Source organism: Oryx dammah, unplaced genomic scaffold (genome assembly GCF_014754425.2).
Source record: "Oryx dammah isolate SB20612 unplaced genomic scaffold, SCBI_Odam_1.1 HiC_scaffold_13, whole genome shotgun sequence".
Lineage (NCBI taxonomy): Eukaryota > Metazoa > Chordata > Mammalia > Artiodactyla > Bovidae > Oryx > Oryx dammah.
The window spans coordinates 10,573,206-10,642,473 of record NW_024070197.1 but is presented as its reverse complement, the minus strand read 5'-3'; the positions used below and the strand labels follow the sequence as shown (position 1 = coordinate 10,642,473).

Sequence of the window (69,268 nt, the reverse complement as noted above, 5' to 3'; positions counted from 1 at the left end):
ACCCTTAAGCCAGCTATCTACATAGATTTGAAATTTTGCCATTTTAAATTTGTAATTTTGTAGTTTTGCTTTTCTGCAAAGGGTCTTCTATGTTTTCTTTCCCAGTCTTAATTATTTGTGTGTCTGTGTATATATGCACATCCAACATGTATGTATTTGTGTAAATGTATTTAAATATCTATCATGTGTCTGCCTGCAATGCAGGAGACACAGGAGATGCGAGTTTGATCCCTGGGTCAGGAAGATCCCCTGGAGGAGGGCACGGCAACTGACTCCGGTATTCTTGCCTGGGAAGTCCTATGGACACAGGAGCCTGGTGGGCTGCAGTTCATGGGGCCGCAGAGTCAGACATGACTGAGCGCGCACAGTGAACGACACAGACTGTGTGTGCGTGCACGCATACAGCTATATTGTATATGCATACAGATACAACGTACAATTTTCGTTTTTAATTAAGAAAACCATGTATATGTTAGATAAAGGTAACAATCTACATGGGAAATCTACAATCTAAGGTAACAATTTACATGGGAAAAGTCTCATGTGTGCCCTGGGTTGTTCATTTCCACTTCTCAGAGGTGACCAGTATTAACTGCTTTCTCACGTGTCCACTCAGGAGAATTTTCTGTGCAAGCGCATGCAAAACACAGTTGCAGTGCCTCGTGGAGAATCACAAGGCCCTCAGTGGCAGATGCTCTTTCCCTCCCTTAGCACTCAGCGTGGCCTGGCCGCGTGGACCTTCTTCTGCTCCCTAAGAGAGCCCTCTCTGCTGTCTTTGCTCTTACTGTCCCCTCGCCTGGAATGCTCGTCCTCACGACTACGTAGCTGACTCTAACCTCACCTTGGCTGTGCTCCGAGGGGACCTCCCTGATCGCCTAAAGCAGACACCTGTCAGGCACCATCTACCACAGCTCCCTGCTTATTGTCTTCATTGCACTTATTCTGAGATGATTTTGATGATTTTTTTAAAATTGTGGTAAACTGCACATAACCTATCAGAGAAGGCAGTGGCACCCCACTCCAGTACTCTTGCCTGGAAAATCCCATGGACAGAGGAGCCTGGTAGGCTGCAGTCCGTGGGTCACAAAGAGTCAGACACGACTGAGTGACTTCAGTTTCACTTTTCACTTCAATGCATTGGAGAAGGAAATGGCAACCCACTCCAGTATTCTTGCCTGGAGAATCCCAGGGACGGGGGAGCCTGGTGGGCTGCCATCTCTGGGGTCGCACAGAGTCGGACACGACTGAAGCAACTTAGCAGCAGCAGCAGCGGCACATAACCTATAACGAACCTTTATTTTTGGATGCACCATATGGCTTGAGAGGATCTCAGTTCCCCCACCAGGGATCAAACCTAGCCCTGTGAGTAAAAGGGTGGAGTCCTAACCACTCCGTGTGGACATCTGGAAAATTCCCTAAAATGGACCATTTTAAAATGGACCAGTCAGTGGCATTAAGTACATTCCCAATAATGTGCAACCACGACTCTCATCTTGTTCTAGGACTGGTTCATCATCCCAGACGGAACCTCTATTCCTTTTTTCTCTCTCCCCATCCCAGTAAAATACTAGCCTTTTAAAAAAAAGAATCTGTGTATTTACATTATGGGCTTTGCTGGGTCTGTACTGCTTTGCATGGACTTTCTCTAGTCTGGGTGAGAGGGGACTACTCTTTTGGGTGGTTCCTCTTGTTGCGGAGCACAGGCTCTAGGGCACAGGGGCTTCAGTACCCGTGCTTCGAGAGCACAGGCTCAGTAGCAGCGGCACTTGGGCTTAGTTGCTCTGCGGTGTGTGGGATCTTCCCGGACCAAGGATCGAACCTGTGTGCCCTGCATTGGCAGGTGGATTCTTATCCACTGTGCCACCAGGGAAGTCTAAAATATCAGCCTTATATGAGCCAGAACTTCACTTGTCCACATCACTGACCACACCGTATAGAGGATGCGTAACAAATGTGTAACAAATGAGTAAATGAACATCTGAATGGGTCAAAAAGTGGATATAGATGTTTTCACATATACTTGGAATCACACTGTCCATTCTTGTCTAGAACTTGGACTTTTCACTTAAGTGTTTTTATAGCAGAACATACACATCCAACTCATTCTATTTAAAAGTATCACGGGGTTAGTCCATGTGGGCAAATCAGAATTCACTGTACCAATTCTCCTGGGTTCACTATTCACCTTGTTTCCAGTCGCTGCTATTAGACAAAGTCCAGATGTTTTTGAACATTATGGTCTCCTATAATTGATGCTTCTCCAGTAAGCTTAATGAAATGTGACCCTTATTTGAGGAACGAGAGCCAGATTTTCACAAGAGAATTTGGAGGGATGGTAGGGCTGGGGAAGCTGACAATATTTGAAAGGTCTGAGATGTGTTGGTTTGGCAGCTGATAAGGTCAAAAATAAGAGGGTGTTAGAGGAAGTAAGGTGTAGATTAAGAATGAACAGTTCAATGTGTGATTGAAATAGTAGCTTGGAAGTCAGACTTTGAGCTGCAGAGACAGAGTCATGATGGTTAGGGCGAGCACCTCTTTGCATCCTCATTTCTTACCCGACCTAAGGTGGTACTCCATTCTCAGACTTGTTTCCCTTCTGCTCAAAGCTGGGCAGTCAGTCTTTCTGGGCTCCAGGCAGAGTGGTGAGTAACAGTCACAAGTATGGTACCTTAAAGTTAAGAGAATCTTAAAGTCTGAAGTTGCATTGAATTCTCTTAAGAAACTTGGCTCTAAGATAAGTAATAAAACTGGTAATAAGCTTTATCTCACAGTTGATAAGAAAGTTACCACTCACTGACATTATATATGATTTGAGCTCTGGGCAATTTGGAAGAGTTAGGTTTGTGTCTCTGTGGCAGTATTTTTATTAGAAAAGAGTCCATTGGCCTTTTACAGGGTATTAACCCCTTTGTCATCTGCCATCGATGCCTTATGGGTTTTGGGGTCTCATTTAAAAACCTTTTCCTGATGCATGACAAGTGTCATTGGTACCTGCTCATTTATTTGTTTGTATTTAGTTTTGCTGCACTATTTAATTATTTTCCCAGCATTTTTTCCCTCCTTACGATTATGATATTCTTTAGTATTAAGCCAAGGCATTGATCATGTATCTGTCTCTATAATGAATTAATAAACTATTTTCCAAAGAGAAAAAAAAAAGGAGAAACTTGGTTCTGTAGAAATTCATCCCGTTTGGTTTAACGATGAAGAGCATAGCCTCTTTGCATTGCCTGGTTTGAGTTTTGTGTCTACCTTTATAGGCCATCACTGTATATTTCCATGTCTATTTTTCTATCACACAAACTAATAATAGTTCCTGCCTCCTGGGGTTTTTAATCGAGATTTTTACAATTAATTTTTTTTTTTTTGGCTGCACTGGGTCTTTGTTGCTGCACTTGGGCTTTCTCTAATTGCAGCGAACAGGGGGCTATTCTTCGTTGTGGTTCATGAGCTTCTCATTGCAGTGGCTTCTCTTGTTGTGGAGCACGGGCCCTAGAGCTCGGGGCTCAGTAGCTGTGGTGCACCAGCTTAGTTTCCCAAGGGGTGTGGGATCTTCACTGGAGCACCAAGGAAGTCCCATCTCATAGGGTTTTGTAATAATTAAATGCTAATTAAACAAAACACCCAAAGTTATGCTTTGCACACAAGTGCTTGGCACATGTTGACCTCTGTTATTAATTGAGCTCCCATCATGTAACAAGAATTCTGCTTAGGTGGTCTCATCTCATTCTGAAAACAATCCAGTGGGGTAGATTTCAGTAGTCCCATATAAAGACCAAGACCCTGAATGTCAGTCACTACCCGTATCACGCCCAAGATCCCCTGGATAAGCTGGAATTCACATCTGGACCATCCTTTGTCAAAGCCACAATGATAAATAAATTTAGCGGTTGTTAAAACAGATATTATGAGAGGTGAAATGCTCAGAGTCACAAAGCCAGCTTACGAGAAGGACTAGGGTTGGAAATGATCTTTCCTGGACATCTTCCAGGATGACGGACTCAGATGGGAACAGTGATGATGAAAATGATAACGACTCATATTTACTAAGCACATTTTATGGGCCAGGTGGTGTTCAAAGCCTTTTGGGTCTGTATTAGTCCCCTGGGGCTGCTGTAAAAAAAAAAAATTCATCCAGGTGAAAACAACGCAGATCTGGTCTCTTACGCTCTGTAGGTCACAAGACTTGCTGGACTGTAATCAGGGTGTTGGCAGGGCTGTGTGCCTTCTGGAAGTTCTAGGGGAGAAGCCATTTCCCAGCTTTTCCAGCTTCTAAAGACTTGCCCCTCTGTGGAGCTTCCCTGGCGGTCTAGTGGTTAAGATCTTGCCTTCCAATGCACGGGGGTGCAGGTTTGATCTCTGCCTGGGAAAACAAGAGTGCACATGCCTGGGGGCTAAAAACCCAAAACCCAAAACAGAAGCAATGTTGTAACAAACTCCATAAAATGATCTGCATCCTGATGTCACTCGAACCTCTGCCTCCACTGTTCCATCTGATTTCCTGCCTCTCCTACCTCCCTTAAACTTCTTTATTTTTGGCTGCACCGGTCTTCATTGCTCTATGAGGGCTTTCTCTGGCTGCAGTGAGCAGGGGCTATTCTCTAGCTGCAGTACGCCGGCTTCTCACTGCTTCTTGTTTCTCAGGGCGGGATCTTGACATGTGGGCTTCGGCAGTTGAAGTTCTCCATGCCAGGACTCCTGACTCTAGAGGGTGGGCTCAGCAGTGTGGTGCACAGCCTCAGTTGCTCCACGTGCCGTGGAATCTTCCCGGACCAGGGATCGAGCCCATGTCGCCTGCCTTGCCAGGTAGATTCTTATCCCCTTGCGCCACCAGAGAGGTCCATGCCTCTGTCTTATAAGGACTCTTGCACTTACTCTGAGCCCACCCAGATCATCCAGGGTAATCTCCCCATCTGACGATCCTTAACGTAATCGAAATCCCCACTGCAACGTATTCACGGGTTCTGGGGATTAGGGCGTGGACATCTTCGGCGATGATGAGTATCTGGGTATTAGCATCTACTAACTACCTCACCCTGACTTTCGGAGGCAGCAGCAATTACCATCATTGTCTGCATTTTACAGACGAAGAACTGAGACCCAGAACCCTGCATAGCTTTCTTTTTTAATTGATTGGGGTATAGTTACTTCACAGTGCTGTGTTAGCTCTGCTGCACAGTGAAGTGAATCAGCCATGCATATTTACAATAACCAGGAAATAGAAGCAACCTAAATGTCCACTGACAGCTGAATGGATGAAGAAGATCTGGTGCATAAACACGATGGATAACTTCCTTAACATCATAAAGGTTCTGAGAGGCAAAGCTTTCAAACCAAGTTCAGGCCTTTAACAGCATTCCACATTCTGCCTTTGGGGATATCTTAGTATATAGGCCAAAAATGATTAATTAAATTTGAATATTGGGAAGGGGGTCTGAAAGGAAAACTTGAGGTGAATGAATTAATGAAGGTATAGATATCGGAGGGTATGGTGAAGCAGAGATACAAGCATGAAATTGGAGGTGGTATATAAGCATGAAATTGGAGGTGGTATATAAGCATGAAATTGGAGGTGGTAAAGAGTTTAGAAGAAGTGGTCCAATCTATCTCTCCCCCATATTCACAAAGGGGGCTATCTAGTTATTATCTAGTTTGTACACCCTCCATCATTTGCAAAGTGCTTTCCACCATCTATGGCTCTTATCATCAGGTCCTGTGGTGGCTTTTATTCTCCCTCACTTGATGACTGGGAAAACTGCACCCAAGTCAGACTGTGGGTTGACTCCAAGACGCCAGCAGCTCGCATCCCTACCAGCCAACAATGTGGTGACAGCGGCAGGATGCCAGCCCCAACCACCCCACGGCCCGGGACAAAGTGACCTCCAACGCGTTTGAACGTGCGGGTGCTTGAGGAATCGCTTGGTCCTAACCTGAATGTTCCAGACGTTCAGCTATTAAGACTCACTTTATAGCCCATTCCTTGCCTTGAACCACCCCCAACCTATTTTCTATTAATATCCACAACTTGATCCAAGTAGACTCATTAACCTTCCAGAACGGCAGTCCATATCAACTCCTCAAATCCACACAAAAATCCTTTATGACACACATGTCTGGTGTCCCATGCAAATGTCTGGTCTGAGTGGGGGCTGGGGGCGGAGCACCCAGGGGAAGAGAAGAGCAAGACCCTGAAGCATAAGCAAGCTCAGCTAGTTTATGCAAGAAACAGCAAAAAGACTAGTGTAGTCTGAATAGATCAAAGGAGGGGAGGCGAGATAAGGAATGAGCTTTGAGGGGAGGGCCTGGCAGGGACTGTGAATGTTATGATAAACGTGGTGAAGAATTCTGAATTAATGAATGCTGCTTCTCCCCATTTTAATCCCTCCAGTGGCTTTCAGTTGCATTTTTAAAATAATTTATTTTATTTTGGCTGGGTCTTTGTTGCTGTGTCGGCTTTCTCTGGTTGCAGCGAGCAGGGTCTACTCTAGTTGCGGTGAGCAGGCTTCTCGTTGCAGTGGCTTCTCTTCTTGCTAAGCACGGGCTCCAGGACACATGGCCTCAGCAGCTGCAACTCCCCAGCTCTCGAGCACAGGCTCAATAGCTGTGGGGCAGGGGCTTAGTTGCTCCGAGGCCTGTGAGATCTTCCCGGACCAGGAATCGAACTTGTTTCTCTTTCGTTGGCCGGCAGATTCTTTCTACCACTGAGTCAACAGGGAAGCCCTCCAGTTGCATTTTTTAAAAATATGTATTTATTTATTTATTCACTTGGCTGTATTAGGTCTATAGTTGCTCCTCGGCATCTTTAGTTGCTGCAAGTAAACACTTAATTGAGGCATATGGGATCTACTTCCTTGACCAGGGATCAAACCTGGATCCTCCTCCACATTGGGAGCGTAGGTCTTAGCCACTGTGCCACCAGAGAAGTCCCAAACTTGCATTTAGAAAACAAGGAAGGCTTTGCAGGGTCCACTCTATTCACCTCACCAAGCATTCACAGCCAAAGATATGAGTGGTATCTAGTGACACCACTATATCCCGCCGGAGTGATATAGTTTCACCTCGTCTTGTTCCATCTAGCTCTTTTCCACCTTAAGCCTTTTGTCACGTCCTGCTGTCTCTGCCTAGACGAGCCGCAGACACGCAGCCCGGCTCCGCTCATGTCTACTCATTGTTCCCTTCCTCCGGGTCTCAGTTCTCACATCATTTTATCTGAAGAGACTTCCCGACCTCAAGGTCAAAACTAACCTTGCCCTGGTTAGTGTTTATCACAGCCTCTGTTCTCCCACCCGACTGCTGTTCTTTGTCACTGCATGTTCTCATTCTTCCAATCCTGAACCATCAAGCCAGACTTTCTGAAACTCAAGAGATGTTCAGGAGACTGAGAAGTTCTCCGGGAATGTGAAGGGGGTCTGCTACAGAGAAGAGCCTGTCTGGGGATTGCTTGCTTTTAGTCCCCCCTTTTCTTTGTCACTCCTCAAATCTGAGGGGGGTACAGAGGTGGAAAATGGGGGGGAATGGAATAAAGTTTGAATAGAGGAGTTAATCGTAAAGTCAGCAGGGGAATTCGATTCAGCAGCCTTGTATACCAGACTGGGAGAGACTGGAGGCCAATGTATCATCAAGGGGAACACAAGAAGTGTTTAGGGGAGAGACAGTAAAACCCAGACTTTGATCAGTAACGGTAGGGACACAGAGAGAGGGGTGGATACAGGAGCTATTCAAAAAGTAGAATTACCTGGGTTTGATGACTGATAGGAGGTAGGGAGGAGATGGGAAGAGCAAAACTTTACTCTTGGGGGAATAACTCAAGAGACTGGGAAGAATACTGACAGCCGTTGAACCTGCTATCTGTCACTTCCCATCTGTGGTCTTCGGATAAGTTATGCAACCTCCCAAATTCCAGTTTCCTTCTGCAAAATGGGGATGATCACCATGCTGGCTCCTCCGCTTGCTAGAAGGAGTAAAGTGGATACAAAGCCTAGAACGTCTAGCATACGAGAGGCAGTAACTGGGAGCCAGTAGCAGACAACGCAATCGTAGCCTCAGAGGAAACCCAGCCCGCCAAGGCCAAGACCGGCAGTGTCGCTTCTACTGAGAATGGCATATTTATATGTCATTGAGGAAATGGCATAGAGGCAATCAGAGCCAGTACAAATTATGATTGACGAAGACAGAAATGCTTGCTTACTGTTAAGGAACTTTTAATAGCGAGCCAAGGAGATGGGTCTGAGGCATGAGAACCTCATGGCAGCAAGAATGTTGAGCATCTAGCCTGGAATACAGTAAGCGCTCAACAAATGCTTCATCTTTCCTTTCCATTACACGCTCCCCTCTATAACGACAGAATCTGTATATGTATATATCTGCCTGCAATGCGGGAGACCTGGGTTCGATCCCTGGGTCGGGAAGATCCCCTGGAGGAGGGAATGGCTACCGACTCCAGTATTCTTGCCTGAAGAATCCCATGGACGGAGGAGCCTGGTGGGCTACAGTTTATGGGATCACAAAGAGTTGGACATGACTGAATGACTAACACTTTCACTTTTCACTTTGTAAGAATAAGCCATTTTTTCTTACCCCCTGGGGATAGAAAGAACATAGCCTGTGTGACATCAAACCTGGGAGTTAGTGGAAGAGGAAGGAAACCCATGGGAGCCAAATTTTTGTCTTCCTTCAATCCAGAAAGAAGAAGCCAGCCGAGATGAATGGATGGCCCAGTTACCTGCTGGGGTGGATGGCCTTCCTCCCCTACTCCTATGAAACAACCGGAGGTGAGTATACTGGGAGGCAATGGGGAGGGTTTGGGACCTGGAAAGGATGAATGAAGTAAAGATGACTGGATCCAAGCAGGGAGAGGATAGCCTAGTAGAAATCTCAGACCGACGTGGGGTGTGGCCCCTGGCTCTGCCGCTTTTCCTCTGCGTGACCTTGGTCATGCCCTGTAACCTCTCTGAAGTCAGTCCTCAGCCTTGAAAGAGGAATAATGGCATTTACCTCAAGGGACGATGTTGAAGCATAAAGAAAATAACAGACACAAGCATCTTTCATAGATTTAGCACAGGGTAGTGAGGTCGCTCAGTCGTGTCTGACTCTTTGTGACCCCGTGGACTGTAGCCCACCAGGCTCCATGGGATTTCCCAGGCAAGAATGCTGGAGTGGGTTGCCATTTCCTTCTTTACGGGATCTTCCCGATCCAGGGATCAAACCCGGGCCTCCCGCATTGCAGGCAGACTCTTTACCATCTGAGCCACCAGGGGAATCAGCGCATGGTAAGGGGGATATAAATATTTTAATATAAAGGGGGGGCTCTACAATTCCAGTAAACTGAAAGCTCAGAATCCCTTACTTGGACATTCCCTTTATACTCATTAAAAAAAAAATTGTGGGGCTTCCTTTTTGGCTCAGTGGTAAAGAATCTGCCTGCCAATGCAGGAGACACAGGTTCAACTCCTGGTCCAGGAAGACCCCACACGCACATGTCTATAGATTAATTTATTCAATACACATTTTTATATTTATTTGGCTGTGACAGATCTTAGTCACAGCACTTGGGATCTTTTAGTTACAGCAAGTAAACACTTAATTGCAGCCTGTGGGCTCTAGTTTCCCAGCAGGGATCGAACCCTGGATCTCTTGCACTGGGAGCGTGGAATCTTAGCCACTGGACCACCAGGGAAGTCCTTTCAATACATATATGTTGAGTGACTCCGAAGTGCCTGGATTTGTGCTTTGGTCCAGAAACAAAACAGTAAACAAAACTCTCACCCTACACTCAGAGTGTTTACGATGAATGGAAGTGAGAGAGACATAAACTGACAATATTATCTTAGAAACTGGTGAGTATGGCATTGCTCTATTTAAGATGCTTCACCCACAGGGACCTACTGCAAAGCACAGGGAACTCGGCCAAATGTCATGTGGGTGGCCTGGAGGGGAGGGGAGTTTAGGGGAGAATGGATACATGTATATGTATGTCTGAGTTCCTTTGCTGTCCACCTGAATCTCCCACAGCATTGTTAGTTGGATATACGCCAATATAAAATAAAAAAGTTTTTTTTTTAATGGTAAGTACATTTACAAAGATTGCCCCAGAGTATTATAAGAGCAAGCAAGCGTATCAATCCAGGCTGAACCAGGTCTTGATGAATGAGTAGCAGAGAGCAAAGTCATTCTGGGCAGGATGAAGGACATGAGCAAAACTCCAAAGACAAAGAACATGGAGGAAGGTCAAGGGAATGTTAATCACAGAGTGAGAACAGAGAGGTCAGCAAGTCTCGGATTATGGAGGGTTTTAACCCAGTTAAGAAGATTAGACCATCTGCTGGACTACTTTACAGATGGCTAATAGTATCTATTACTGTTGATTTTTGCTAACAGCTCCCAAGGATAAACTTAATTCTGTGTACACGGGGTACCAGCCTGCCCTCCCCACCACCACCAGCATCCTGTATACTCAGGGGTGTTCCTGGGTGAGGACAATCATTGATGATGATGACAATTAACTTTCGTTGAGTAGTTTCTGCCCGCCATGCAGGAGACGCAGGTTCAATCCCTGGGTGGGGAATATCCCCTAGAGAAGGGAATGACAACCCACTCCAGTATTCTTGCCTGGAGAATCCCATGGACAGAGGAGCCTGCCGGGCTACAGTGCATGGGGTCACAAAGAGTCGGACAAGACTTAGCAACTAAATAACAATATCCTTACCATGGTCCAGTGGTTAAGAATCAGCCTACTGGTGCAGGGGACACCAGTTCGATTCCTAGTCTGGGAAGATTCCACATGCCAGAGAACAACAAAGCCCATTTACACCACAACTACTGAAGCCCTCTCACCCTAGAGCCCCTGCTCTGCAACAAGAGAAGCCACCATGATGAGAAGCCCGTCACCACAACTAGAGAGTGGCCCCCACTCGCCACAGCTAGAGAAAGTCCATGCATAGCAATAAACACACAGAATAGACAATGATACATTTTAAGAAGATGTTTAGCCGTATCCTTGGCTTCTACCCAGTAGATACCAGTAGCACAGCTACCAGTTCCTCCCTCTCCCTCTTGTAACAACCAGAAATGTCTCCAAACATTGTCTGATGTCCCCTGGAGTGGGGGAGGTCATAATTGCCCCTTCTCCATTGAGATCCACCATTCTATGCCCAGCTGGCAGACAGAGAAACAAAGAAGTGTGGAGGGTTGATTGGAAATTTTTTTTGTTGAGCCAGGAAGTGATAACATCATTTTAATCCACATTCTATGAGTCATAACTTAGTCCATGGCCCCACCTAACTGTAAGAGAAGCTGCAGACCCTTCTCCAGCAGTTCGGCGGTTAAGACTTCGCCTTCCAATGCTGGGGGTATGGGTTTGATCCCTGATCGGGGTGCTAAGATCCCACATGCTTTTCAGCTAAAAAACCAAAACATAAAACAGAAGCAATACAATAACAAATTCAATAAAGACTTTAAAAAACATGGGCCACATCAAAAAATCTTTAAAGAGAGAGAGACAGCAAGATGGACTCTAGCTATGAGCTCAGAAAGAGAAGGAAGCTGGATTTGGCGAATATATGGAAGCTTTGCCTCACCATCTTTGTAACATGTGCTAACACACATGCACACATATGCGGGAAGACATGTACATACATGTGCACACACGTGCATGCACATATGTGTGTGCACACACATAACCTATCAGAGCATCTCACTCATAGTAACCTATCAGAGCATCTCACTCATAGTAACCCATCATTATATCTTTGAGGAAGGGAAAGAGGAATGTGGAGGAGACAGCAAAGTGAAAGCAAGGGCCGTTCTGATCCTGCTGAAAAAAAATCCAAGTTCTCATTTTAATCATTGTTGTTCAGTCACTAAGTTGTGTCTGACTCTTTGTGACCTCATGGACTGTAGTGTGCCAGGGTCCTCCGTCCATGGTATTTCCCAAACAAGAATACTAGAGTGGGTTGCCGTTTCCTTCTCTAGGGAATCTTACCAGAGCAGGGATCAAACCCATGTCTCCTGCATTAGCAGGTGGATTCCTTACCACTGAGCCACCAGGGAAGCCCATTGTCACTCTACTAGTTCTGATTTTTTAAAAAAAAGGGTCCTCATTTCCTTCTCTATGAAACAAAGAATTGGGTTAGCCTAGCATTTCATTTTTCTAAGGTGTTTTTTTTTTGCGGGGGGGGATGTGGATCATTTTAAAGTCTTTATTGAATTTGTTACAGTATTATTTCTGCTTTATGTTTCTTTTTTCTTTTTTTTGGCCTCGAAGCATGTGGGCTCTTAACTTCCCAACCAGGGATCGAACCTGCACCCGCCATGTTAGAAGGTGAAGTCTTAACATTGGACCACCAGGGAAGTCCCAGAACAGCATTTCTTAAGATGTGTTTCAGGGACCACTCATCGCTAGCACTATTGAGTAATGGGGAAAAAAATTAAAAGGACAACTCAATATACTCGGTTTCATGCTTGTTAATTCAATCCTCATTTGCATATGGACTTTTGTGATGAACCCCATCATTGAAGAAACCTGTTTAACACTATTTCACATGGTGTTTCCCAAATTTATTTTATTCTGTCAGTTATTTTTTGAGCATCTGCTATGATCAAGTCCCTCTTCTAGGTTCTGAGGATACCTGGTGTAAAAGATAAAGTCCCTGTCTTGGTACAGAAGGATAGAAAGGTCAAGGTTGTGCTTCCTAAACTTTACTCATTCCAGTTCACCCCCTCCATACCTGCCACCATGCATGCCATCTAAAGTATTCTGTACTCAACATTTTTCTTTCAATGTGCTTACTCTTCCTGAATACATTTATTTTAAACGAATTGTTAGCATCAGCCCTGTAATCTATAAAAGCACTGCTACTTGCCATAAATAGGAAGTACCAATAAAAATAAATACTATGAGAGCAAAAGCCTGTTATTAAATTCTACTAGATACTATTGTCCTAATAGGGTTTTGAGCCCGAGTCCTGCTCTCTCTCTCTCTCTCTTTTTTTTTGTTAAAAAGGGAGATTATTAAGTATTAGAGATATGGTAGCGAAATACTAGCATTAAATTGAAGCTTTTTCTTTTATGTCATCAGGATTGAAAAAGCATTGGAAAACGAAATGGTTTTTTAGTCTGAGATCCAAAATTATTTCATGTGTGTCTTTTCATGACCTGATGGAATCTTGTAATTTACCAAATTTTTTTTCAAAGAGTTTTTGACTCGGACCATTTTTTTTAAAGTCTTTATTGAATATGTTACAATATTGACTCTGTGTTTTATATATATATATATATATATATATATATATATATATAGGCTGCCAGGCATGTGAGATCTTAGCTCCTCAACCAAGGATCGAACCCCCACGCCAGTGAACCCACATCCCCTGCATTGGAACATGAAGTCTTACCTACTGGACCCCCAGGGAACCCCCTCACCAAAAGTGTCTTGTATGACATGTGTGGTAGCCATGCTGGTTTGGAGACATATCTTGGTTGCCTTCATTGTTGGTGAAACTCATCCCTACTACTCTGGGTCCAAACATAAGCTGGAAATGTTCTTGTATGTCATTAGGAAATTAGATGCAAAGGCTATACCTGCAGACTTCAGGCCATCATATGAAGCAGACAGAGTCTCATCCTTGGCTCCTTCTTTGGGACTAATCCCCTACTCTGTCCTCTGTCCTTCAGATAAGAAAGATTCATGCATCTTTCCCTTCACCTACAAGGGTTCTACTTACTTCTCCTGCACCAGAGCCAACAGCTTATCCCCTTGGTGCGCGACCAGAGCCGTTTACGACGGACGGTGGAGACACTGCTTGACGGAAGGTGAGTGGCGCCATGCCGGCTTGTCGGCAGGTGCCTTCAGAGAATGGACTACAAAAGAGCACGTGTGGGCGTGGACACTGTTATCTTGCTTTTGGCAGACCAAACACTGAGTGTTAATAATGGGTAATAATGCTAAGGATCATAGAGTGAGGAGCTTCCCAGCGGTCTAGTGGTTAGGACTCGGCACTTTCACTGCCGAGGGCCCAGGTTCAATCCTTGGTCAGGAAACTAAGATTCCACAAGCCACATGACATGCCCCCCCCAAAAAAAAGAGATAATAGTGTTAAAAATAGTGCTTTCCAAGACATGGAAGCAAACTAAATGTCCATCGACAGATGAATTGATAAAGATGATGTGAGATATACACATGCGTGCACACACCCACACACCCACACACACACAATGGAATATTACTCTGTCATTAAAAGGAATGAAATAATGCCGTTTGCAGCAACGTGGATGGACCTAGAGATTATCACACTAAGTAAATCAGAGAAAGACAAGTATCTCATGGTGTCATTTATAAGTGGCATCTAGAAAATGATACAGATGGACTTATTTATCAAATAGAAACAGACCCACAGACACAGAAAACAAACATACAGTTACCAGCAAGGAAACACTGCAAATATTGCAATAAGGTGAGTCATATGAATTTTTTTTTGCTTTCCCAGGACATTTAAACGATATGTCACACCGTACTGCAGTCTAAATGTGAAATGGCATTATATGTCTTTTAAAAAATTACATACCCTTAATTTAAAAACTATCTCATTGCTCAAAAATGCTAACCATCCTCTGAATCTTCAGTGAGTTGCAATCTTTTTGCTGGTGGAGGGTTTTACCTTGATTTTGATGGTTGCTGGCTGATCAGGGTAGCAGGTGCTGAAGGTTGGGGTGACTGGCAATTTCTTAAAACAAGACGACAAAGAGGTTTGCAGTATCTATGGACGCATCCTTTCATGAACAATTTCTCTGTAGCCTGCAGTGCTGTTTGATAGCATTTTACCTACAAGAGAACATCTTTCAAAAGTGGAGTCAGTCCTCTCAAACCCTGCTGATGCTTTATCAACTAACTTCATATAGTATTCTGTATCTTTTGTTGTGTCAACACTCTTCACAGCATCTTCACCAGGAGTAGTTTTCATCTCAAGAAAACTCTTTTCTTGTCTGTTAGAAGCAACTTCTTATCCATAGGTTACGTATTTCATGGTGCCTCAAAATAATTACATTCACCACATCAAAGATCATTAATTGGGTTTCCCTGGTGGCTCAGTGGTAAAGAATCCGCCTGCTAATGCAGGAGACATGGGTTTGATCCCTGGTCCTGGAAGATCCCACATGCCTCAGAGCAACTAAGCCTATGTAATAAAAAGAAAAAAAGAAATCACTGATCCACCATAACAAATACAATAATAATTTCAAAGTGTGGAATATTGGGAGAATTACCAAAATGTAACACAGAGACACACAGTGAGCCAATGCTATTGGGAAAATGGCACCGACAGACTTGTTTAAGGCAGGGTTGCCAGACACCTTTAACCTGTGAAAAATGCAATCTCTGCACAGAGCGCAATAAAGCAAAGTGACTAAAAACAAGCTGAGCCTGCACTGCTTCTGTTGCAAAGTCCTCTGCAGTTCAAACAAGTCAGGATCAACTGGTTGAAACTGAATTAGAAAATTACAAGTAGATATATATGTATATTTTTTAATTCTGGAAAAGAGGTCCCCAGGGTCTTCCCTGGTGGTCCAACGATTAGGACTCCGCTCTTCCAATGCAGGGGGCACAGGTTCGATCTGGTTGGGGAACTAAGATCTTGTGAGTCCTGCAGCCAAAAGTGAATGACCAGAGCAAGGTCACAGCACTCATGGACTTCTTTCTGCACAGATTACCCACGCTGTGTCTTTCCCTTCATCTACCGGGGAAAGCCCCATAATGGCTGCATCACGGATGGCAGTTTATTCGGAAGGCAGTGGTGTTCAGTCACTTCCAGCTTTGATGAGAAGCAGCAGTGGAAATACTGCGAAACCAACGGTGAGGCGCTGCAGCAAGGAGGGTGTGTTTGGTGGGGGAGGGGACGGCGGCCAGCAATGATTCTCGCAAGGGCATGGGCACCGGGCAGCGAGCGCGCGTGCTCCGTCGCTCAGGCGTGTCCGAGTCCTTGTCACCACGTGAGCTATGGCCCGCCTGGCTCCTCTGTCCATGGGATCCTCCAGGCAAGAATACTGGAGTGGAGTGCCATTTCCTCCTCCAGGGAATCTTCCCGACCCAGGGATCAGTGCAGGGTCTCCTGCATTACAAGTCCCCAAGGCCAGCGTGAAAAACCACTTGTGCTGAGGACCAAATCCATGGGCTGTAGTTCTGACACTGGTTTTCAAGGATTTCTATTTCTAGAATCGACAATAATGAGATTCACCCAATGCCACACCCAAACTGCATTTCAAAGCACCTTAACGTTTACTCTTACTTCTAGGCCTACTCTTAACTGAATAACAACCTCCGTTCATTCTAGTGCCTTCTCTGTGTTAGACCCTGATCCAGAAGCTCCCTATATAATAACCCACTGAATCTTCCCATGGAAGCTGTACCAGGTGCTATTTTTTCCCACTATTCAGTAAATGGTCCCAATAAAACGATGGCCCAAGGTGATGTCAGAGTTAAAATTTGAATTCAAGTCCCTTTGACTCCAAAGCCTGGGCCTTTTTACCTTCTCACGAAGCACTGTTGCCTCTAGAGATGAAAATGCATACAAGGAAGGTACCTATCTACGAGTACACTTATTCCTACATAAGATTCTGCATGTGTGTGCTCAGTCGCTTCAGTCCTGTCCGAACCTTTGCAACCCTATGGATTGTGGCCTGCCAGGCTCCTCTGCCCATGGGATTCTTCCAGGCAAGAATACTGGAGTGGGTTGCCATGCCCTCCTCCAAGGGATCTTCCCGACCCAGGGATTGAATTTGAATCTCTTATGTCTCCTGCATTGGCAGGAGGGTTTTGTTTTTTTTTTTAACCACTAGCGCCACCTGGGAACATAAGTTTCTAATTATGTTCATTTCCATCATTATTTTCAGAGTACGGTGGAAACTCTTTGAGCAAGCCCTGCATCTTCCCTGCCACATACAGAAATAATGTGATCTCTGAATGCCTTGAGGATGAAAACAACAAGCTCTGGTGTCCAACCACGGAGAATATGGATAAGGACGGGAAGTGGAGTCTTTGTGCAGACACCAGTACTATGGGGAAGGGGGCTGGGCGGGCATGGGGGGAGGCCTTCATTCATTCGCTCACCAAACACCTATCCCAGCCCTACTGTGTGCCAGACCCTCAGAGATCTGATGAACAAATGGCATAAAGAATGCCATAATGTGACAGGCAAAAATCTGGTCTCCTTAAGATCCAAGGGAAAGGGGCCAGTATAAAATTTGCGAAATATTAAATACCCAACACTCAAATGATGAGTATGCTATATGATAAGGTTTTGAAAAATCTGTTACTAATGGAACTGGAAAGATGGTGAAGCCAATTCAAAGGACTTACAAGAAGCATCCATGGATGCTCAAGTCCTTTATATAAAATGTGTAGAAGAGTTGAAAGTGAAAGCTGCTAAGTCGTGTCCTTGTGACTCCTTGCAACCCCGTGGACTGTAGCCTGCCAGGCTCCTCTGTCCATAGAATCCTCCAGGCAAGATACTGGAGTGGGTAGCCTATCTTTTCTCCAGGTCATCTTCCCAACCTCAGTATTTGTGGGTTCTGGATCCACAGATTCACCAACTAGATATTACATTCCTCAAGTGGAATATTGAATCCTCAGAGAACCTGTGACTTCTGAGGGTCAATTGTACATAGTCAGTGAGGAAAAGAATGCCAAGCTGAAGCAAGATTGCTAAGTTAGATACAAGATCCATTAACATCTAAAAACAATCAAACCTTTGGGTTTATCTTGTCTACCAGATAGAGATGACTGGGCTCTCTCTTGAACAAATTGGGCTTCCCAGGTGGTGCAGTGGTAAAAAAAAAATCTGCCTGCCAATGCAGGGGCCCAGGCGACTCAGATTCCATCCCTGGGACAGGAAGGTCCCCTGAAAGAGGAAATGGCAACCCACTCCAGTATTCTTGCCTGGAGAATCCCATGGACAGAAGAGCCTGGCGGGCTACAGTCCACGGGATTACAAAACAGCCTGACACGATTTAGCGACTAAACAACACATCACCCCTTCGGCAGGACCCTCTGAGCAGAGGTCAAACAACACAAGCTTAAGTAAGGATGAAGCCTTCACTGTAGCGTAAAGACACAGGAGTAACCACCGTCTTATCTCCATTTCCTCCCTAGGAATTTCCTCATTGGTTCCTGGCTTCCCTTGCCACTTCCCGTTCAACTACAAAAACAAGAATTATTTTAACTGCACCAATAAAGGATCAAAGGAGAACCTTTTATGGTGTGCAACCTCTTACAACTATGACCGGGACCATACTTGGGTGTACTGCTGATGCAAAGGTGAGCTCTTTTCCTTCCAGTGTGATTTGCTGAGTTTTCCAGCAAGACGAGTTCTATTTCTCAGAGAAAAGGTGAACTTAGCAGGGGTGGAGGAGGCTGGGACAATTTCCCAAAGTAGGAGACAAGAAGAAATCGGGATGTCTCTGAAAAGCAGAGGAGCAGGGTGAGGAGGCGAGCGAATGATTTCAGAAGCACAAAGGTGTCATTCCAAATTTTAGATCTGGGAGGATTTGGGTGTGAAAAATTCAGAAAGTGGAATTTCTTGAGTTGAGACTAAATGAAAGGACAAACTTGAGAGGAAATAACCAAGATGTCTCTGGTCCCCCTGATGACTCAGCAGTAAAGAATCCCCCTGCCAATGTAGGAGACATAGGTTCCATCCCTGCGTTGGGAAGATCCCCTGGAGAAGGAAATGGCAACCCACTCCAGTATGCTTGCCTGGGAAATCCCATGGACAGAGGAGCCTGGTGGACTATGCTCCATGGGGTTGCAAAGAGTCAGACATGACTTTGTGACTGAGTATACATACACACACACACACACACACACACACGTCCCCAGAAACCTTGTTGTTGATCCCTTACTTGCTTCACTGAGTAGCTAACCAAGGAAAAGTTTGGGTTCACCTCTCACTCTCTCCCCAACCTCAGCCCATACATCATCAACTGTCTCCACAGGACCAACTCATCCTTCCTTTTTTCTATTCTTTTCCTTCCAGCCTCCATATTCTAAAGCCTATAACAATTCTCTCTGGACCTCCTGCACTGACCTTGTCACACTGTAATTCTGGAATCTGGAAGTAAACAGAAGCCCTCTCATCAGATATGTGACCATCCTGGTGATTCCAGCAGTATTTATCCTTGTGATTGCATGTGGGTTATAGAACCAAAATCAGTGACTCTTCCTGAAATTTAGTTGGATGGTGAAAATTATCTTCCGTGAACAGAGGAAAGGCGAAGAAGTCGGTTTGGGACTCTACCATCTTAACAGTTGTTGATATTGTCGTTTAGTTGTTAAGTCGTGTCTGACTCTTTGCGGCCCGATGAACTGTAGCCTCCCAGGTTCCTCTGTCCATGGGATTTCCCGGCAAGAATACTGAAGTGGGTTGCCATTTCCTTCTCCAGGGGATCTTCCCAACCCAGGGATGGAACCTATGTCTCCTGCATTGGCAGGTGGATTCTTTGCCGCTACACCACCTGAGAAGTCCCCATCATAACAGGGTGAATACTAAAACAACAACAACAACAAAAAAAACTACCCACAGTGGTCCCAAATCTGTGGCTAAGTTTAAGAACATTTTTAGTCTCCAGCCTCAAATTTGTAACCATTAGAGAAGAACTATGTTGGGACTCCCCTGGCGGTCCACTGGTTAAAACTCCATGCTTCCACAGGTTAGATCCCTGCTGGGGGAACTAAGATCCTCACATGCCGTGCCACAAACAACCAAAAACAAGCAAACAAATAAACAAAAAGAGCAGAACCATCTTCTTGCAAGTCCTGCTCCTACCGAGCGTATTATAGCATAGGTGAGGTTGAGGTGCTTATTATTCACTGACTTGATCCCATGAGCCAGGTGAGGGGCAGGGGGTATCTAACTGCTCTTGGCTCAACTGCGTCACCTTATTCCCAACTGAATCTTAAAAATCAACATGAAGTCACCTTTTAATTCATGTTACATTTGAGTCAGTGTGTACCTGTTACCTGAACACTGGCTTTTGATTTTATTTTCAAGGGAAGGAGACACATCTCCAGTGGAAGGCTGACATATTAAGTCTGGAACCTGCTTCACCTTTTTCATCGAATCTTTCAAGCTTAGATAATCGCCTTTAGAAAGAACCTGTTCAGCGTCTTGCTTCATCACTTGGTCCTTTGTGAAGAACAGAGGGAAAATGTGGTCTACCCACCAAAAGGGAGCCCCACATTAACTCTGGGGCTGCCTTTCCCACTTCCTAGAATGACAGACAGATATGGTGAGGGATCCAAAAGGGTGGGGAAGGAAACGCTGGTGAGTCATATGGTGCAAAGGTCAGATTCTCAGCCCAGGGACTCTAGGAAATGATTGCAGCCTCCTGTCTCTTTCTGGGAAGTTACAGACTTGGGTGGAGCATTTGTAGGTACTTATTAAATCATTAATAAACAAATTAGTACATCAATGGAGGGTAGAAAATTCATTGCAAGATGGCCTCAACTATTCCCTTACGGTGCCCGTAACAGACATCAATAATCGATCGCAGAATCTGTTTCCTGCGAGCCCAGATGCCACGTCATGTTGTTGGTGTTCTTGTCTTCCTCTCCATTCTCTCCTTCCTTCTCCTCTTCCCTCTCCTCCTCCTCTTCTCCCTCCCTGTCCTCCTCCTCCTTCATAAAATCCCTCTCAGTGGACTTCCCCAGTGGTGCAGTGGATAAGCATCTGCTTGCCGGTGCAGGGGACCTGGGTTGGATCCCTGGTCCGGGAAGACCCCAGATGCCGCAGAGCAACTACAGCGCTTTGCCGTAACTACCGAAGCCCGAGCTCCAGAGCCCGTGCTCTGCAACAAGAGAAGCCACCGCAGTGAGAAGCCCGTGCGCTGCAAGGAAGAGAAGCCCCCGCCGCTTACCGCAACTAGAGAAAGGCCACACACAGCAACGAAGACCTGTCGCCATCAAAAATAAATATTTAAAAACAAAACAGAAAAACCCTCTGAGCAACTATGACCATTGTCCCTTCCCACAGCCAGACGTTAGCAATAGATTTCAGCCATTCCGCCTCATTCACTGCCAGTCTGATCGTTACATTCACATGATGTCACATAGATGTGAGAGACGCCTGAAAACTGAATGGTCGGTCTTTTTCGCTTTAGTTTAATAGCCAGAGCCCAGATCCTCACTCAATCATGTAAAAACACTCTAGTAAGCGTAATCGCCCTGTTCCCAGATCCCACATCTCTGTCCCTTGTTTTGCGCTTTCCCGCATCTCATTTTCTACCTCTGCCCCACCCCCCCACCTCCTCACTCACTACACTCAAACTGCTGCTCTGTTCCTTGAACTCATCAAGCTCACTCCAGTCTCTGTCTTGCTGGTGCTGGAGTTCTCTTCCTTTCTTGAGCTTCTGTAGCTCTCCTCCTCACTTTGTTCAGTCTCAGCAAAAATGTCCTGTGATGGAGAGGGACGCGTGTCACCAGATCTACAAAAGACTTGGCGCCCACCTCTGAGGAGCGCTGTCTGAAGGCAGCCTTCAGCGGTCAAACCAGAATCAGGGATGTCCTCAGCTTCAGAGAGACCTCCCTTGCCCGAGCTCACGCCCTCCCCAGGACAGTCCATATCCAAGAATTGACCATGGGCAGATTTAAAGACCCAGCTGTTTCAACCCAAATGAGACAACTTGGAAGAGCTGGGTCAAGAGAGCCTGTGGACTCCGCTGAGATTGTTGACCTTGCACCATTATTCAGCTTCTCCCTCTGCTCAATCCTAGTTCCTTCCCAAGGATCGATCCCAAGGATACAGCTTGATAAACCTCCTTTGTGCTCTCCTCCACTCTCAGACAAGGGAGAAACCCTGGGAACCCAGCTGGAGACAGCTCGTCTCTAAGTGTCCTTTCTGACCTTTTCAGTAAATTAAGCCATCCTTGTGCCTTCCCTCCAATTCTCTTGGTATAACCACGCCTCTTCCTCAAAGTATTCATCCCAGTCTGAACTTCTCTTAAATGATCATTTTTGTCTTCTTCCCTCACATCAGACCATAAACTCCAAGAAAGTAAAGACTTTAAACTATCTCCAGGACCTAGAATAATCCCAGGCTCATAGTGCAAACATGCACTGTCCATTGGGGCTTCCCTGGAAGCTCAGCTGGTAAAGAATCCACCTTCCATGCAGGAGACCCCAGTTTGATTCCTGGATCAGCAAGATCCCCTGGAGAAGGGATAGGCTATCCACTCCAATATTCTTGCCTGGAGAATCCCATGGACGGAGGAGCCTGGCAGGCTACCATCCATAGGGTTGTGAAGAGTCAGACTTGACTGAAGTGACTTAGCACAGCCACATGGAGCTATTTAAATTTAACAAGTAATTCATAAAACCAATAATATGTTAAGAAAATGTTGTTAACTTACTGAAATTAAAATGATGCCCAGATTCTCACCTCACCATATCTAATACTCAATAGTGACACATAGCTGGTGGCTACCGTATTGGATGGTGCAGCAACTCTAGAGTATTTCCATCATCACCAGGAGATCCCATTGGCTTGTGGGGCTCTAGACTACAAGCTTCTTGAGGTCAAGTAACTTATCTTTGCTCTATTTCCATCACTTGGAACAGTGCCAGGCACATATCAGGGACTCAGAAGGTATTATGTTTGAGCAGGTGCAGGAATGATTGGATGGGTGAATTGATGAGTGTAGAGATGGGCTGTGATGGGTAAGACAGGAGGTTGAAGTCATCTGTTAAATGGGTTATGGACTATGTCACTTCTCTGCTCCGTACCCACCAAAGTCCTCAAAATAGCCTCTGAGAATGCATACTTGCATGAGTTGACTCCTGATCTACTCAGACCCCAAACCATCCACCCCTCTCCAGCCACCCTGGTCTCCTTGCAATTCCTCCAGAACTCCAGGTGCAATTCCTGCCTCAGGGCCTTTGCATTTGCACTTTGTCAAGTCTGAATTGCCCTTTCCCAGACATGCCCCCAGGGCTCCATAAACTCCCCAATGTGCGTACATAGAATGCAACCTCTCCCCACCTCCAGAATCTTCTCATCCTTCAACCCATTTCTGCTACTTTTGCTCCACATCTCATCACCTTCTAACATTCTAGATACGATTATATTTACTCATTTATTTTGTTCTATGTCTGTCTCCTCATATTATAATGGAAGCTTCTTGAGTCTAGAGTTGGGGGCTATTTTATTCACTGCTATAGCTTCATTTTTCCTCATGCTTGGAAAAATGTCTGACATATAGCAGGCACCTCAGACGTTGCTGCTGAATAAATTAAAGGTGGAGGGAGGACAGAAGGAAAGGAAGAAAAGGAAAGGAAGGAATGAAGAAATTAAAGAGAAAAACATAAAATAGTCGGGATAGTGAAGAATGGCAAAACAACATGGCCACAGAGAAGTTAGGGAACATTTTTCTGATTCCATTTTTTAAAATTTAAATTAAAATTTTCTAACAGGAGGCTATTGAACTAGGTGAACCATCCTCCAGGTCTATACTTAGGACTTTAAAGGTGAAAAAGAGGGACTTCCCGGGTGGATAAGGGGGCGTCCCAGGTGGCTCAGTGGTAAAAAGAAATCTGTCTCCCAATGCAGGAGACTCAGGAGACTCCTGTTCGAACCCTCAGTTGGGAAGATCCCCTGGAGAAGGAAATAGCAACCCACTCCAGTATTCTCACCTGTAAAATCCCATGGACAGAGAAGCCTGGCGGGCTACAGTCCATTGGGGCGCAAAGAACTGGACACGACTGAAGCGACTGAACACACACACAGAGGATAGGACTCCACGCTCCCAGTGCAGGGGACCCAGGTTCGATCCCCAGTCAGGAAACCAGATCCCACACGCTGCAACTAAAGATCTTTCGTGCCTCAACTAAGACCTGGCTCAGCCAATTAATTAAGAATAAATAATTGAAGAAGGTTTCAAATGAACTTTTTATTTGAAGGACCTTGGGGTTACCAAAGGCAGAGGTAAGGAGGAATATATCTTTCCAATCTCTAACGCAGATCAGGGTCAGGGTATGAGGGAGAGAACTGATTTCCAGTCTAACAGAGGGACAATCTCTGTACGGCCCAGGGCAGACGGATGCGGAGGCAGGGGGCTTCCAGGAATGGCTTCCTGGTGACCCGGCTGAGCCAAGGATTTGGAGGTGTCCATCCTCTCTCTCTTTGCATGATGTCGTTTCGAGGGGAGCTAATCCCCTGGGGGATCAGCTTGCTCTAAACCTTGATAATCCAGATTTGTGATTTAATTCGGTGACCGGAGTATCTGACACAAGGAGAAGGAAGTCGGGGGCTAGAGAGATGAAAAGATACTGTGCTTCCAGGAAATCAAGTTGGGGGGTGGGTAGGTTCACGCGGATGCCTCTTTAATTAACCCTTTCCAAACCCAGTCTCATCAAGAACCCTGTTTCTAGCCTCATGATAGACAAGCCTTCTTCAACCGAGAGGAAAAAACTGAGGGGATTCAAGGCAGCTGAAGCAAGGAGGGGGAAAGGTAGACGCTGTGTTGAATTTTCTGAGTCAAACAGGAGAAAACACTATTTTCACCCAGAGGAAGTTGGGGAAGAGACCCTCCCAGGTTGGAAGGATTTAGGATTACGAGTTGAAAGATGTCATTAGTCTTTCTTTGGGATTTGGGGGAGTGGCAAGGAGACACCAGTACTGTTCACACAGACCTCTTCCTCCTTAATCTAGTTCCAGGGATGTAACACCACCCCATCTGGCCACAGCTATCGTTTCTAGGCTACCCTCAATCCATAGCACTGCAATACCGGTCTCCACCCATCCGCCCACCCTCTCTCTCTGGAGGGCCCATGGGGTACGTGGTTCTCCCCTCCACCACGACTTGATCCACGTTGAACAGGTGGAGAGAGGCTGGGGATCCCAGGACCTCCTCAACGAGACATCATCTTCACAAACTCTGCAGAAACAAAATTTATGGTGAGGCAGAATAGGTATTTGTGTGGGTTTTTTTTTTTAATTGTTGAAGTATAGTTGATTTATGGAGAAGGTCATGGCAGCCCTCTCCAGTATTCGTGCCTGGAGAACCCCCATGAGCAGAGGAGCCTGGCAGGCTCCTGCCCATGGGGTCACAAAGGGTCAGACACAAGTGAAGCGACTGAGCTCGCACACACGCAGGTGATTGACAATGTTGTTAGTTTCGGGTGTACAGCAAGGTGATTCAACTATACACACAAATATATTCATTCTTTTTCAGATTCTTTACCCATACAGGTTATTACAGAATACTGAGTTCCCTGTGCTCAACAGTAGGCCCTTATTGTTGATCTCTTTCATATAGATTATATATATTAGTGTGTGTGTTAATCCCAAGCTCCTAATTTACCCCTCCCTCACTAACTGAGGCACCTGTTTGTAAGAGCAGCTGTCATTAATTTTTTCAGCCCTTACTACATGTCAGAAACCACAAGATCTTTGGGAAATTAACGACTTGATCCCTCTACACCTTGATTTCTGCTCTTTACCTTATAAGATCTTTCAGATGGTTTAACAATATAATGCTTAGAAGACACAGTCAGAATTCAATAATTAGTCATTGTGAGTCTCTGATTTCATCTTTTCAGCCAATCTGGGGGAGTTAAATACCATTTTACAGATAAGCAAGCTGAGGCTGGTGAGGGTGGCCAGTGTGCCTAAGATCGTGTAGATGGCGAATGGAAAACCCTGGAAAGGACCCAGGTTGTACTTGATTTTGCTGTGACTCAATGTCAGGTGAACTTATTGGTCCCACCCAGGTCTCAAGGCTCATCTGTCCTTCTCTTGCCTGTAGTTGACCCAAGGGTCAGGTTCCTCAAGAATTCTACCTCTTCCAGATTTTTCATTGATGTCTACTATGCGGCATCATGGATGCATTTGAATATCAAACTAAGAATTTTAGACTTTTGCCTTATAGACAGCAGTCAGATGCTGAAACTTTTGCACCAGAGAATGTTACAATGAGACCCTGGCATGCCCTATTTGCATCTCCCACAGAAACGACCCCCATCCCTTCCTCTCAAGACTCCAATCTTTCTCATTTATTCAATCACTCAACGTGTGTATGTCCTCAGTCACTCAGTTGTGACGGGCTCTTTCGCGACACCATGGACTGGAGCCCAGCAGGCTCCTCTGGCAAGAATTTTCCAGGCAAGAATACTGGAGCAGCTTGCCTTCTCCTCCTCCAGGAGTCTTCCTGACCCAGGGATAAAACCTGCATCTGCTGCATTGGCAGGCGGGTTCTTTACCACTAGGGCCACCTGGAAAGCCCAATCACTCAATACACGTGTTGAACTCTGTGCTAGGAACTGGGGGTATAACGATGAACCATTTCGTCTGTGGCCTCAGAAGGAAACAGGTAGTTTGGGAACGCATGTACACCTGTGGTGGATTCATGTCAATCTATGCCAAAACCAATACAGAATTGTAAAGTAAAAATTAAAAATAAATAAATAAATTTAAAAAAAAAAAAAAGAAGGAAACAGGTAATCAACGATTGGAAGCTATCATGATGTCATGTGTCAGCATCACCGCAGAGGCGGCTGTGGGTGTTATGGGAGCTCAGGGATGCTGAGCCTGGCAAGAAAGATGGGGAGGGGGGCACCATCTAGGGGCATAACTGAGGCTTAACCAGTGAAAAGATGAAGGCTGCTCCAGACAGCACACAAGCAGAGGAGTTTGTAGTGCACAATTTCTTTTAGCTTTTCGCTAAGACTTTGGGAGAAAGGTGTCATCCTTACCCCCATTTTGCAGATGTGAAATCTAACATTGAAAGAGAGAAAGTGCCTGGGATAAGGCCACATCATTAGTAAAAGACGACCCTGAACTTGAACCCCATGAATCTGACCCCCGCGTCCCAGCAACTAACTAGTCCACTCTCCTTTGGATGGGAGTTTCTGTTCCTAGGACAGAGGTGCCCAGGGAACAAGGAAGGGATGGGAAAGGTAGAGTCAGAATCAGCTTCTGGACAGGGTGTTCCAAGGAGTGGCCAAGTGCAGATATTAAAACAAGGAGAGGTGAGAGGCATGAGCTTTTAGAAATGACATGGGCAGAAAGTGAGGCAACAAACAGTTCCAAAATCTAACCCTGCCTCTTCCAACTTCAAACTGAGGGAGAATAAGAAGGAATGGCCAACTTGGAAAAAAAAAATCACCCTGGGGAGATAGGGGTGTCTGTCCCCACACAGCTTCACCTTCAAAGTCGACGGTGCCGTCTCCATTAATGTCGGCTTCCTGGACCACCTCGGATATCTCCTGGGATGTGAGCTTGTCTCCCAGGAGCCTCTGCATGGCCTGCTGCAGCTCCCTCAGCGTGATCTCCCCGTCCCCGTTGGCATCAAACTGAAGCGGAGCACAGGGAACAATATTAACCACAACCACAATAATACTACAGTGTTTATTCATCACTTCCTGTGAGTCAAGAACTCAGCTAAAGATAAACAGCAAGGATCTACTGTACAGCACAAGAACTATACTCAATATCTTGTAATAACCTATAATGGAAGAGAATGTTTTTAAAAAGAATATATATATACATATATTTGTATAATGTGGCTCAGATGGTAAAGAATCTACCTGAGGTTCAGGAGACCCAGGTTCGATCCCTGGGGCGAGAAGATCCCCTGGAGAAGAGCATGGCTACCCACTCCAGTATTCTTGTCTGGGAAATCCCATGGACAGAGGAGCCTGATGGGTTACAGTCCATGGGGTCGCAAAGAGTCAGACATCACTGAGCAACAAACACACTCTAACTGAATGACTTGACTGTTCACAGAAACTAACACAACATTGCAAATCAATGATACTGCAATAAAAATTTTTTAAGAGAGAGATAGGCGTTTCCTGGTGGTTCCAGGGATTAGGACTTGGTGCTTGGGGCTCAATCCCTGCTGGAGGAACTAAGATCCCTCAACTTGTGGCCAAAAAAAAAAAAAAAACCAGTTAAGAGGTTTGGTACATCATCTGCTAAATGTCAGCTCCTTAAAGGCAGGTTCAAGGACTCTTGTTCCCTGTTCCATGCTTACCCCTTGGGATGCTGCACACCTTTTTTAAAAAAAAATTTGGCTACACCGCACTGCCTGCAGGACTTGGGTTCCCCGACCAGAGATCGAACCTGCGCTGCCGGCAGTGGAAGCGCGGAGTAATAACCACCGGACCACCAGCGAAGTCCCTGCACACCTTTAACCTACTACAAAGTCTTAGAATGTCAGTTCTATGTCCAGACATGTCTGGGAGCCAACTGTCTTCCGGCTACACCGATGCTAATGGGGTTCAAACTACAACGCTCTCCTGCCTGGATCATGGCTGACAGCGTCCTGTCTGGTTCCAGCTACCGCTGTGGTCCTACATAATCTGTTCTCCACCCGTCAGAATTTGACATTCAAGTTCTTTTAAAACACCTGTCATGGACTTCCCTGGCGATCCCGTGGTTAGGACGCCACTCTTCCACTGCAGGGGGCGTGAGTTCGATCCCCAGTCAGGCACTAAGAGCCCATGTGCCACGTGGTGTGGCCAAAAAAATAATGAAAATTATTAAAAACAAGAAACACCACTGGTCTAGTCCCTCCCTAGCTTAAAGTCCTCCAGTGGCTTCCTATCCCACTCAGAGGAAAATCCTGCCCCCGCTCCACAACAGGCACGCTCCTATGGGGTGGGGACCTGCCTTCAGTACCGCTGAGACTTTATCTCAGCCTCCTCTCTCTCTGGCTCATGCCTCTCCAAATAGGACAGGCTTCTTGCTCGTCCTCAGACACGCCCTCCTGCCTTCCAGCGTCCCTACCTGCTGCTTCCTAATCCTGGGATACGATTTTCCCTAGAGCAGTGCACTGTCCGGAAGAAATACGGGAACCCCGCTGGTAATTTCAAATTCTTCTAGCAGCCGTTCCCCCACCACACACATTTTAAGGGAACAAGTGGAATTAATTTTTTATAATTGAATTTACTTTAAAATACCATTTCAGCATGTAATCAACTTTAAAAGTATTAACAGGGCCTTCCCGGGTGGTCTAGTGGTTAAGACACTGAGCTCCTACTGCAGGGGGCCTGGGTTTGAGCCCTGGCTGGAAACTAAGATCCCACTGCCCCACAGAATGGCCAAGTAAAATAAATAAAACATCTTTTAAATTTTATTAATGAGCTATTTTACATTCTTGTTTGTTTGTTTTTTTTTTCTGGGAATAAAGCATTTTATTAATGGGCTTCAGAGGAGGAGCGAAGGGCTGGGAGGACAATGAGATCAGACGTTTTTCTCCCATTTGAAATCTCTCCGGCTTCATAGTTGCTGAAAAGCTGTTATATTCTTTCAGTGCTGTATTTCATAAGACTTAGTATAATACCATACTGAATACTATGTCCTTAGCATGGCTAGTTAACACACCCAGCCCCCAAGGACACTTAAGCTAAAACGCTAAACCTTAATCCAGCATGTATCTTACAGTCAGAGCACACCTCAATTCAGACACTGAATGTTGCAAGAAATACCTGATTTGTGTTTAAGTTTGGTAAAATTCATAGTTGAGAAGGTAGGTTGGCACACCCAGTTGTTCCAAATCGAAGTTTTCCAATAATTGCTATGAGTATTCATTTTCAGATTTAAATGAACTAAAATTATATTCCATTGAATAAAAATAGAAATGAAGAAATTAACCAAAAGTAAAGACAATTATATATATATGTATGTGGACATATTGCAAGTCTCATTCATTGACAGGTGGGTTCTTTACCACTGAGCCACTAGGGTTTTGTTCCCCATTAATGACTAATCATAGACCCCTGGGGTCTCCTTCCATTACCTCCAACATTAGGAAACTCACTTCCTTGAAGGCATCTCGCATCTCCTGGACACCAATCATCCCAGCCGTTTCTGCAAGCAATTTGGGGGTCATCAGCTCCACAAAGTCGTCAAAATCTACACGGCCACCCACTGGGGACAGAAGAGGCAGGTCTGGTGAGACTTATACACCCCTAACCTTCCATTCCCTCACTTTGCCCTTCGACTCTGTTCAATAAATCTGCTCCAATCTTTCCGCCTTCTAAGAGCTCCCTCTTTCAGCCAACTCAAGCCCTCTTGTTCTTCTCATCTGAACAGGAGCGAGACTTACAGTGGAAGTAAATAACTGTTGATGTGACCTTAGGAAAAATCTCTTAATTGGTTCAGATCTACGCTCCCTCATCTGCAGATCTGGAGAAGAGACAGTATGAATTAAATGAGCACCAAATCCCTTCCAGAGGTGAATCTCCTTGAATTCAGTGTTGTTTACTCAGGAACATGCTCAGAGGCAAACCCAGGAGCAATCTTATCAATCACAAAATCAACTCTAGTCTCCATCTAAAGACCCATCTTTTTTGATACATTATTCAGCAACATTAGGCTCCAACTCCAAGTGTGTTTTCAGCATCAAATACAGGTCCAATCCTGCACTCCACTGATGAATCTAAGTGGAGATAGCAATGACCTATATTGAATAAGCATTTACTGGAGGCTAAGCCTTTACCTGTATTAACATCTTTATCCCTTCCTTTCTACAGTCTCACTAGGTAAGGAGTGATAACATCTTCACTGCGTGGATGGGGAAACTGAGATTCAAGAGTGGGGGCTAACTCCGCTTCTCATAATGACTACAACTAGTAAACGACAGAACTGGAACTTGAACCCAAATCTATCTTAAAAATCACCCTTTTAGCCACTTCAAATGCTGCCTCCCTAAGTACAGTCTGAGCTGTTTTCTTCCAGACGTCTAGCCCTGCTTCCCTCCTCCCCATCTCCAACTCTACTCTCAACCTCCATATCCTTCCTAACTTCACTCTTAACCCTCCCCCAAAGCCCGGTCATTCCTCCCACCCCCAAGCCTCACAGTTCATCCGAATCTGCTGGCCCAGTTCAATCAGTTCCATCTCCGTGGGCATGTAACCCATTGTCCTCATGAGATTCCCCAAATCCTTACAAGAGATGAACCCATCTCGGTCCTTGTCAAACTCAAGAAATGCTTCCCGGAGCTCTGAAAGTTAAAAGACAAGAACTTTGGGGCAACTTGAAACAGTCTCTGGGGGAAAGGAGCATCTCTTGAAACTGTCAATGAGGCACCAACTCAAGACTCCTCAAAAAAAAAAAAAATTATAAAAATGTCCAAAAGGAGAGATATATGAAGTGTGTTAGCAAGAGGAATAATTCTCGAGACCACCAAATGATAGCACTGAAGTCCTTCACATTGTTGGGTGAAGTAATGAGAAACTTCAAAACCACCAAGAAAAAAAAAAAAAAGAAAGAACAATTTTGGACTTATCCTTAAAACTCAGGGATCATTCATGGGTCTCTGAGACATTTGGGGGTCAGGATGGCTTCTGAACACTTTGGAAGTACTTAAACTGCCACAAAATCACAGTTGAGTGGGAAGAGAGAGTGATGTAAAATTTTTGTGTCGAGGGATTTATGCTGAAATGTACAAAGGAACAGAGGGCAGGTGAATGGGTGGATGGTGATATGGGGATGTCTGGGGGAGAAAATGTTACCTTCAATCTCATCTGGTCCCAGTGGTCTTTCCTAGAAAGGAATGCGGGGGGTGGGGGCAGGATTTGGAAAGAGAATCAAGAGATCCACGTTCACTTCTCCAAACTCGTCTCATCCTCGTCCTTTCCTGGTCCTTTCCCCTTCTCCCTCCCCTCCACCCTTCTCACCTTCCTTCTCCCACCTCCTGACTCCCCTTCCCTGGCTATTTGCTCCTCCCACCCCTCGAGCCTTCTCATTTCCTCTCTCCTATCCGTGAACCTTGGTCTCTCTTCTCCTGCCTTTCCCCAGCGGACATTGTGCCAAAACAGATCCTGGAGGGCATGGAATCCAGTCTCCTCCTCCAGGTGAGGAAAAGTCAGACTTAGAATCAGTTAACATATTCAGAGTGCTAACTGTGCCGGCTTCCACAATCATTTCATTTAAACTTCAGAACCACCCTGTGAGGTCGAGCCAAATACCATTCCCATCTTACTTAAGAGAAAGCTGAGGAACAGAGAGGTTAAGGAGCCTGTCTGAGGTCACACAGCTCATAAGTGGCCGGGTGAGAATCCCTTGGTGTAAGAGCTGTGTTCAGTGGCTCCCAGGCAGGATGAACACTGCCAGCATGACCAATTTCTGAAACCCTTTCATATTGCCACTAGCCACACCAGGACATACCTGAAGGGTCAGGCTTGAGCACGTAGCACCTCCCCAGGAAAATTCCATCAAGCCCTGGCCTCTTTCACCCCCCATACCTCCCTTTACCCTTGGAGACTTTTTCCCACCTTCTCTTTTTTAGTATCCCCTTCCCCCCTCTAGTTGGGGCTTTCCTGGCAGCTCAGAAGGTAATCTGCCTGCAATGCAGGAGACCCAGGTTCAATCCCTGGGTCAGGAAGATCCTCTGGAGAAGAGAACGGCAACCCACTCCAGTATTCCTGTCTGGAGAATTCCATGGACAGAGGAGCCTGGCGGGCTACAGTTCATGGGTCACAAAGAGTCAGACATGACGGAGCAATTAATACTTTCACTTTTCCCCTAGTTAGTTAGTCTTAAAGACTAACAGTGAAAAGCATGCCCATTGGAATCAAACGGTTCTGGCCCTGCCACTTACTAATTGTCAAAGCTTAAAGCAATGGGCTTCATGGCTCACAGCCTTACCTTCCACATCTATAAAATGGGAATGAAGGTGTTACGGACCTCATGAGTCATTGACTGTGAGGATTAAATAATATCAAGAATGCAAAACCCTTTGCACAAGTCTGGGCACACAGCAATGACTTAAGTGGCAACTAGACTTCCCTGGTGACCCAGCGGCTAAGACTCCGTGCTGTTGGTACATGGGGGCCAGGTTCGATCCCTGGTCAGGGAACTAGATCCCTCATGCTACAACTAAGACCCAGTACCAATTAAAAAATAATAAATGGCAGCTACTGTTATCCCCACCACCACCACCGTCACTGGCATCACTGTGGGTGTCCGTAGAAAAGAATGATGTTGGTCAACAATGACGTCACCCCAGTTCCCCTTTTCTTGGTCTCCTCTTTCATCTTCCACCTTCCAGTCCTGACTTCTGAGTTCATCCTCCCCTCCCTGACCCACGTGTCCCCACCATGCTCCCTGGGATTCTTTAACCTTCTCAGGTCATGCTCTACCCCGCTCTCCCCACTTCCACCTACCGGTCACAGCCCTTCTCTTCTCTGCATCCCAGCTCCCTTCGCCTTTCCGACCGTCCTTCCCCATTGCCCCCAGCCTCACCCGCTGTTTCTCCGCGATGCCTTTTCTTAGGAAGATGCAGGCAGGACCCATGGGAAACTGCATGGAGGGTGTCATGGTGGAACTCATCAGGCTCCAATCTCAAGATGCCGCACCCCCCCCGCCGACGTCAGGTCTCCCTTTGCTTGTTCAGCCTCCTTTGCTTCTCCGCCAGCCCTCGGCCAACTCCGCCTGCCTCTCCCCCGGTCACCCTGGCTCCCTTGGGGCTGTGACAGCTGGGTGGGAAATCTCTTCTCAAGTTGGGGAGGGATCACAGCTGTTCCTGCCTCCCCATCTGGCTTGAGGGAGACTGGAGGGTGGGGGGGAGCCAGTGTCAGGCTCTGGCCTTTTATCCCCAGAATAGAATTGGAAGGATAGTTTCAAAAACGAGGATTAGAGCGGAGGGCATCCATTCATACAACGTTCCAACAGGCACGTGGTGTGATCGGCCTAAGCCTGGTCTCTGCTGGCCTTTGTGCAAGTGAAGATGGAGAGGACACGGCCCCTGGCTTCCAGGAGCTCTGGAGTAAATGAGCAGAATGCGAACATCACGTGACAACCTGACTTTGGGAATAGGCATGTAGAGTGGCTGGTTCAGTCGCCAAGTCATGTCCGACTCTTCGAGACCCCCATGGACTGCAGCACACCAGGCTTCCCTGTCCCTCACCATCTCCCAGAGTTTGCCCAAGTTCATGTCCGTTGAATCGGTGATGCCATCCAATCATCTCATCCTCTGTTGCCCTCTTCACCTTCTGCCCTCAACCTTTCCCAGCACCAGGGTCTTTTCCAGTGAGCCAGGAGGGTGGTGTTTGCCCTTCCTCTGCTCATTTCTTCCCTTCCCTTCCTTTTTCCCTGAACATGTCAGGGCAGGAGGGGCAAGGTAGGCATCCACACTGATGTGGGTAGTCAGAGGCCACAGTGAAGCGATAAAGAGACTTCCCTGGTAGGGGAATTTAAGACTCTGTGCTTCCACTGCAGGGGGCGCAGGTTCAATCCCTGGTTGGGGAACTAAGATCCCAAGTGCCACGTGGTGTAGACAAAAAAAAAAAAAAGTGGGTGGGTTTGGAGGCAATAAGGGTTGCGTGGCCCAGAGTGTTGGGGCCTGGGAAGTTGAGGATGAACCCACGGAAGAGCAGCCTGGTACGGGATACTGGAGCATGAACTGGGTGACGAGGTTTATCTACACGCGGGTATCACATCATCTAGGTAAGGGGTTGCACTGTGAGCAGAGTGAAGATATCCACTCATGGAGGTGGCGTGGTGTAGGGTGTTGAAGCCAGATCATGGCGAGAAAGGTGTCCCCACAGGAGCAGATAGCAAAGGAGAAGAGAGATTGGTTACACATGGGATTATACTAAGGATAAAGGGAATCGGGTTTCTCGCTGCTGGAAAAGAGAGTTTTTAATACAGAAAGGGGAAAAGTTAGAACAAGCTCTGTAGTGCTGGATTGGAACTGGAGACACTGTTTATACATTCATGGACTTCAATATATAGGGAGGGATACACAAATAAACGGGCTTCCCAGGTGGCACACTAGTGGTAAAAAGTGCCTGCGTTCCAAAGCAGAAGATGTAAGAGATTCAGTTACAATCCCTGGGTCAGGAAGATCCCCCTGGAGGAGGGCACCACAACTCACTCCAGTAATCTTGCCTGGAGAATCCCCACAGAGGAGCCTGGTGGGCAAAAGTCTATGGGGTCGCAGAGAGTCGCATACGACTGAAGCAACTCAGCACGCACGCACACATACAAATAAACACAGACATCACTGTGTGTGTAGGGACTCGGGAACATATATTCTCTAGCTAAGAGGACGCACCATAGTATTAATGGACACCTCTAGCTTCCAGACTTTGACCAATCTTCACCAAACAGCAACCAAGACTCCTGGAAGCAATGGCTGATTTCAGGTCTGGAGCAAGACAAGTATAAGATGAGCCTAAAATGTATGTCTTCTCGTGCCATAAAGCAGGAATGTACTCAGAGTTATGGGGGCATGCCAACAGAACACAAGGGTTCCCTGGTGGCTCAGTGGTAAAGAAACCGCCTGCCAATGCAGGACACCCAGGTTCCATCCTGATTGGAGAAGGAAATGGCAGTCTACTCCAGTATCCTTGCCTGGAGAATCCCACGGACAGACGAGCTTGGTGGACTACAGTCCATGGGGTCTCAAAAGAGCTGGACACGACTTGGCAACTAAACAACAACAAAAGCTTGAAGAAGCTCCACTGGCCATTTGATGGGCAATTTGAAAATCAAAATAATAACAAACTATATCAGATAAATAGGGAACCGGGAGTCGGTACAAATATCAAAAGTATGATAATACATAGATAGCTTAAAGCACCTCCACTCAAAATACTGGTCTTCCCAGGTGGCACTAGGGGTAAAGAACCCTTCTGCCAGGGCAGGAGACAAAGAGACACAGGTTTGATCCCTGGGTTGGGACGATCCCCTGGAGGAGGGCATGGCAAGCCACTCCAGTATTCTTGCCTGGAGAATCCCCATGGACAGAGAAGCCTGGCGGGCCATAGTCCATTAGGGTAGCAGAGAGTCAGATGTGACTGAAGCGACTTACCACACATACACGTACAAAATACTAATTTCAAGAGAGTCACTTTATAATGGGGAAACCCCGTAGATACTTTCTTAAATAGTTAAGATGAAGGTCATCAGTAATGTAGCAAACCAAAATGATGCATTCCAACTTATATACGATTATGATGAGCTTTTGTTCCTTCAAACCTCCCTGACTGCCCTCCCGCCGACTCTCCCCAGAGCCCAGCACTAAGCATCTTCTCCTGATGGGTTCCAGCGATTTTTAGGAGGAATTGATGTCACCAGAACATGGTATCCACCACTCCCCTCAGCTCCAGGGTCATCTCTTCAGGGTCCATGTACTCCAACGTGATACTTTCACCCCTAGACCTTACCAGGTCCCTTCTCTACCTGTGAGATAATGTTCCCCACCCTGTAGCAGCACACGGGCTCGCCGCCAGGCGCTACAGTAGGGGGCTGAGAGCAGACTGCCCAGGCCAAGCCCTGGCCCTCCATTCCCTCAACGGTACACCTGGGGAATAACTCATCCTGTGCCTCAGTGTTCTCATCTGCTTAATGGGGATAATGAAAGCATCTCCCTAGTGGGGATGTCATGAGGGTCACTAATGAGAAGATCCCTGCCCAGCCCTGGCAGAGGGACATGGGCAGTCATGGGTGCCTGAGGAGTGTGTTCATGGGGGGCCCACAGGGGTGTTGGGGGGGAGTGTCCTTGGTCCCAGTTTCCTCAGGAAGACCCGGTTCCATGCCTAGGGGAACCTCAGGACTCCATGCAGAGATGGTCACTGGGATCGCCAGACATACAATATTTAACACTTAGGATTTTACTTGAACATGATAAATATAGAGGCACATTAATTTGCCAGTGCTTTAAGGTAGAACTCTTAACTATGAGAAACAAACCCCATTTGTACAGTGGTGTGATCACAATGGAATTTAGTTATTTTTTTCTTCCACCCCCACGACAAGCAGTCCAGTGAGGCAGCTGCCGCCCTTGGTTCGCTGGTTAAGGGTTGTCAGGGCAACTTTCTCTGTGACTCTCCTGGCTTGTTCCTCATGATCACAAGGTGGCAGCCCCAGCTCCAGCCATCACACCCACAGTTGCACGTGCATGTGGGTTCAGTTGCTGAGTCATGTCCGACACTTTGCAACCCTATGGATTGTAGCCCGCCAGGCTCCTCTGTCCATGGGATTCTCCAGGCAAGACTATTGGAGTGGGTTGCCATTTTCTTCTCCAGGTGACCTTCCTGATTCAGGGATCAAACCCAAGTTCTCCTGCACTGGCAGGTGGATTCTGTTAACCCACCAGGGGAGCCACACTGTTACACACTACTAGAATGTGACCTGTTAAGGCCATACCCCCAGAGCCCAGCAAGGACACACAGCAGGTATTCAATAATTATTTATTGAAAAAAAATGACCAAACCCCAGACCCTCACTGAAACCATCCCCTCACACACACCTGACTTTCAAAGCCCACGTGCACAGGGCAACACCAGCCGTGCTGAGCACTAGCAGCCACACCCCCGCCCCGGGTGCCCCCAGCCTCCATGGCGAGCAGACACTCTAGTAGAACTCTTCCTGCTCGGAGTCCGGCTCAGCACCCTGCTGGTTCTGAATCTGACTCTGCTTCTTGTACAGACCGGCCACCTGAGGTGAGAGGGTGGGTGGTGGGTGAGTCAGAAGCCCCAGGGCGGCCTCATTTTCTTCCCAGCCGAATCGGGCCAGAGCCCATGCTCTCTGAGAGGCTGGCCTGGTGAGGTGAGCCCAGCCCTGGGCCAACCACCCACCCCTCCACCACAGGCCTTACCTGGGCACTAGTAGTGGCCTGCTCCGGCTTCTTGTCCTCACGGACACGAATAAACCGGGGGAAGCGGAGGGAGATCCCTTTCTCGCTGTCCACCTGGGGAAGGCACGGGGGAAGCGGTAAGGAGAGCAGGCAGCATTCCCCACCCAAGGTCTCCTCCCTGCTCCTGTGCCTCTGGCCTCAGTCTCCTGATCCATACAATGGGACTAAGTGATGGGTCATTGTAAAAATCACATCAGGTAAATCGGCTGGGCTGTACCGAGCGTTGTAAGAACAGGGGGCTGCTGGGGCTTCTGTTGCCATTGTTAACAGGGCTGAAAGGCAGAGGGCACAAAGCCAGAGGTGGACTCTAAAACTAGACTCCGGGGTTCAAAGCCCAGCTCCCGACTCAGAAGCCAAGTGAACCTGGGCCTGTTATATGCCCTGGGCCTCCATTTTCCCATCTGTGAAATGGGAAGGTCAGTGTTTTTATGAGGATGAGTATGAACAAGTGCCATGCCTGCTTCACCTAAGTGTGTGATAAATGCTGCTCCCATTGCTTGTTACCAGGGAACCCTGAATGCCCCAGGTGGAGCAGGAGTGAGAAATTTCAAGAAGGAAACAAGATAAAAAGTATGAGCTTTGCCTTTTCGTAGAAGTCTGCTGCTAAGCAGAAATGTGCATGCCAGATTTTGAAGGATCAGAAGAAATCCCAAAGGGGGTATATTTTTAAGGTTTCCTGTTCAGTTAACTAGATTTCAATTTTAAAAAATTATATTTCCTATTCTTTGAAAGGAGGATGCCAAGAGCTGCCCTAGTGCCGGTCGGTGGCAGGGGGTGAGGGTCCCCCGGGACAAGGACCCTTTGGCAAGTGTGGAGAATGGAACCACCAGTGAGAGAAATTAGGCAAGGAGCATTAAAACTTGGAACGTGAAAATGAACTACAGTTGATAAAGAAACACAGGAATTTCTTTTTCTCGTAAATGGTCAGCAGGAAGTATCCTAAGTTTTTACTGAAAGGAACTGCTTTCAAAAATTACTTAAGAGCTGAGTGTGAGACTGATATTTAAGAAAGTGATTTTCAAAAAAAAAAAGATACAAATGTTGGGTTCCCCGATGGCTTAGCAGGTAAAGAATCCACCTGCAGTGCAGGAGACACAGGTTCCATCCCATGGACAGAGGAGCCTGGCATGCCGCAGAGTCGGGTATGATTAGCAACTAAACAAAATTAACCGAATCGCTTTGCTGCACATCTGAAACCAACGTAACTTTGTAAACCAACTATACTTCAGTAAGAACACACAATTAAAGACATAAAATTTAAAAATTTGACAGTCAAATAAATCAATTTCATTGTTTTCTACTCCTGGGGAATTTTTCCTTTTTTTTTTAAAGGAGACTTTGATCTCATTGCATGAAACCCAAATAAAACGCCAGCTCCGGTCTTCCGAAGCATCACCCCGGAAGCACAGACATGGGTCCCAGAATCCTCTCCCCGCTGCTCTCCAGCCACTCAGCTAGGATTCTTTCGGAGGGTCTCCTCGGGGTCCCCCAGTTACTCACCAGGCCCCGGGCCGCAGGGTAGATGGGGGACAGGGAGAGGTCTGCACACTTCACCTCCCACACATCGCTGGGGTCCAGCCAGTGGTCGGGGGCCACCGCGCCGTCAGCCCGGACATAGGAACGCGGGGTGGGCAGCACTAAGGCCTGCAGTCGTGCGAGAAGGGGGAGAGGGTCTTGGATCTAAGTCAAAGCCGAGGGCTGGGGGAGGGAGGGCAGCGAAGAAAGAGGGAGGAAGGTGGGGAAGGGGAGACACCCCTCAAAGTAAAATGCTGGCAGGGGCGAGGGGTGATGAAAGAAACAGGAGAAGGAAGAAATGGAGACCCTGGGAGCAGAGACAAGAAATTAAAGGCAGAGAGAGAGAGGAGCAGAGACCCAGAGACGGGAGTCAGAGACCAAGAGAGACAGAACCCAGACAGGGACACAGACTGGAGACACGAACACGCAAGAAACTGGAGCGCACCCCAGACGCCCAGCGCCGGGCCAGCAGCCACCCCAGCGACCAGAGGCTCTGCTGGCATCCTGAGGGCGAACTCGGGGAGCCAGCAACACACGCTGCCCTGAGCCTGGCCCCGAGCGCGGCAGACAGGGCTCCCTGAGGCGTCTCTGGCCCAGAGCTGGCGGGGCTGGGACTTGAACTTGGACGTGCTGGGCTCCCCCGGCCAAGCCTCCGGCACGGCGAGAGCCCCGAGCGGGTGGGGAGGGCTCACCTGGAGCCTCTGGTGGTGCTCTTCCAGCTCCTCGTCACTGAAGCCAGTTCCGAGCTGCAAGGAGGACAGGGGTCAGTAGCTCTGCTTGCCCCCAGCTCCCGCGGGCCCAGGATGAGCCGGGTCTGCCCCTCCCCAGCCCCTGCCTCGGGGTCCACCCGGCACCTTGCAGATGGCCTGGAACTCCTCGCTCTCCTCATCGTACGAGGCCAGCAGGAAGCCTCCGTACCGGCCGGCCCGCTTCCCCTTGCCCAGGTAGGCACCAATCACTACGAGGTCCAGGGTGTCGCCCACACCCTCCAGGTAGTCCTTCTTCAGCTAGGGGGAGGGAAGGCCAGAGATGAGGGTGGGGAGCTCAGGTGTGAACCCCACTGCTGGTGTGGGGGGGGCTGGGTGAGAAGACCCAGGACAGACGCTAGGAGGAGAGCGGACAACGGACAGGTTTCTCGGCTGAAAGGGCTGATGAGAAAGGGGCCCCTCTGATGGGAGGAGAAGGCAGGATGGAGGGGACGGGTCAGGTGGGGAGACTTTGGGGGGGGTCACTCCAGATCCCCCTTCTTTTAGTATGGAGGGACATTCCACTCCTTCACAGGGAGAACATCTATCCACTCATTCCAGAAACTAAATTAAGTACCAACTGTGTGCCAGGCAGGAGCCTGTTCCTACCCCAGGGCCTCTGCACTTGCTGTGGCCCTGCCCCTGGCTTTACCCTGCTCGTTACTCCCCATCTGCATCCTGGCTGACCTCTTGGTGGAGGACAAGAACAGAGAGCTCCCCAGGCTCCCTCATCTTGCCACCTGGGGTGCCCAGACAGGCGGTTCTCCACCAGTCCTCGGTGAATTTGTTCACGGGGAGCAGTGCAGGCAGCAAGGCCGAGGCAGCTGCTGTGGGAGGTGGGAGGGAAGGAGCAGAGGGCCCCAGAGCTCAAATGGGGTGAGGTGGGAATGGGGAGTGGACCACCCAGCAGGGACAGACTTCTGGTCCCTGAGCTCAGAGAGCAGGCAGGGTGAGAGGGCGGGCAGCACCTTGAGCCAGTTGTGTGACCTCTTGGCAATCTCATAGGTGGCGTCCACGTCCAGAGTCTTCACCATCAGCCCCTCGCAGGAGTCTAGGGAACACAGGAGAGCCACGTGAAGCCCCGGCTCGCAGCCTCGCAACAGCTATGGGCGGGACTCTGGTCCCGTCGTCTAGGGTGGGCCCGGGTGGGTGCAGATCACGGAGCGGGGAGGGACAGTACCAGGGGGGCACAGACCTTGTGGGACACCCTCACCTTTCACCGACTGCTCCAGGAACTCGGCGATCTGCTCTGTGTCCTTGGTGTCCAGGGAGGTGGCAAAGACGAACTCTCCCTCCGTCTCCACGAAGTTCTCCCGGAGCAGCTGCCGGCGTCGGGAGAGGGGTTCACGTACCAGGGACTGCGGGGCGGGATGAGAGACAGATGTCACCGTGGAAATAAAGAGGAAAAGCCCAACGTCGGGCAAAGCGGGAAGCGGGTGGGTCACAGGTCACCCTGTGGCTGATGGAGATGAGTATGAAGAGGGGCGTCAGTTTTCATTTTAGGCAATTCTGTAGTGTCTGGCTTAATAGAGGCTGGATTCTCACGTCTGCTCCCACCCTCAAGCCGCAGTAGGTTGTTCTGGTTGCAGGACAGGCATACAGATGGAGAGTTGGAAAGGGGAGGCCTCAGGGGCCACACTTTGAGAGCCGCTGCCTGAGCGTGGCCTCCCAGCTCAGCCCACTGGTTCCCAGGTTTACACACCCACTTCATTCCCCGACCACCCAAGACACAGTGCTGGAACTCACCTCTCCGTTGAGGTAGATGAGATCGAAGGCATACAGACACACCTGCACCTGGATCTCCGCCGCCTCCACCTCCTGGGTCAGGAGGGATGGAGACCCAGAGTGGGGGTGGGGAAAGGTGAGATGCGGCTGGGTGGGGGCCCTCGTGGGGGCCCTCCCATCACGCCCAAGGCAGACACCCAAGTCACCTGCCACTCTCCCCTTCTCCCCAGCCAAAAGGCTGCACGCCTATAGCACAGCAATGATGCCAGCCGTTGGCACTGAATTATGACAGCAACCATCTCATTCCCCTCTGCTACTTATTCGCTTGCCTGGCCTCCCTCGCAACTAGTGAGGGTGACATGACAATTCTGGCCAATGAGAGTAAAGAAGTTTTCTGGGGTACAGGATGAGGGGGCTCCTGGAACAGATCTTTCATAATAAGAAAAGACCCCTTCCCTCCTTCCTATTTGGCATGCTGGGATGAGAACGTGATGGCTGGAGCTGTGGCAGCCATGTTGTAAAAGGCTGAGAGAACTACATTCTAACTGACAACTCTGTCTCTCTGGGACAGGGCAGGATTGGGTGGAAGACGATGGCAGGTGCTGGAGTGGGGCAGAGGCTACCTTGCGTTTGCGGGTGGTGAGCACTTGGAATGGCTGGATCTGCTTCTTTTCCCGGTCCCAAGCTACAGCTTCTGTGTCTAGGATGAAGGATGTGACTGATGGGAGTTTAATCTGAAAGGTGAAAGGGGAAAACCCAGAGCATCATGAGAGGTGGTAGATGAGGCCAAAAGACAGATGGAGAGAAACCAGTTTATTTCCCTTCTACATGGAGAAGATCCAGTGACAAACGGATGCCAGCCTTAGAGACACACGTGAACACAGATGCCTTCTGGTCCCCGCTGAGAGGGGAAAAAACTAAGTTTTCTGAGGACTTACTAGGTGGTCCCACAAGCTGGAAACCCAGGAGCCTTTGTCATCTTCCTTTTCTGCTCACTTTACATTCAATTCAGCCGTGAACTTGTCCATCTTCTCTCGGAAGTCTCCAAGCCGTCCACTTGCCATCACCTCACCGAGCCCAGCCCAGCCTAAGCCACAGCATCCTACCAGTCTCCCTCCTCCTGCACTGACTCTGCCCAACACGCTCTCCTCACCGCAGCCAGGCTGCTCTCAGCAAACCCCACATCTGCTCAGTGCTCATCCCTGCTGAAAACACACGGCTCCCCAAACCCTTGGAACCTCTCCTTGGCCAGCCCCTGCACCCCTTCACCTCACCTAGCCCCTCAGACTCACTCTCTGCACCCCCCCACACAAGCCTTTCTGGTTCTTGAACGGACTGTGCCCCTCCAACCACAGGGCCTGTGCACACGCTCTGGACTTAAGAATCTGCATAGCTCCCAGGGCCATTCACACTGTATCCTGGGCTGTGCTTGGTGATGGCCCCGTCTTCCTGACACCAAGGCTAGGTCGTACTCTGCTAAAGGCTCACAGGATGCTGAACCTTTTCTTCAGAGCCCAATCTCAGTACACTCAGAGGTAACAGCAGGGCTCTGGTGAAGACCTGCCTGCTCTCCCATCTGGGTTCAAGTCGCAGCCTCCAGCACAGGGCTCAGCACAGAGCAGACGGCCAGGAAATACTTGAATGAACGGGTGAAAGAAGCCAGATCCCACCAACCCTGTACTGTGACTGCCTACATGAAGCTCTAGGACAGGCAACACGAGCTTGTGTCAGTCATTGTTGCCGCAGGAGGTGGATGGTGGGGGTGGGGAGAGGGGCCTGCCTGGCACAGGGCATGAGCACACACTCTGGAGTGATAAACACACAGAAATGTTTTATATGTTGATTACGTGGCTGGGTGACCTTGTCAAAAGTCTTCCAACTCTAAAGTCAGAACCTTTTATGGAAACTACGCCTTAAGTTGGTTTTAAAAACTAGCAGCACTTGGCAGCATCACAGGAGCTCAATGAATGCCCGCGTTGCACTGTCCCCCTGTCCTCGCTGCTCCGGGAAAGAGCCAACGTCCCCACTAATTACAGAAGACCAGCCCCCTCTGCGGGCTTCCCTGGTGGCTCAGTGGTAAAGGATCTGCCGGGACTTGGGTTTGAGCCCCGACTCAGAAGATCTCCTGGAGAAGGAAATGCCAACCCACTCCAGTCTTTTTGTCTGGGAAATCCCTCGGACGGAAGGGCCTGGCAGGCTATAGTCTATGGGGTCACAAAGAGTCAGACACGACTTAGCAACCGAACAACAACAAAGTCCTCTTGGACTGAGAACTCCTAAAGTAGGTCCACACGGCCCTTGGGAGCAGAGACAGCCTGGCTCCAGGGCCCTAGAGATCCAGCCCTATTTACAGACTGTGGGCCAGCGTGCAGGCTTCTTTCTCCTCCACCTTCATCCCGAACCCTCTCCCCGACAGTGTGATTCTGCGTCTCCCAGCCTCCGCTGCACCAGAGTGCCTGTGACCTGGACTGCACAGGGGACCCCCAAGCTGGAGTCAGCCGGGGGTGAGGGGAGGTGCCTGGAAAAGCACTAACGTTCCTCATGGGTGCGGACAGCAGCTGGAATCCCTTTCCCACCCATCTTCTGTCTGGAAGTGTGGCGGCTACCTGGAGACCAAGGGGCCAGGCACTGGGATGAAAGGCATCGAGCCGAAGACAGCAGACCCAGCTGGGTTTGGAGAGACTTCAGTCCGCAGCTGAGCCAGCCCACGGCCACCCGCCTTTAGATTTAAAAAAAAAAGTCTGCAGGCGTTCTATTATCTATAACCCAACACACTCCAATCTCCTTGCACTCACTCCCGCTGCACCGGGCCGGCCTGGCTGGCCCTCTGTTCCCCGCTCCCCTACCAGCACCCCTCCCCGACCCCTCAAGTGGAGCCGGTAGCAGGCGCTCACCTTGGGGATACGGCTGATGATGTCAGGGTACCTTCCAGTATTGTCCTCCTGATTCCTGCTGAAGATCTTCACCTCCCCGCCTTCCAGAACGTGAATCTGCCACCGTGGGGAAGGGGAGAGGGACTCAGAGCCGGGCCCACCCCCGGGAGCCCCGACTTTCTCTTCTTGACCCCATTTCCATGAGCAGAAGGTTCCAGAAGCTCTGCAGGAGGAACTGGTGCAGAGACCTGAGTGAGTCCTCTCCTGGGTTCAGAGGGCGTGTCCCAGGCCTGTCTGTGGAGCCCCTGCCGCCTCGTCTTCATCTCCAGTCCACCCCCTCCTCCCCCGGCTAGCACAGGTACTTTGCTGTGTGTGTGTGCGTGCGTCAATTTGTCTGGACGTTGTGGTGCTATAAATAACATTCTGGTTTTTACGATTTAAACGTGTTCATTTTAATACGTCTGGGTCACAGTCCTTGAGCAGAGCCATATATATGCCACCTAATATGCATATTACCCCAAGAAACAGTAGTATATGTGTGCGTAACATATGACTTTAAACATATGTGTTTTTAAGTCACTATCATGATCTTAAGTCATAGTTATTTTCTGCTCAGCACTGTATTTCGAAGGTCCATCTATGCTGAGTCTATCCAATCTACTGCGTGTAACTACCCCAAGGCACCACAGGGAGGCGCCTACCGAGCTCGCTTACCTGTCCCCAGGTGTGAGCAGGGCGCGGCCCCACTCCCCCCAGGACAGAAGAGCCACAAGTATCCTCACAGCCCAGACCAAGGCCGTCTCCAGCCCTGGGAGCCGGGACACACGTCCAGGTAACCGCACCGGCTACATCAACACGCCCACCAGCAGGGCACGCGTGCAGCCCATGCCTTCTGAGCTCCCACTGCCCTGGGTCAGGACTTGACGATGTTACCCAGCAAGATCTGTCTTCAGAGGAGCCAGTCAGGTGGCTATGGCTGCACCACTGGAGGTGGGAACTAAAGCCCCGAGGGCCGTGCGAGACTAGATGAGAAGTCATGGCGAGGTCGGCCGGCCCTGAGGGACCCCATGCCCCAGCTCGACGGCGCGTCTACCCCTTACCTGTGCCCTCTGCCCGTCGTATTTGTATTCGCAGGTGAAAGCTGCCTCCTCAAAGCGCTTCAGGACCTCGCTGACACCCCGGGTGGGGTGGGCCAACATTGGTTTCAGGGGAACCCCTGGGAGGGGAGGACAGAGTGAATTCAGATAGAATTTACTGGGGGCGGGCGGTGAATTCATGGAGGCAGGGTGGAGGCTGCTAATCGCACTCAGAAGCAATGCGTGCAACACCTGGGTCTATCATCACAGAGCCCGGCCGCCCCCTTCTCGAAAACTAAACCAGAAATGCGAGCGGTCTACAAAATCGAGCCGCAGCCTCCGAATGACAAAGCAATGAGAGAAGGACCTGGGGCGAGCCCCGGGGTGCAGCGCGACCCTTCCCCTGCCGCCCGCCTCCCTCTGGGCCCTTCCAGGGACAGAAGAACGAGATGCCGTCTGCCTGCCGCACTGCCTCTGGGGTATTTCGGGGACAGCAGCTCAAACACGGAAGCGGGAACTCCACGGAGACGAGGCACGACTCGGGACAGGGCTGGCTCAGGGGAGAGGGGGGTGCTCTCTGAGCAGGGGGCCCTGTGCTGGCCACCCCAGGGATGGAGCGAGGGGAGCCTGGTAGCAGCCAGCCCGGGGCGAGGCTGTGGATGGGTGGCGGCGGGCGGGGGCAGATCTCATGGAGGTGAGTACCTGGGCTCAGCCTGCAGTGCTCCGGGAGCCGCTCCAGGCCGTGTTCCAGCAGCACGGGGATGATCCGGTCCAGGTCAGGCACCTCACTGGGGCAGGGAGCACGAATAAGGCAGGCGGGGGTGTCCTTCTAGAACCCTGCTCGCTGGCTGTGAGATCCGCCACTGCCTGCCTGTCACGCCGTCCCAGGGTCGGCTCCTGCCTCCCTCGACTCCCCTCGTCGCCCCGACTGTTGTGGTCCTTCATGTTTCTTCCAGGCCGGCCTCCCCCTCCCGATATTCCTGTTTAACAATGGTCTGGGGCTGGCCCGAGAGCGAGAGTGTAGAGGTTTCCAGGCAGGGGCAGAGTCCTCTCCGTGACCGCACGGCCCTCACGGTGTGCCCGTCACCAGGCTCTATCTGGGTTTCTCATGGCCTTTCCACACGCAGTCCTGCCTGGAACTCAGAAGCCTCTGCCTGCCTCTCCCCTTGGCTGTCAGGGTCTCCGCCTCTCCCCGTCCCTGTGTCCCTGACCCTTCACCGTCAGCCGCCTCCCTGACCTTTGTCACCTCCCTGTGCCCAGCGCCCGTCTCGTCTGATCCCCACCCAGGACTCTGTAGCCCAGGTCTCACCAGAAGGTCTGCTTCAGGATCAGGCCTTGCTCCTCCAGCCACGTCTTTCTAGCTTCTGCCGTCTTGCCCTTCCCGGCGTCCACCACGGCGGGGGGGCATCCTAGGAGGAACCCAAGAGGAAGGGGCTTTGGGAAGGGCCCGACCCCCCTCAGCTAGCCCCGGGTCCACAGGGGGTGCTGGTGAGACGTTCCTCAGGGAGAGGGGCCTGGACGGGCAGAGGGAACCAGGTGGGGGTCAGGGGAAGGGTGGCCGGGTTAACTCGAGTGGCAGCGTGGGGCCGGCCACCGGGGCTCACCTTGACCGGGGGGCGTGAGGCTCACGGCCTGGGCGAGGGCCGCCAGCACCGACTGCTCAGCCAGCCCGAGGCGCAGTCGTCCACTCAGGGCTCTGGGGGGACAGTGGGGAACGGGGATGGGTGCGCCTCTTCAGCCCCATGCTCCTCCCTCCTCCAGTCTCCCCACCGCGACCCTCTCCTCTAAACCAGAGCAGCCTCCAGAGCTGGAAGGGACCTGCGATCACACAGCCCCACTTGACAGAGGCCGACCACAAACCATCACGACCGCAGGCAGTGCCTAGGGCAGAACTAGGGGCCTGGCAAGGCCTCCGTCTCTCTCCTCAGCTGCCCTCTGACAAAGCAGTGATGGCAGGGGTGGGGCCAGGGCACGGCCGGGCCTGGAACAGCCTGCCCAAGGGTGCCCGGGTGTGATGGCCAAGAACCTGTGCCCGCACGGGCCTGCTTGAGACAGCGACCTTGGGCAGGAGGCTGCACCTCCCTGTGTCTCCATCTCCCCTTCTCTAGACGGGGGTGAGGCTCACAGCCTCCCAGGGCTGCAGGGAGGAGCTCATGGAAGAAAGCTCGAGGCACAGGCCAGGGCAGACATCACTAATCCACCGCGGCATGCTTCACCCACAAGCCCAGGCTTCTCCAGGCAGCGCTGCTAAGAAGAGGAGCTCCGTGCCCTAGTCACAATGCTCCCATCCCAGGGCAGTCAGGGTATCAGCAGTGATGCGCCTGCTGGCCGGGCCCCCCCACCACCTCACAGGCCCACAGCCTCACCTAGCAATGAAACGTGCCTCTGAGTGACGGCAGGCCACAAAGAGGCCTTTGATGACATCCATCTTCTTGGTGGTGGACTGGAGAGAAGGGGGCAGGGCGGTTGGTGCCGGGGGTGAAGGGAGGGGGGCCACCCTCGCTGCCTGGGGAGCTGCCACCCTTGGAGACCTGCCCGCCTCCTAGCCCTGCTCCCCAGTTCCACAGCCCAGAGCACAGAGAACAGTGAGAAGCTTGTCCTCCTCCTGGCCTCCCACCCCGGCTCTGCTCAGCAGGTGTGCACGGAGCCCCACGGCCTACACTGGGGCTAGGGTCTCAGGAGGAGAGTCCCGCAGTCTTGAGAGCAGCAGGAGGAGAGAAGCTCTGATCCCAAACGCAGGACCGAGGTGACCCCACCCTGAGCAGTCGAACCAGAGCCTTCCGGGTCCCCAGGAGGAGAGGGTCTGGGGAGGGCCAGCCACCCGCCCACTCACAGCACTGCCCGCCAGCTGTGCGATGTCCCGGAACTTGGCGAAGACGCCGGAGGCGGTGAGCGCGGGTGGGGGCAGCACGAGCCTCTGGGTGCTGCGGCTGCTCTCGGCCACCAGCCCCACATCACCCTTCTCGGCCACCTCGGCCCGGACAGACTCCAGCTGCCGACCTTATAGGGTAGAGGGGGCAGCAGCTGAGTGCCAGGATGGGTGTGGCCACCGGGCTCCCCTCTCCAAAAACCGGGATGATGAGCCCGTCTACATCGTCTGGGGCGGCATCATCAGTATGGAGGTGGGATTTAAAGCCCTGGATCTCGGTCCCGACTTCCTCCCTGGCTTCCTGGTTTCCTGTCTGTCCTCCACGTGGGTCCAGAACTGACCCTGCCCCTTGCCTGCCTGGGACCTTTCCACGGCTCCCCAACGCCCTCACGGAGCACCCCAGGCCCTGGGCAGGTGGGCAGGTCCCGCCCACTCAGCCAGCCTCTCCCGGGCACAACCCCACTCTGTCCCCAGCTCCCCTCGTGGCTCTGTGGGCCAAAGCCCTTAAGGGCCTCTGCGACCTCCACGAGCCCCGACCCTCAGCCTTGCTCTGCGCCTGTGGCATCCCCCTCCCCCACTTGGTCTGGGTGCAGACCCGGTCCTGATTCCCCCTGCTCTCAACCCGTCAGTGGCCCCCCTCCCCAACTCTCCACCTTCCCGGTCCCCTCCCCATCGTCTCCTGGCCTCCCCATGTGCTCCCTGGAAGTCCCCCACCCACCCGGCCCGGGGGTGTCCACCACCACCCCCGCCTCACCTGTGGCCTGGGCCACCGCCTTGAGGAGGATGCCCTCTCCGATGCCGAGCTCCAGGCCCTGCTGGGGTGGCCCCAGGCGGTTGAGGCTCAGGTAGAGGACGGGTAGGAGGTCTGCAGGTGACAGGGCCACCACGGAGCGCAGCAGGTTGCTCAGCGTCTCCACCATCCGGAGCCTGGAGGAGGGGACGGGGGTGAGACCACCTGACGTTTCAGGGTCAAGATGGGGTAGGGGAGCGTGGTGATAAAAGAAACGCAGGAAAAGAGACGAGGAGAGGGCTCACGACCAGCGCCCGGTGTGTGACCCGAGCCACAGGCACCGCCACAGGCTGCCGGTGGGACAGGACTCCACCCGATGGAGAAGGGGACATTCATCCACAGGGAAACAGCTCATGCACAGGGACTGCTCTCCGGGTGCCAGGCGTTGGTATTAAGCCTTCAAAACGTGCTGACTCCCTGGATTTTCATAGCTGCCCTGAGCTAGATGTTATTTCATTTTACAGGTGAAGACACTGAGGCACGAAAGACTATGTCACTTGCCAAGATCACAGAGCTAGTGAATACTGGGCTGAGACAGGGCTCTCACCACAAACAAGACATGGGCTTTCTCTAACTCTGAGGATCGGGAGTATCAGCCAGGCTGCAGGTACTCTTGGTCACTTGAGCTTAGTATCCAGTTCCTGCTGCCAGGCGGTGGAGCCTCTCTCCCCACGCCAAGGATCACGGGGTCACCATCCTATCTTGCTCTGACCAACAAAGCAGGCAGAAACGATGGCGTGGGCCTTCAGAGGCCTGTGGCCGCTCTTGGGGCCAGGCCTGTGGTCTGTGATGTCGTGTGTGAGGGTGCAGCTGAGCCAGGAGGGGGTTAAGAGAATTAAACAGCTGGAGGCACAGCCACTGCCAGTGGGACAGAACCGCGAGAGCCCCCGCTGGCCCTGGCCAGGCGGCCTGGTTAATTACCGAGCAGAGACCTCCTCGATCTTCTCGAACGCCCGGGCCACAGCCAGATAAGGAACCCTGGGGGAGAAGGAAAAACAGGAGCTGTGCGTACACCCATGCTGCCTCCGCCCCAGCTCCCTGCCCCCACACGCCTCCCAGTCAAAGACCTGCTGATCCCCAGGTGCTCGCAGGCAATCCTGCCTGACCCCTGACCCCTACCCCTTCAGAGCGCCCAATGGTCTCCCCAAAACACTGAGGGTTGTGGGGGGGGGGGTGGGGAGGACTGGCAAATCTCTCATTGAAGCCTCCGGAGACAGGGCCTCCCACAGTGCCAGGGACCAAAGGAGGGGTTCGGGGAGGGCCACGCCTCACCTCTGGCCCGCCTTCCAGCAGGCATCCTCGATGGGGTGGTAGTTGTTCTTGGCAGGATTGTAGCTCGGTGGGTCCAGGTATCTGTAGAGGGAAAGGGGAGGCTGCAGGGTAGATGCCTGGGTCGAGGAGAAGCCATTCCGCTGGCTGGCATTTACTAAGCATGTCCTAAGTGCCAGGTACTATGCCAGGCACAAGGGCATGGAAATGAATGAAAGCGAGTTTGCTAACCTGGAACTCATGTTCCAGTGTGAAAGTCAGCAGAGGAGGGGGGGACAAACAAGACCAAAAAGCAGAAGAGAATAAATCATTTTTCAGTATTAAAACATTTTTAAGACAAAAACCAGGTAGAGGGAGAAATCAGAAAGGCAGATGCTGCTTCAGAGAACAGTCGGGGAAGGCCCGAGGAGACATCTGGGCAGAATGATACAAGGGGTTAGCAGAGTGGGGAGCAGGGAGAAGAGTGTTCCAGAGGGGAGCTGCCAGTGCAAAGGCCCTGAGGTAGGGACACGCCTGGCATGCTGGAGGAAAAGAAAAGGGGTCGGTGTGGCTGAAGTGGAACCATGTGATCCGAATATTATTCAGTCCAGTCGCCCAGCTGTGTCTGACTCTTTGCGATCTCATGGACTACATCTAGCCTGCCAGGCTCCTCTGTCCATGGGGTTTCCCAGGCATGAATACTGGAGTGGGTTGCCGTTTCCTCCTCCAGGGGATCTTCCCGACCCTGGGATTGAACCCACGTCTCCTGTACTGGCAGACGAATTCTTTACCCCAGAGCCACCTGGGAAGCCCATGCTGATCAGAGTCCACTCAGAGAGGCAAGGACCCCTCTGGGTCAGACCCGCCCTCACTCTGGCTGGAGCAGCAGGAAGAAGGTGCAGTCCCTGGGTGCCCCAAGGAGCCATGCTCCATCTGCTAGCAAATCAGTCCTGCAGGCACGGACTCACCTGCCCCCCGAGTCACATAAGGAAACTCGGCAGTAGTTAAGTAGCTCACCTGAGGCCACACAGCTAGTAAGCGGTACAGTTCTCAGACTGTGTTCTAGCCCTCTACATCATCGTACCTCAGGAAATGCCTCACACCCACCCCGTTAGAGCCTCCACAGCCCAGACTCTGCAGTCACACTCATCTGGGTTAAAATCGCTGCTCCATCAGTGACCAGCTGTGTCCTGGTGAGGAAGCAATTTCCCTCTGAACCAACCATATGGAGCTACCCAGAGTCCCTGCCCTGATACGCCCTGAGGTTAAGGAAGAAATTAGGGAGAGAGTTCCCACTCCTTGGCGTGCTTTGTAGGGAGCATTTTTACAACACTGACTCCTCAGCCTCAGACCTATGTCTCTGCCAAATGTGGGGTGAGGGAGAAGACTGCAGACTGTTTACAGCTCTTCAGCTGATCCTGTGCAGACAGGGCTGAGGATGGCTGAGCTGGATGGAGCACGCGCAGTGAGTTGTATGGGCTCAGTATTTGATAAGGGGTCGCCGCCTGGTTCTTCCTATTAAAAGGAGAAACGGCAGAGCCGAAGGGTAAGAAATTCTGCAGCCACACTGCCTGGCTCAAATCCCAACTCTGCCACACTCCTCATCTGTGGTCTAATCAAGGCAATCAAAATTTATAATAATTAATAGCAGCTACTACTTGCCGAGTGTGGGCATGGCCAGGCGCTAGTCTGCAACCCTCAGGGGGAAACTGGCCCAGAAAGGCTAAGTTGCTTGGCCAAGGTCATCCAGCTGACAAAGGCAGAGCTGGGACTTCCAAGCACTCCAGAGCACTGTCCTGCCTCCATGCCTCACTTTTCCCACCTGTGAAACGGGAGTCCCAACAGAGTCGACGCACAGGGTTGCTATGAGGCGTCAATGCATCAGGATATGGAGGGCACAGTGTCTGGTGCGGGCACACCGTTTACAGTGGATAAAAGGGTGTGCTTTCTACCATTAACAAGTTAAAGGCGAGGAAATTGGAGGTCCTAACAGTTTGTCTCCTGGAGGCGGCCATCAGTGATCAGGTTGAGAAGAGTCTAAGAAAAACGATCGCAGTATCCCAAGAAGTAAAAATCAGGATACAGAACTTTATGTCAGACACCAAGATCGTGAGAGAAACTTACAAGTAATATAAGCATGGGCGTGTGCCCAGGGGGCAGGGCAGGGGTACAGAGAAGAGGCCCGGTGTAGGAGCCAGGGCAACTCGGCTTCCAGGCCTGGCCTTACCCCCACCATCCCTGTGTGTCCCAGGGAAGATGGCCTAGCTGCTCTGGGCTACTGGTTTCAATGCCTGGGAAATGGCTAAAACATCAGCTTCCTGCACAGGCCTACTGCAGAGATGAAGTAAAAAGGCATAAAAGAAACCTGTAGGACGGGACTTGACACAGAGGAGGCTCAAGAAAAGGAGCTGACCTTTCCTACAGTGCAGTCACGTGCTGAAATGGGGCCATTTAATCTCACTAATACGGCTGCGACTGGGGTACAAACTTGTCATTAAGAACCCCCAATTTTTTATTAGACTAATTAAACCTGAATCACAAGATTCTAATGCTGAAAGGCTATTTGGTGATTACCGGTCTCCGTTTCGGAGGCCCACCTACAATCAGATCAGTGAAACCTGGGACTCACTGGCTTACTTTGTCTCATCTGCTGTTCTCTGAATGGATCCTGACTCACCCCTTGGTCTCATCCTTTCTCAGAGAACCAGGTCCTTCTTCTTTCGCTTCTTTTTTGACAGCTGGCTTCCGGGGGGCTGGGGAATGAAGCAGGGAAACAGTGGATCCTTTCTCCTTCCCACAGTCCCCACCCCCCAAGTTCTCTCCAGGCAACCCTGCCCCATGCTTAGGGTGGGAACACGGCAGGAGGGGTGAGTCAGGCCTTCTCACCCACGGGAAGGCCGAGCTCCTTGGAGAAAGACCCACCTGCCTCTTTCCCTGCGCAGCCCTGAGAGGTGAAGGGGAGACACTCACAGAAGAAACTGCTGAGGGTCTTTGGAGCTTTGGGGGGCGGTTGAGCCTGGCCATCCTCCTGTGGTTCCTGCTTCACCGTCACCCCGGGCTCTGAAATGCTTTCTGTCGGGGACTCTGCTGAAAGTGAGAGAGGTCAGATGGTGAAGCAAACTTTAAACAAATGTATTTCTTGGCCACGAGGCATGTGGGACCTAGTTCCCTGACCAAGGATGGAACCTGGGCCCCCTGCATTGGGAGCACAGAGTCCCAGCCACTGGACCCCCAGGGAAGTCCTCGGTGCCTATGATTTCTGAAAGATAACTTGTTGGAGGATGACTGGCTCTTTTTCCCTCACATGTGTGGAGGAAAAACAATAATAAAAATAACAATAGTAACAAAACCTAAAGTTTCCCCTAGGATTTGCTTTTAGACAAGACATTGGAGAATCTTATTGAAGTCTTATCTAAGCCTTATTTACATTAACTGTCCTCTAAAGACATGGGACCACCCCCCCAAAACCAGAGAGAGGGGCCCCAGGGAGAAAGAGGGTCAGACACTCACTGGAGGTCTGGGGCTCAGGGGGCGTCATGGGCTGGTCCCCGTCTTCCACTTCCTCCTTGTCGCCCCCTTCAGGCTCTGGGAGGCTTTCTGTTGGTGTCTCTGCTTCTGATGACAGACAAGGCAGATGGCAAGAAGTGTCACTGGGAACCCCTCCCCAAGGGCTTTTGCATTCCCAAGACACTTTGCTGCGCTGACCACACGTGTGAAGTGACGGGAGGGGTGAGGGTGGGTCAGCCCTGGGCCACGCAGGGACCTTGACGGAAGCCAACCCTCAAGCTTGCTTGTGTAGTTGAGAAACAGGGAGGGCCAGATTTTTCTTATAAACCATTATTTTTGAATTATTCACGGTAAAATAGACCTGGAAAGGTTTCAAAATGCCAATGATAACTTGTTAGAGATAAAAATAAAGTTTTTTTAAGCTGATTGAAAAATTAAAAAACCCACCTCCAGGGTAATAATAATAACTGCATCAACTGACTTGGGGATAATCTGCCTTAGTAGAGAGAAGTCATCCCCTGCCCTGACCCCCAAAACCCCTGGACACAGATAAGGGCTAATACTTCATGATTTACAGTAAAATTTGTTACTGACTAAAAATTGCCAACCAGAAATCAGACCTCCACCAAATTCAGACCTTCCCTGGAAAGGGCAAACCCAATAAAGACCCCTTATTAAAACGAACGACAGTGACAAAGCCCGATTATCATGATCGTGTAAAGGCCCCAGATGATCTGTGGATCAGATGTTTATGGCTCCATTTCCCAGGTAAGATATTTTACATTTTCAAGGGAAACGGGCTGTGTGACCTACTAGCTTGCAGCATTTCACTTGTCATTATCACATTCTTGGTAATCCATGACATAGCTTTCTGCAAAGCTGGGTACTCATGGGTGGTGTGATGAAAACCAAGTATTAAATGAAAATCAACATGAACAGGAAACAAGGGCAGCAGTTTTCAACTGGACTCCAACGTCTGAGCAATTGTGCAGTGCCCAGGAGACTAACTGAACATTTAAGAATTAATTTTTTTCTCCTTTCAATGCTACGTATATTACTTTCTCAAATGCCCAAGCTGCTAGAACATAAATAGTTGTTTGGACATATCTCGACAAACTGAACAGTAAAGGCCTTGGGGCAATGAGGCAGTTACTAAGACACTACGGGTCCTGGAAGTTTGTACACTTCTTTGCTTTTTGGCAAAACTTACAATAAAAACAAATCATTTAGAGGAAAATATTTTCCATACAAGAAATAAAAAGGGAAAAATGGGAAACTATATATGAATTAAGATGGCCAAACTAACATATTCCAGAATGCATTCATGACAAAATTCCCTGGGCAGCAATGTGGGATTCTGACGGAAACGCGTGGATTCCTGATCGAAGTGTCAAATCAAGTGGGGTCCCCACACCCTGTCCTCCCAGACAGGCCCCCACCTTTCCAGACCTCCCCCCCCAGACACACAGTGAGCCTCTCCCTGCTTCCTCCCTCCCGACCAGGGTCTCACCTCCTTCCTCCTTCTTCTTCTTAGTCTCTGGGTCCTCGTCCTCACCCTGCTCTTTCAGGACATCTTGAAATGTCCGTTTGGGAAGCTGCTTCCGGGCTGGAAAGACAAAGGGCTCAGGGTAGCCTTCTTGCTGGCCCACTGGACCTGCCACAGCGGGCTCAGACCTCCGTGGTGATGGCCCCAGAGACAGCTCTGGGGCCCTGCCCTTCTCTACCTGCCCCTTCCACTGCCAGGGGGCGGGCCCCATCCTTCAGGCTTCTGCTTCCTGGCTGTGTGGCCGCAGCAGGCAGGTCCCTTCCTCTTGGGAGCCAGCAGCCGCCCCCTCTCTGCCTCACCTCTCGCCACACACTATCTTAAAGCCCTTGCTGCCCCCCACATCACGCCTTATCCTCAGAGACTCCGAGGTGTGTGGGGCTCCCCCACCTGCTGTGCTGTTCCCACCCTGAGGCCTTCACACGTGCTCTGCGTGGTGGCAACTCTTCCCCGTCACCCTTTCTCAACAGAGCCGACCCCGACCAAGAGCCTGATCCAAGACTCAGCCCAGACTGCCGCTCCTCTGGGCCCTGCCTCAACCCGCGCCACCCCCGTGCCTGCATGTCATTCCTTATAGCGGCACTGTCAGTGGGAATAAACAGTGAGCCACGTGCGGCATCGGAAGCTTTCTAGTGGCTATACTGGGGAAAGGAAAAAGAACGAGGTGCATTTAAGTTTGGATAATCTTGTTCATTTGACCCCATAACCAAAATATGATTCCAACATGTTTTGAATATTTAAAGTCAGTATCATTCTTTTTCCTATGCTAGGCCTTCAAAATCTGATGCACTTACAAGCACATCTCAACTGCGCACTGAATTTTCACCAGAAATACTTGATGTGTTTAGATTTCATACAATCTACCGGTGAGAAAGCCCAGAGAAGGGAAGTCATTTGCCCAAGGTCACACAGCCAGGGGCTGGTGGAGCCGTGCTCTTAACCACAATGCTAAGAGCACAGCTGGCAGGAGGGTGGCTCAGTGGTGGAGAGATCCACATGTGGACAGAGACACGTGGCTGAAACAGCGTGGCCCGGGGGCCCTTACCCGTGCGACGCTTCGGGATCCCTAATGGGGATGCAGCCGCTGGGGAGGGGCTGGAGCGGGAAGGGCTGCTCTCAGGCAGTGTGACAGGACTGGGAGGTGAGGGCTGTGGAGAGTCTGAAGCAGGCTTCTGGAAAGGAAGAGAAAGAGCAGCTCCCGAGTTGGGGGAGAAGGAGGGAGCACCCAGCTATATCAGTTTCCAAACACTCGAGAAAACAGAGTGACTCAGCCCCAGCTCTGGCCTCTTACCTGGGCAGTCACTCCACTCCCCTGTGTAGTTTCATGGTCCCAGACTGTCCCTATTATGGACCATGGTTAACAATTCTTTTTTACTTCCCCCTTAAGTGACAAGATGTTTGATTTTTAGCTAAGCATAATATGGCCCAACCAAAAAGTGGTGGCTCAGATGGTAAAGAATTTGCCTGCGATGCAGGAGACCTTGCAGGTCCCTGGGTTGGGAAGATCCCCTGGAGGAGAGCATGGCAACGCACTCCAGTATCCTTGCCTGGAGGATCCCCACAGACAGAGGAGCCTGGTGGGCTACTGTCCACAGGGTCACAAAGAGCCAGACACGACTGAGGGACTAACCACAGGAGAGCAACATAATACGGCCCAACCAAAATCTTCCCAGACTTCCTTGCAGCCAGGTGTGGTCAGGAGCCTAAGGACTACCCTTCCCAGACTCCCTTGCAGCTAGGTCAGAAGCCCCAGGTCTACACGATGCAATGTAAGGCCAATTGGAGATGGAAGGGGGTGAGCAGTGGGGGAGACAGGATGTCGCTTCACCATCGACAGACTGAGAAGTGCTGCACTTCGGATGTTACCTTCAGAGCAGCCAACAGGCACAAAATGACTTAAATGAGGGGCGCAAGTGAGCCAATGACTTGGGGAAGATGGAAAGCCTTCGATTCCATGGGTTCTGAGCCCTTCCTCCACAGCAGGTATTCTCTCCTGTCACTGTGTAAATCAACTCACAGCACCTTCACGGCCACCCGTGATGAGGGAGACTACCCGGAGCTGCCCGAGCCACCTGAGGCTGCCTGCCAAGGCATCCCCAGGGAGGAGGCAGGGTTAGGTGCACAGAAACCAGGCCCAACCACTGAACTCCTCTGCCCCCTGGGGCATCAGCTCCAGAATTCTCCTGAGCAGCTGCTGCACTCAGCTCCAAGGCCAATGGGAATGACGCTTCTGGTAAATGGGGGCAGGCTGCTGGGGCCTCACCTGGCTTCTGGGGGTGGTGGGGGCTTCCTCTTCCTCCTCCTCGCCCTCGCTGCCCAGGACCCGGGTTGCCTTCCTCCCTGGCCTCTTCACTGGAGAGTCACCGTCAGACACCACTCGATTCCGCTCCTTCAGTGCCACCCTGGAAAGTGAAAAAAAATGGAGGTTTTTCCAGCAGGCAGAGTGGGGACGCTGCCCCCAGACTCTCCAGCAATTTCATTATGTTTCATTCCCTTCCTTGCCTTTCAAGCATGCAACATTTCCCAGAAGCCTCCTTGGCATGTATTTTTTTAGGCTATGTTGGGTCTTTGCTACTTTTCTCTGCTCGTGGTGCATAGGCTTCTCATTGCAGTGGCTTCTCTTGTCCCAGAGCATGGGACCTAGGGTACTCAAACTCAGTAGTTATGGCTTCCAGCCTTTACAGTGCTCAGGCTCCATGATTATGGCACATGGGCTCAGCAGCATGTGGGATCTCTCTGAGCCAGGGATCGAACCCGTGTCTCCTGCATTGGCAGGCAGATTCTTTACCACTGAGCTGCCAGGGACGCCTTCAGCATATGCTCTGAAACACCCATCCCCCCGTCCCACTTCTCTGGGGGCTCCTGTGTGCCCACCCTGTGGTGGGCGATGCTGGAGGAACACACGAAGTCCCTACTGAGGGCAGACAATGGCCTCCAACATTCCTTTGGAGACTTTCTTTCAGTCATGTAAGACCCTGATCCCCTAGGGAGGGACTACACTTCCCAGCAACATAAAAACAAAAGGGGTGGATCTCAAAGTCACAAGTGTCGATAAATCATGACCTGGTCTTTATCACTGGCTGAGCATCTTTTATGAAGCAGGCCCTGTTCTGTAAGTTGTTAGGGTGTTGACACACCAAGTCCACACTGAAATCCTGGTGCAGATCATGATACCCTGTTACCCACGCAGAAACTGGGCACTAGAAGTAACGTTACTTCCCCCGGGCCCCAAACTGGGAAGGTGAGCTGAGTCTACCTTGCATGGTCCAGGGACAAGGTCTTCCCAAGAACTTATGACAAGGATGGTGGCGGAGAGAACACTGTTCTCTTCAGATGTAGCCAGTGGCAGGGTCCCTGCCTTGTGGAGGAAGTCTGCTCCAGAATGAAGTCAAGACACTGGGCCAGAGTCCTGAAGACCACTCTGAGGTTCTGGATCCAGCTATACCTGAAGCTGACACTACCTTTAGTCTTTCAGGTTACAAGAATCAAAAATTTCCCCATGGAGGCCTGAGACATTCTGAGCCGAGTCTGTTAACACCTGTAGCTAAGAGAGTCCTGACTGATGAAAGGAACAGATTCACCACCTCCCAGCCCCAGAACGTACTTCGGAGGGGACTCCGTTTCTCTGATGCTGTTGGATGTCTCCTTCTCTGGCTTCTTCACTTTGCCCTCTTTCTTGGGCTGGAAAAATGACCTGGAGGAGCAGAAGAGGGGGAAAAGAAGTGAATGATAACAGTACCAATAACCCCTCTAACACATGCCACATCCCTCAGCTTCCAATGCCCGTCCCCATGTCTGGCACACCGCAGGAGACTTTGAACAATCCCCTTAGATGGATGAGGAAACTGTGGCTCGGACAGAGGAGGCAGCACTGTGTGCTTTTCTGCCTCAGCTCTCCTCTCACGTGAGAGCCAGGACGCATCCCAGTTTCCCTCCTCCAAGTATTAACTGTGCACTTACTATGTGGCAGGGCCTGTCCTGGGAACCCAGGGGCACAGGAGCGGCCCAGACACAAAGTCCGTGCCCTCAAGGGGCTGATGCTCCAGGAGTAGGCAGACATTAAGTGAAAGTGAAATCGCTCAGTCGTGTCCGACTCTTTGCGACCCCATGGACTGTAGCCCACCAGGCTCCTCTGCCCATAGAATTTTCCAGGCAAGAGTACTGGAGTGGATTGCCATTTCCTTCTCCAGGGGATCTTCCTGACCCAGGGATCGAACCTGGGTCTCCTGCATTGCAGGCAGACGCTTTACCGTCTGAGCCACCAGGGAACCATAAGCAATGCGTTCACTGCTTAGTTGCGTCTGGCTCTTTGCAACCCCATGGACTGCAGCCCACCAGGCTCCTTTGTCCATGGGGATTCTCCAGGCAAGAATACTGGAGTGGGTTGCCCTGCTCTCCTCCAGGGGATCTTCCCAACCCAGGGTCTTGGTCTCCTGCACTGCAGGCAGATTCTTTCTGTTTCAGCCACCAGGGAAGCCAATAGATAATATGAAATGTTTGGAAGTGTTATCTGCTCTGGAAAAGGTAAAGTAATGGGCCCTCCCTTCCACCCAGGCATTACCGGCCCTTTAGGCTGGATCATACTTTGTTGTGGGGGCCTATCTGGGGCACTGTAGGATGTTAACAGCCTGCCCCACCTTTACCCACCAGATGCTAAGGGAAGCCGCCTCTCCCTCCAAGTGGTGACAACCAAGAATGTCTGATGTTCCCTGCTGGAGGGGGTTGGGGGGAGTTGGAAACTGCCCCAGATTGAGAACCACGGGGCTAGGGTCTCTGAACCTTGCAGCCACTAAAATTCTCAGTTACTACACCACCTGGTTTTCCAGTGCCCCTCCCCACCCTCCATACTGCTCAACTCCTGGAAATTCCTACGTAAATACTAAGATAAGGGCAGAGGTAGAGAGAGGAGCAGAGAATTTGGAGAATGCAAGCTGCTGGTGGGTGGGGCAGGGGTCCTTACCTGATACTTCGCTGCATGATAGTATCAGAATTCTCTCCCCCTTCCTCCTCCTCCTCTCTGGCCACCAGTTTCTGAAAAGAACATCCAAAAATACTTGATTAGGATACTCATTTTTGTGCAGAGATCAAAACACAAAACACACTGATTGTGTGGAGATCGGAACACATACACCTCTGATAGGAGAGGAGAAACTTTCACGAATTGAGGTTTGGGGAAATCACCCTGAAATCTACATCACTGGGCTTGAACTTCACGCTGACAGACCTGACATATGGGCTGTCAAATGTAATAGGCAGCTGCTTTAACCAACGAAAGAAGAGAAATAAAAAAGTCTACTCTGAAGACAGGGCTAAAAGCCTTCCTTCCTATGAGCCCAGACCAGCAGCTCTTCAAAGACAAGATTCCTTTCCCAGGTGCCCAGGCCATAATGACTCTGTGCGTCCATGCTAATCTTTTTCTTTTGGAAACCTTGAAAGAATGTGTCCCTGGTCGCATTTGATATACGTTTTTCGCTCTGTTGTTTAGTCACCAAGATGTGTCTGACTCTTTTGCAACCCCATGGACTGCAGCCTGCCAGGCTCCTCTGTCCATGGGTTTCCCAGGCAAGAATACTGGAGTGCGTTGCCATTTCCTTCCCCAGGGGATCTTCCTAGCTCAGGGATCAACCAGCGTCTCCTGCACTGCGGGCAGATTCTTTAACACGGAGCCACCAGGGAGGCCCACTCTTTGTTCTAACAAGATATAAATCTGCTGAAAACCATGCTTCACTGGGGCAGTTCCTCAGAACTGAAAGGCTTTCTCCTGGGCTAGAATCCTCCATTTGGCTCAAATAAAACTCTTTTTCCATTCCTATATTATTTCTATTCCAGCTTCAAATGTTCCCCAGTCCTTCCCTAAGTCTCCAAACCAGTCAGTACTCCCTCTTTTCACTGTCCTTCCCCATCACGTCCTCCCTTCCTTCCTTCACTCTGGCAGACTCCAGTACACCTTTCATCGCTCTCTAGGCCCTGCTTCCTGCCCTCCATCTCACCGGGCAAAACCCCAAAGCTGTTGACTGAAGCCAACTTTCCACCCACCCTGTTCCTGCAACCGCAGAGTAGAGCAGGACTGGCCGCCAGGAGTCCTTCGGGTTGCGGTCCAAGCCTCTCCATTTCCCCAGACCGTTCAATTCTCCAGCTCTCTCAGGCTGTACTTCAAAGCGGCTTCTTTAGTCGCCAACACTGACTCCACCCGCCACCACCGAGAGAACGCAAGCAAATGCGATAAAGGCAATTTCCCACCGCCTTATCTACCTCTTGCTGCACCTGCGCACCCCTCTGAATCCCAGCTGTAGGCACTTCGACCACCCAGCTGTACTCTCATCTGAGCTCAGACCTTGACCTGCGCACAAGATCTCATGCCCTCTGACCTCCTCAAACCCTATGCTCCAGTAAGCCCCTCCTTTCTCTCCTCTAGATAACTTTTCTCTCTACTAGACCATGCCTATCGATCTACAAATCGGCTGTGATTTGTCCCATCTTAAAAACCAAACAAAATCCCTTCTCTTGAGCCTACATGTTCCAGCAGCTATCGCTCAATCTCTCCTCCCCTTTTCAGAGACGTCATAGAAAGAACTGTCCCAAGGCATCATCTCCAGTCTCTCTCCTCCCATCCCTGCTTGAACCTTCAAGTTTCTCCACATCCCTCAGCTGGCCCTTCTCATCAAGGTGATAGAGGAACTGTGGGTTTTTAATTCCGGAAGTCACCTCCTGTTCCTCATCTTGGCCCATCAGAGGATTAGAAACATCTGATTCTTGCTCCATTGAAATTCTTTCTTCATACCACACCCTCATCTTGGTGTCCGTAAATACATATTTAAAAAAAAAAATTCAAGGACTCATATTGCTAGTTTTCTATGCTGATATCTCTACCTGGATATCTAACCAACATCTCAGACCAGCTCTAGACCCTTCTCTCTTCCCTCCCCAAGCTCTTCTAGCCCTCCCTCCACCATCCTGGGCAATAAGCGCAGTGCTGTGTGCTAAGTCGTTTCAGAGTTTTTGCGACCCTATGGACCGTAGGGATTTTCCTGGCAAGAATACTGGAGTGGGTTGCTATGCCCTCCAACAGAGAGGATCGATCTTCCAGACCCAGGGATCGAAGCTGTGTCTTTCAAGTCCCTTCATTGGCAGGCAGGTTCTTTACCACTAGCGCCACCTGAGAAGCCCACAATAAGCCCAGACCTTTCAGCTCCCCTCCCCGGGACCCCACACATTCACGTCTCTTCCCTTGACTCCGCCCCCTCATCAGGCATACACAAGGCCAGACCTCTCCCCATTCAGAAGGTTCTCGACCTTTCAAAAAGCCTTTGCTTTAGGCCTAGATCTTACCACTGACTTGCCCCGCCCCCCGCCCCACCTCCATCTCCCTGGGCTCTCCCTTTAAAGCTGACCCTTCTCCTTCAACCTTTCCCCGGCCCCGCCCACTATTAAACTTTCCCCTAGACCCACCCCCTTCCAGGTGGGCCTGCCTCCCCGGCCCTTCCAACTTCCGGATGACCCCGCCCACCTAGAGCCTTTCCCCGCCCCCTCACCCTTATATAACCACGCCCCTTTCAGGTAGTCCCGTCCCTCCAGGCCTCTCTTCAGATCCTGTCCTGTGCAGTTTTCGGTCTTCGTCTACCTTCTACCTAATCCTGAACCTCTGACGGATGCCGTCCCGCCCCCTCCGGCGGCCCGCAGCCCGCGCACTCCCCTCCGCAGCGCGCTCCCGGGCACACCAGCCTGCCCCCATGTCCTCTCATTTGCAGCCGACCTACTCAGCGAAAGCTGGAGCCCCGAGTTGCCGACACGCGCGCTGTTCAACAGCCCTGAAGCCCCACAAGGCTGGTGCCACTTGCCTCGCGCCAGGCCTGCGCGCTGCTGTGCTGAGCGTCTCGCCCGGAGCAACCCCGCAGTCCCAAATTCGCGCCACCGACTTCGCGCGCAGACTTCGGCGGGCGGGGGCGGGGCCGGGCGACGTCCGAGCCGCCGTCGCGAGGAGGACGCTGGGAGTTGTAGTCTCCCGGTCTTGAGACTCCCTGGAAAGGGGATGAAGTGGGGCGCGCCCCCCCGCAGAGCACGCTGGGAAACAGCCCCGAGCCACTGTTGCTCTGGATTGAGGAGTGACCAGCGGGAAAACGGAAATTCGGTGGGAGTCGCCGCGCGAGGCACGGCGGGAAGAGAGGCGGGAGGCCGCGCGGGGCATCCCGGGAGCAAGGGCCGGGCCGGGCCACGGCGCGGGGCATTGTGGGAGGTGGACGCCGCTCCGGGGCGGGTAGGTGAGTGGGGAGGGGCGGGAAGGGTGCACATCTGGGGGAGGGGAGAGGCACAGCTGGGTGGGACAGCCGGGAGGGGAGGTGCCGCGGCTGGCAGGGCTGGGAGGGGTTGTGGAGCCTGGAGCCGGCTGGGAGTGGCTCCAAGAGTCGGGGAGGCGCAGCTGGACGTGGGGGAGCATCTGGGGCGATGCAGCCCGTCTAACGACGACGGGCCACGTCTAGGGCGAGGACGCGAATCTGGGGGAGGATAATAGCTGGACGTGGGAGGAGGGGGCCACAGCTGGGCCGCGCGGTGCATCTGGCGACCGCAGATGAACACTGGTGACACTTCAGAGAATTGGCCATAAGTGAATGGGGCACACAGCTGTACGTGAAGGGGCCATACTCGATGTGGGGAGGACGTCTGGATACGAGAGCATCTCTTGGAAGTAGGGGCACAGCTGCATGTGGCAACCCCTGGGGGCCCCATCTGGGAGAGGGGCAACAGCCGCCTAGTATCTGAGACACATGTGGGGAGGAGAAAGCCACAGGTGCATGAAGAATAAGACTGGGGATGAGCGATCCATGACTGGAGGTGCGGAGCACATCCGGAGATCGAGCATCTTTAGTTGGGCCGCGGCGGGGCGGGTCGCAGCTGGATGTGCGTTACAGCCCGCGTATAGGCACATGGAAGAGGGCGTTCTAGATGACCGGAGGGAGGCTCTAGAGGTTACCGCCAAGTGCAGAAGGTACATCCGGAAGGGGAGGAAATCCTACCTGGAAGTTGGGAACACATTCGGGAAGGGGTCCACGACTGAGTCTTAAGAGTCATATTTTAAGAGAGGGACCGCAACGGTACTAGGGATCACGTATGTCTATGGAGGAGGAGACCAGACTGGAGTTAAAATATCAGCCTGGCAGGTTCCAACTGTCCCAGGAATATAGCTGGGCGTAGGAGGAGGCCAAAGATGAGCTAGAGATTAACGGGTACACCCCGGTCCCCGCCCCCGCCCCCGGCCCCACCTGGAGAGAGGCGTCAGCTCTGAAGAGGCAGGCGGAGACTGGAGCCAAGCGGGAGACCTCGGAAGAGGATGGATCTGATATCCAGGTGTTCTCCCCACCCCTCCCACCCAGGCGCCCCAGGATGGAGCCTCCACCTGGCACAGCGGCGGGGCAGGAGGAGCAGGAGCTGCGGGAGAGGGCCTTCTTCTCGTGGGCCGAGTTCAGTCGCTTCTTCGACGCGTGGTGCCAGCAGCGGCTGGCACTCTTCTTCGTCAAGAGCTCCATGCACCTGGCGCGCTGCCGCTGGGCCAGCGCGCCCCCGCTCTACACGCTCATCGACGTACTCAAGTACAGCTACGTGCGGCTGGTGTGCAAGGACGTGCGCGCGCCCAGCCGGCCCGCCGTGGGGTGCGTGAGCCGGGCTGGGGGCTGACGGCGGGGTGGTGTGCGTCCCGGGGGAGGGGGAAGCAGCGAGCCCGCACCCGGGAGCCCGGGAGGGGAGAGATGGCAACTGAAACCGCTAAACCTTGAAGAGAGACTAAAAGGGTCAAGGAGGGAAGTTTCCTGAGACAGAAGCAGTTTGCTGGAGGGATGGAGAGCCACTTGCAAAGTGTGGCCTCCACTTAGAGATTTTATGAGAGACCCGTGGAGAGGCACAGAGCGAGACAGACACACACACCCAAGATATGAAAAAAGAAAATTCCAAAAACATAGAGACATGGCACCAAAAACACCAGCCAGCCAGAAAAACAGGTGAGAGCCCAGATTTAGGAAACCTAGGAAGAGGCTAGCTGCAGAGAAAGCCACAGGACAAAAATAGCAAAAAAAAAAAAAAAAAATCCGTGCATTCAGTAAATACAGGGCCAGGTCCCCTGCCAGGAGCTAGGGATATTTCACTTGGGGGGAGGTGAGGGGAGGGGGGTCAGCAAGACAGACAAACTCCCAGCCCTTCTGCTTTCAAAAGGGACAGAAGAGTGACATATGAACAAGCTCACAGATAATAGTTCCCTCTAACCGTAGTCCTTCAGAGGGCTTGAGAAATCCAAGAGGGCTAGGAGACACAACCAAGTGGCCAGGGGTATTTTAACTTACCCTAATTTTAAACCCTGCACATTCCCCATACAATGTTGGGTTTCCAGCTTCCCTTGCAACTTGGGAGGAGGCTGAGACCTTGTTCCCCTGTGGCAGGCAGTCATCCCAATCAGATGGGGCTTTAGCACTCAGGTTTGCCCCAGACCCCACCACTCTCTGCCACCACCTCCTTTGCCACTTCCTTTGTCTGTCTGGCCCCTGTCCGTGTATGAGTTGGAGACCCTTGGATGGGGAGCCAGGGACAGAGGGGTTCGCTTAAGAACACAGGCTCTGCCTGTAGGCTGCTTGAGACCGGCTCCACCGCTTCCTGGGTGGGTCTCTTTGGGCGGCGAACTTCACATCTCTGAGCCTCAGTTTTCTCATCTATGGAAAGGGCTGTTGTGAGCAGGAAGGCGGCTTTCCAGTGCCTGGAACACGGGGCAGCTCAATACATAAAAACTGTTACAGGAGTCACGTGCACAGAGCAGGAAGCTGGCAGCCTGGGGCCCACCACGGCTCCACTGCTCATCAGCCCATGACGCTGAGCTCGTGACATCCCCTTTCTGGGCCTCAGTTACCTCCCTGGGAAAATGGGAGAAGTAATATATTAATGGGCTTCCCAGCTGGCTCACTGGTAAAGAATCCACCTACAGTGCAAGAGATACAGGAGATGCTGGTTCAATCCCTGGGTCAGGAAGATCCCCTGGAGGAGAGCAGGGCAACCCACTCCAATATTCTTGCCTGGAGAATCCCATGGACAGAGGAGGAAGACAGAGGCTTCCTGGAAGAGGTGACCAGTAGGTGGTATTTTCTCTATATGTTTGTGTTATGTATGTATGTGACTTAACAAACACATGGCACATACTACATGCAGGCACCGTCCCTCTACACATTTCAGAGGGAACCGGGGGCAGGAGGGATGGGAGGGAGTGACAGGCCAGCAAGGGGCCGAGGACTGTGCCTTGGGCTGGGCCTGGTGACTGGGTGGACAGTGGGATGGTCTTGGGATGCGGAGCCTGGGACTGGAGGTGGTGATGAACTGGTGGCTGAGGACTTGGGGGCCCATCACTGCTGAGCCCCTGTATTCCCTCCAGCTGCTCAGGCAGGGCCTCTCCAGTGTCACAGTCCAGGGAACAAGGACAGAGTCTGGGGAATGAGTTCATGAGAAAGGCCAGGAGACATGGCTGGAATGGTGTCAGGCCTAGACCCGCAGGGCTGAGTCCAAGAGCTGGGACTTCATCCTAGTGCTCCCCAGGGCTGTGAGCAGGGTCAGCTCTGGGGGTAGGAAGACCCTCTGGGGCCTGACAGGGGATGGACCAGAAGTGGGAAACCAGAGGCCAGAGAGGCGGCTCGGGCTGAGCGTCCAGGGAACACACAGAAGGGCCGTCTTTCTAGCCCATCCTTTCCTGGAGGTTGCACAGTGACCCCCAAATCGCCATTGGTGTGTCTCCCCCACTTTTCCCAGCTCTCACAGCACTCCCCTCTTTAGAACAGAACTCCCAACCTTTCCCACCACACACCAGCCTTTGAAAACACAAAGATCTTGAGAGCCTGAAAGATCCAGAAGAATCGTGTGAGTGGCGTGCAGAACACAGCAGCGGTAGTTTTTTTGATGGCAAGACTTGCAGGATCTTAGTTCCCCAGCAGGGATGGCACCTGCATCCTGGGCAGCAAAAGTGCAGAGTCCCAACCACTGGACCACCAGGAAGTCCTAGGAAGGGTACTTTTAGAAGAAAAACAGATGTTTGAAAACAGCAGCTACTTTATAATTAACTGTTTATTAGATGTCAGCCCCCTTTCTCACCATATATGTTAATCGTCTCGCTGAATCCTTTCAACGACCCTGCAAGGTCAGTATTATTATTAGCCCCTATTTCCAGATGAGAAAACTGAGGTTAAAAGACTTTCCCAAAATAACACAGCTGCTAAGAGGGAAAACCAGAATTTAGACCCACACAATTTGACCACAAAACCCAGGCTTTTAATTACCATCCTATCTCCCTCTTTTTCCTCTCATCTTTCTTTCAATCATGGATCATTAATGTGAGAATTTAACACCCTAAGGATATTTTGGTCCTAGGTACCATGCATTTGTTCGTTTCATCAGGAGGGTTGTATTGGGCATCTACTATATGCAGGGTGTGTGTGTTTTAGGTGCTGTGATTTCAGTGGGGAGCATTCATTGCAGATGTGCATCAGTCAAACCATCACGCCAATATTGTGATGGAATCTGCCCAGGAATGGTCAGGGAGGGCTTCCTGGAGGAGCTGGTGCTGGCTCTTGACTTGTGAAGGATGAGTAGGAGTTATCTAGATGAAAAGAAGGGAGAAAGATGTTACATGAAGAGGGAAAGAACTTATGGTAGGTTGGTTGCAGTGGAAATGGGGGGGAGGTGGAGAATGAATGGTTTGGAGAGTTTAGAAGGCATGATAGGCAGGACTTGGTGGTGGCTGATTTTGGTGGGATGAGTAAGAAGTGGTGTACCTGGGATTCAGACAGTGGCATATAGTCATTCACTCATGTATTTACTGAGCACCTCTCAGGGGCTGGAGCTGTTCTAGGTGTTGAGGATCCAGCAGTAGACAAAACAGACTAAAATGCCTGCCCATGTGGAGTTGACAGTGAGAGGGGCTCGTGGTAATATTCCCCCAGTTAGATGGAGAGAAGGGGCATTGAGGCTGCCATGGACCATTGGGTGACATACTGGGACCCCATAGAGGGCACATGCCATTCTCTGGTACGTCCATTCTTCTGGACACATGGCTTCCCCTGGAGTTGGGGCTTGTTCTAGGGGCTGAAACACCCAGGCCCAAAGAGGTCAGACCAGAGAGAAAGCCCATGAATTTTTCTAGACAAATGTACTGGGTAGAACCCCATGAACTTGTCATTTGGTTAGATCAGAAATGGCTGCATGTTGGAAATTCTTTTGAGCTTCATCTCATACCATCCTGGCGGCTCCACTGTGCTGTGCTTAGTCACTCAGTCGTGTCTGACTCTTTGCGACCCCATGGATTGTAGCCCACTAGACTCCTCTGTCCATGGGGATTCTCCAGGCAAGAATACTGGAATGAGTTGCCGTGCCCTCCTCCAGAGGATTTTCACAACCCAGGGATCAAACCCAGGTCTCCCACATTGCAAGTGATTCTTCACCATCTGACCCACCAGGGAAGCCCCTCAGAGCGGCTTCACATTTTTCTTTTATTTAGAATGATTTGTACACTGAAGATTTTTCTAAATTTGCATTCTTTCTGTTACTTTAAGCAAAAGGTCTCAAATGCTTTTTGTGGATTTTTAAAATCTGTTAAACTCTTGGGTTTTACTTTGTGCATAGAGGGAAAAAAAGAATTGTCTCTGGTTTAACAGAGACAATTCCAAGTATTTAGACTGGAGGTTTCTCGGTTGGATCCTGAGAATGATCACCCTCCTCAAGGACTGTTTAG

At 50.5% G+C, this 69,268-nt stretch overlaps 4 protein-coding genes and 1 non-coding gene across 7 annotated transcripts in view; 2 read left to right on the top strand and 3 right to left on the bottom strand.

Annotated features, from left to right (window-relative positions):
• Positions 1–8,625: 8,625 nt before the first annotated feature.
• On the top strand, positions 8,626–20,475 carry ELSPBP1 (epididymal sperm binding protein 1). 2 transcript variants are annotated; one of them, XM_040252415.1, is made up of 6 exons: positions 8,626–8,771; positions 13,672–13,809; positions 15,698–15,844; positions 16,882–17,040; positions 18,140–18,304; positions 20,037–20,475. In XM_040252415.1, the coding sequence occupies exons 1-5, from the start codon at positions 8,702–8,704 to the stop codon at positions 18,295–18,297; spliced, it is 672 nt and encodes a 223-aa protein (XP_040108349.1). In that variant the 5' UTR covers positions 8,626–8,701; the 3' UTR covers positions 18,298–18,304; positions 20,037–20,475. The 2 variants fall into 2 exon arrangements, with proteins under 2 accessions (XP_040108349.1, XP_040108348.1); XM_040252414.1 differs by lacking the exon at positions 8,626–8,771 and having other exon boundaries at positions 13,415–13,809.
• A 6,007-nt stretch (positions 20,476–26,482) lies between these two features.
• CABP5 (calcium binding protein 5) lies at positions 26,483–33,693 on the bottom strand. The gene is made up of 5 exons (XM_040252413.1): positions 33,231–33,693; positions 31,499–31,529; positions 30,844–30,987; positions 29,803–29,912; positions 26,483–27,331 (listed from the first exon to the last, which is right to left on the bottom strand). The coding sequence occupies exons 1-5, from the start codon at positions 33,315–33,317 to the stop codon at positions 26,993–26,995; spliced, it is 711 nt and encodes a 236-aa protein (XP_040108347.1). The 5' UTR covers positions 33,318–33,693; the 3' UTR covers positions 26,483–26,992.
• A 3,473-nt stretch (positions 33,694–37,166) lies between these two features.
• Positions 37,167–63,468, bottom strand: LIG1 (DNA ligase 1). Of its 2 annotated transcripts, none has more exons than XM_040252411.1 (28): positions 63,360–63,468; positions 60,482–60,552; positions 59,126–59,215; positions 57,785–57,923; positions 56,567–56,693; positions 55,489–55,584; positions 53,982–54,086; positions 53,442–53,558; positions 53,149–53,224; positions 50,496–50,576; positions 50,145–50,201; positions 49,188–49,360; positions 48,398–48,564; positions 47,931–48,007; positions 47,169–47,260; positions 46,874–46,973; positions 46,267–46,352; positions 45,589–45,704; positions 44,510–44,605; positions 42,239–42,349; positions 41,637–41,708; positions 41,104–41,248; positions 40,859–40,941; positions 39,999–40,151; positions 39,837–39,890; positions 39,130–39,273; positions 37,591–37,683; positions 37,167–37,430 (listed from the first exon to the last, which is right to left on the bottom strand). In XM_040252411.1, the coding sequence occupies exons 2-28, from the start codon at positions 60,496–60,498 to the stop codon at positions 37,347–37,349; spliced, it is 2,751 nt and encodes a 916-aa protein (XP_040108345.1). In that variant the 5' UTR covers positions 60,499–60,552; positions 63,360–63,468; the 3' UTR covers positions 37,167–37,346. The 2 variants fall into 2 exon arrangements, with proteins under 2 accessions (XP_040108345.1, XP_040108346.1); XM_040252412.1 differs by having other exon boundaries at positions 53,442–53,555.
• Positions 59,717–59,789, bottom strand: TRNAC-GCA. Its single transcript has one exon. It is a non-coding gene; the product is annotated as a tRNA-Cys (tRNA).
• Positions 63,469–64,894: 1,426 nt separating the features above from the next.
• The window catches only part of ZSWIM9 (zinc finger SWIM-type containing 9), a 21,883-nt gene continuing 17,509 nt past the window's right edge, over positions 64,895–69,268 (top strand). Inside the window, exon 1 of the mRNA XM_040252410.1 lies at positions 64,895–65,165. Coding sequence (XP_040108344.1) covers positions 64,900–65,165 — 266 coding nt within the window. The 5' untranslated portion in view covers positions 64,895–64,899. The remainder of the gene's footprint in view (positions 65,166–69,268) is intronic.

Excerpts from the sequence above, each read along its gene's own strand:
- ELSPBP1 (XM_040252414.1), top strand. The coding sequence starts at position 13,434 with ATGACATGTGTGGTAGCCATGCTGGTTTGGAGACATATCTTGGTTGCC. Across the intron at positions 13,810-15,697 it reads GAGACACTGCTTGACGGAAG|ATTACCCACGCTGTGTCTTT; the intron begins GTGAGTGGCGCC and ends CTTTCTGCACAG. Across the intron at positions 15,845-16,881 it reads GAAATACTGCGAAACCAACG|AGTACGGTGGAAACTCTTTG; the intron begins GTGAGGCGCTGC and ends CATTATTTTCAG.
- LIG1 (XM_040252411.1), bottom strand. Across the intron at positions 54,087-55,488 it reads GAAGAAGAAGGAGGAAGGAG|AAGCAGAGACACCAACAGAA; the intron begins GTGAGACCCTGG and ends GTCTGTCATCAG. Across the intron at positions 53,225-53,441 it reads GACCCTCAGCAGTTTCTTCT|CCCCCCGGAAGCCAGCTGTC; the intron begins GTGAGTGTCTCC and ends TTCATTCCCCAG.
- CABP5 (XM_040252413.1), bottom strand. The coding sequence starts at position 33,317 with ATGAGTTCCACCATGACACCCTCCATGCAGTTTCCCATGGGTCCTGCC. Across the intron at positions 29,913-30,843 it reads CCAGCAGATTCGGATGAACT|TGGGTGGCCGTGTAGATTTT; the intron begins GTGAGGCTTGGG and ends TTCTGTCCCCAG. Across the intron at positions 27,332-29,802 it reads TGCGAGATGCCTTCAAGGAA|TTTGATGCCAACGGGGACGG; the intron begins GTGAGTTTCCTA and ends GCTCCGCTTCAG.